This window comes from Tupaia chinensis, unplaced genomic scaffold (genome assembly GCF_000334495.1).
Source record: "Tupaia chinensis unplaced genomic scaffold, TupChi_1.0 Scaffold000264_1, whole genome shotgun sequence".
Classification (NCBI taxonomy): domain Eukaryota; kingdom Metazoa; phylum Chordata; class Mammalia; order Scandentia; family Tupaiidae; genus Tupaia; species Tupaia belangeri.
The window spans coordinates 1,014,424-1,071,635 of record NW_006159744.1 but is presented as its reverse complement, the minus strand read 5'-3'; the positions used below and the strand labels follow the sequence as shown (position 1 = coordinate 1,071,635).

Sequence of the window (57,212 nt, the reverse complement as noted above, 5' to 3'; positions counted from 1 at the left end):
AAAAGAAAAGAAAGAAAAAAAAAGTCAGTTCTCAAACTAAAATTAAACAAAGGATGCACTTACTCAAAAGCTAACTATGTAGGACTGGTATAAACAGAGGGGCACGATCGTGGAGTGGCTAGTCAATAGTCCATTCACCATGACTAAGCGTGAGAAATGGAATCCTATTTGAGACTACATATCATCTCTGGATATGTAGGACTTTGGGCTCCAGGTATATTTATTTTTTTCTATTTTTCTTTTTGTCTGGTACAATCTTCTCACTTGAGTAAAATGTGGGCTTTGATCTCACCTGTGGTAGCATCATCTAAGAACTACAATGTGTTGACAACTATCTTGTGCTTACTTTGAGTGCTTTTCAAATGGATGACAGTAAATTTGAAGTGCCAGTTACTTTTGGAGAGGTCACCCCTCCATATATAAAAGGAAAACTCTCAACCTGCAGTGTTACTAAAAAGCTATAATATTAAGCTTTAATATTATACCTTTGGGGCTAGCCAATGGCATTGTGATCAAGAAGGCTGGATTCCATGTGGTCAACTGTATGACTCAGTAATTCAAGTCCTGACCTGGTAACTTGGAACATGCTAGGCACATATGCATACACGCCCAGAATCCCCAGAAGAGAATAAAGGAGAGGAGATTGCGGCATGGCCATTCTCCTTGGGTGGGTACTTTCTCTCTCTCTCTCTCTTTTCAATGAGTACATGTGCCCTATGGGAAATTTAAAAAAAAAAATTATACCTCTGTTAGCATATAGACTTGTTTGTTCAATGCTACATTAATTCATTATTCAGGATATTTTTAGGCAACTAAAATTAAAAACACAACTAAACAAATACAAGGGAGCTTCAGAAAGTTTGTGGTTTTAGGGAACTCAAGTTAAAAACACAAGAAAACAAATATGAGGGAGCTTCAGAAAGTTTGTGGAATAAAGGAATTAAAGTATGGATTTATGTTAGTGCAAAAATTTTGAAAACTGTACGTAGTTTCCTCATAATACATATTTTCTATGAATGTTTTTAAGGTCCCTCATAATTACCAAGATCTCTTACAGCCCAGATGATGAGTGTTAATACTTGCAATGATAAAAGACACACTCTTGATTTCAAGAAACTTAAGAAACAGGGAATAGGTATGGGGATGGATTAGAAAAAGGAGGGCAATAGGGTTGGTGGTGAAAAATAGGGTAAGTACGAAATAACCATAGGGCAAGGTTGAATGAAATATAATTATGCACTATAGACGCTGGAGGACTAGTATCATGAACTCCTTTATGGAAAGGTTATGAGAGGGAGAAAATACTCATAAAGTACACAACAGGTGAGCCTGGAGGTATGGTAAGGCGTGTGATATCAATAATTTATGCAATCTGTTGTTGCTAGTACGAATGAGAAAATGAGATAGGGCAAAGAACCATCTTATGGCTCCCCATTCAAAATGATGTATCATGCTAGCTCCGAGGCCTGGGATATAGATTCTCACATGGCCCACTTGTGGCATTTGAATCCTGGCCCCGTCAGCTTGAAAAACATGTTGGGGAGTGTGCATGTTTGCCCCAAATCCTGATACTGTAGAAGAATGGAGAAGGGATTGGGACATGACTATATCACATTGGGGGTTACTTTTTTCCTCTCCTTATTTTTCTCTTTTTGGTGAATACATACACTGTTTGGCAAATTAAAAACACAAAAAAGAACAAAATGGTGGATTTTTTTTCCCTTCTATTTTGCCAGAGGGTACGTGTGCTTGGCAAAGACAGACAGAGAGACAAAGAGAGAGAGAGAGCAGAAAGCAGTCCCCCAACTAGGTGTAGTCATGCCACAATCCCTTCTCCTCCATTTCTCCAATATTGATGGGATTTCGGGCATGCAAGCACACTTGATAAGAATGTTTTCTCAAGTCATGGGGTCTGGGATTCAAACTGTGTGGTCAGCCTTGTAGGATCCAGCTCCAGGTCAAAAAGGACCATGCAAATCCAGAGATCCAGAGAGGATGGAAAAGGGGAAAAATGAGAGAAGAGGGAGAGAGAGAGAGAGAGAGAGAGAGAGATATAGAAGAGGTAGAGAGAAAGAGGAAGAGAGGAAACGTATATGGTGCTTTCTCAAAAGTGAGAAAACTTCATGCCAGGTAGACCAGAGGGGGTGGGCATAAATGAGACTGGAGAAAAATGGGAAAGAAATAAGAAATAAGGCCAGATCAATCAGTACTTTCTTCTTCAGGGTTGTTAAGAAATTAATAAAAACAGGGAATCCTTTAAAGCATTTTCAGCTGGCATGTAACAGGATCAGATTTATGTTTTAAAAAGTTCAGCGACATTTCTGTGTTTAGAAGATGACAGAGGGATAAGATAGGAGGTTCGAAGACTAGCTAGGGGCAGCTACAGAATTCATCCACGTCATCATGATGGGGTACTTTGGTGGGTGGAAGCTGTAGGGATGGAGAGGAGTGGGTGTATCCTAGAGAAAAATTTGAGGAGGATTCATTGTGGTGTATGATGTGTGTCACACACTCTCTTAAGTGTCTGTCTCGGCCACTGGAAAGACAGTGTCTATAATGGCAGTGTCAAGCATATGAAACCACAAGGTTGCTTGTTCCTGGATACTGCCACAACTACATCAATTAGCATGTGAAGTGGCAGAGCTACGGTTGTTTTTGTTCATCTCTCTTTTTTTGGAGAGGTTTTTGCTATAGGGTGCATGCGCTTGCCAGAAAGACAGAGAGACCGAGAGATAGAAAGCGAGAAATCACCCCCCAAGGGGGATGGCCACGCCACAATCCCTTCTCCTCCATTCTCCTCTCGGGATCTTGGGCATGCATGCACACGTGCCAGGCGTGAGTTTAAGCCACTTGGTCCAGGACTCGAACCGTGGTTGGCTACATGGGAGTTCAGCAACATAGCCATTATGCTAACTGCTGGTCCCTTGTTCATCTTTCTTGAGACAATCCTTAATCATACTCGCTCACTACAGAAAATGAGCTGCCCCTGCTTCACTGAAATCCAAAAATGTACTAAATGACTACTACAATTTTCACGAGAGTTCGAGAGGAAGTCAGTTCCTCATTGCTACCGATTGAAAATGGCTAATTACAATATTTTTAACATGTTAGACATTATTTTTGAAATGAGGAAAACTTCCCTAGGAAGCCACAAAATTTAATCTCAAGTAGCTTTCTTAGAAATTACTGACAAATAACTTTACGATGAAGAAATCATGGAGGTTAAATGATTTGAAAATGACCTGCTCAAGGTCATTTTCCTGATGGTTTATATATATTTTTCTTTCTTAAATAGTACAGGTGATGCCTTGAAATCTGTTGAGTAAACAAGTGAAAGCTAGCACATGTCATCACGGGGCCCATTACGCTGTCTTATGCTGATATTGAAATGCTCTGAAAAATTTTGTGGCAAAATGAAACGGTTTCTCTGACCAATCATCTGAGATAGAAGATGGTATAGTTTGTGTTCTTGATGATCATGTCTGTTTCTAAAATTCTTTTGTTAAATGATTTATGCACATTTATCCAGAGCATAATTATCTTGATTAATATTGAGAAATATGTTATTTATAATATCTATGTTTAACAAAGTGCTACATGATTAGCCCTTTAAAAATAATTAACCCTCTTGTATATAAAATTTCATAATTTCATTTCAGATTATGAAGTTCTAGCTAATATTTTCAAATTTTAAATCATGCATATAAAACAGATTCAGGGGAAATATGTGTGAGAGAAGAAGTACTGTAGTTCCAACACTACAAATCAAGGACAAATTAAACCATGTGTTCTTTTTTTTTAACAGTAATCACATCTTTCTGGTCTTTTGCCTTTTGCATTTAGATGTCAGATACATATTATCATCTAATAACAGAAAATATTTAGAATGAAGTTACTAAAAATTTAAAAAATAAAAAGGCCCAGTCATAGTGATACAAGCAGTTGAGGCACTGCTGTGTAATGTGGTGCTGGAGGCCATATGGGAAGCCTCTGGGTTTGTGTCCTGAGTCTATATGAACATGAGAGTGCTGCAGGGCTGGTTACAGGGCTAGGGGGTGGGAGAGGATTGTAGCATGTGGACCCTGTTGAAGGTGCTTCTCTCTCGCTCTCAGGAAATACATTTGAAAATTTAAAAATGTTGTTCTGCAAATACTGATTGATTTGGTCCTGTTTTTATCTTAGAGTGAAAATCACATCCATGATTAGTAAATCAAGATAGAGATTTCATCTCTGCTTTCCATCATAACAGACAAACATAAAATAAGTTTCCATAGTGCATATATATATATATATATATATATATATATACATATATAGTTTTTTTTTTCTGAAAGAAGAAAGGAAGGAAGAAAGAAAGAAAGAAGGAAGGAAGGAAGGAAGGAAGGAAAGGAAGGAAGGAAAGGAAGGAGAGAAAGAAAGGATGGAAAGAAAATCCTCCCAAGCATTTCTAGTCAGCCAGGATCATGAGATGCATCATAGGTGTACAGGCTGACTGGGGAACAGAACCCACAATATTCCACATAGATATGGACACTGCTTGATAGCACATTACCACAGCACTACTGAGCTGGCCCATACAGTGCATTTATCTTTATGACTTCCAATGAGATGAGACTTGTCAGTGTATTTTTCCTAGAATATGGACCAGATCTGCTTTTTCTAAATAGGCAAAACTATATTTCCTGCCTCTCCTTAAATAATTTGAACATTTGTTATGCTACTTAGGAAAGACCTACGGTTGAATGCAAAAATTAAAAGATGATCACTTTCTTTCCTTATTTTCCTCATTTTTTCCTCAAATGTATCAAGTACAAACAAGACTTGGGAAAATTTTAGGGTAATCAAATTTTCTTTTCTTTATACCTTTGAGTTTTAGCAATTTCTAAGTCTATAACAAGAAAACAAACACTGAATAGCATCTTAAGATTCTCTTAGTGAAAATGTCAAAGTTAAGTCATAAAGAACAGTTTGAAATGGATTTTGTTTACAAGATGACTTCAAAAAGTATGTGGAAAATGGATTTAAAGCATGAGTTTACTCCAGGGCAAAAATTTTTTTGAAATGCAAACAGTTTTTTCATAATATGCATTTTCTATGAACTTCTAGAAGATCCCTCATATATTACTTTCTAAAGATGTCTGCTTTATAATTATAAAATTGATGCTAGCTGGGACCAGAAGTTAGCGTAATGGCTGTGTTGCTGGACTCCCACATAGTTGACCGCGGTTTGCGTCCCAGACCCGGTGGCTTAAAACTCACACCGGGCGCATGTGCATGTGTGCCAAAGATCCTGAGAGGAGAATGAAGGAGAAGGGATTGAGGCGTGGCCATCCCCCCTGGGGGGTGATTTCTTGCTTTCTGTCTCTCTGTCTGGCAAGTGCATGCACCCAACAGCAAAAAAAAAACAAACAAACAAACAAACAAAAAACTCTCAAAAAAAAAAAACTGATGCTAGCAGAAAATTTTTTCCCCTTATGAAATATTTCCAAAAGCAGTAACAGTAATATTAAGTAGGTCAACTCTTTCACATACATTACTCCATGTATTCATCTACTTTCAAGGTAGGTAATACTATGATCACTTAACAGACAGGAAGACAGAAATTTAAAAATTAAGTGACTTGCATGAGGTCACATTTTAAATGGTAGATGTTAGATTCCAGAGCTTACACTTCTAATCCCTCTCAAGAGTGCTATCAAAGAGGCTGACTTGAGTCTCTAGCTGGGACTATGGTCATATGCAGAGAACTTTCCTTCTTACAATAAGTGCTACAAGCCATATATTGACAACTACCTTTTCCATACCCAAGGTTGGAAATGGTATTTGGTAATTCTGCAGAGCCTAAAAAGCCCAGCAGGATAAAGGTTCATGTGCTATGTAGCCTTTATGATTTCGTAGGCCTGGCTTGTTCTTTTATAGTTGGCATATTTGGTATTACTTTGATTTTTCAAGAAGCTGCCAACTGCACTCTTCATGATGAGACAAAATATGGATATAGCCACTTTTTTTCAAGCCCAATCTTGATTTTCACTCATACTCCTGGTTGAATAAGGTAGGAATAAACAACATGATGGATGAATGAAGAGGAGAGGGTGGGTGTGGGAGTTGTCCTAGTGAAGTAACCTTAAATAGATCATTTCCCAGGGCCAGTTGGTGGTGTGGTGGTTAAGGTGCTGGATTCCAACATGGCTGGCCATGGATGGAGTCTGAGATTCGGCAGCCTGAAAATCACACCGGGCACGTGTGTGTATGCCCAAAATCCTGACAGGATAATGAAGAAGGGATTGTGGCATGCCCATCTTCTTTGGGGAATGACTTCTCACTTGCCCCCTCCCCTCCCGCCCCCCACCCCCTCCCCAGAAGTGCATGTGCTCTATGGCAAAAACAAATTTTTTTCCTTGTTTTTTTCTATCTATGAAGTACCTCAGACAATTCACTTTTTAAATATGCACAGAGGAGTCTTCTGCATCCAGCAAGATGAGAGTCAGCATCTTTTTCCCTATATCTCCCATAAACAGAGCTAAACCCTCTGGACATTATGAATAAAATGTAAGATTCTGAAAGGTGGCAAGAAGGCTCAATAGCTAGGTTCCTCACGACTAAAGAAACAACAGTGTTGAATTCCCTGGATTGTTCCTCCTATGCCTCATATTGGGTACTGGAGAAGTTGGCAGTCCAGAATTGGCGGGCGACTCAGAAAAAAACAAAACAAAACAAAACAAACAATACAGAAGAGAAAGAATGAATTAACCAAGAAAAGACTCTAGTTATAGGACTGGGAAAGGAGATGCTTAACAAAACTGAAAACTTTTAGACAACTGTTCTACTCCAACCAAATACCACAGAAAGAACTGTGACCCCACACGCACCAACAGCAAAGGCTGCCTGCAGTGCTAAAACTTTTACCGTCAGCAGGCTGTAATGAGATGTCTCAGACTCCACACAGGGGTGTTGTCAGTGAAGGCTAGGTGGGGATTGGCACTTTAATCCTTACCAGTTGGTAGTAAAGACCTCCCTCCCCCATCTGGTGCCAGAAACATGGGGAATCTGGACTTCCACTCCCATCTAACCTCCACATCAGTGGAAGGTTCATGGAGAGAAGTAACCAGGTGACCCTGGACATTTGCCTCCATCTAGCAGTAAGGATGAAGCATCCTCCCTTCCTGTTAAGAGGCCTGCTAAAATACATTTAAATAAAGTCCAGAGCCTTTTTAACACAATATCCAAAATGTCTAGATAACAATCAAGAAGAAGGAAGCTCATAACTTAAATGAGAAAAGACAGTCAGCAATCTTAACAATGAAATAATAGAAGCTGGAATTGACAGGGATTTTGAAGCAGCCATCAGAATTGTGCTTCAATGAATAATCACAAATATGCTTTAAACAAATTTAAGTCTCTTTAAAGAAAGAGACAAACAGAACCAAATGGAAAATTCTTAACTAAAAATACAACAGCAGAGTCAGTGAATCTGAGGATATAACATTAGGAATTACTCAAATTGAACAAGGAAAAAACAACTAAAAATAAATAAGTAGACAACTAGATAGAGCCTTAGGGCTGCCTGTGATTATTAGTATCTAATACTGGGTACTCAAGTCCTAGAAGAGTAGGGGGAAAAGTTGGGCTGAAAAGCATTTGAAAAAGGTAATAGCTGAAAGTTTCCTAAATGTGGGGAAAGACATAACTCTACAGATGCAAAATCTCAGCAAGTTCCAAATAGGATAAACCCAAATATATCCATGCCAAAATATAAGTCAAACTTCTGAAAACTAAGAACAAAGAATGTCATGAAGGCAGTCAGAGAAAAATGGTTCAGGAAAGGTACCGATTTGGGCATTAGGGGAATATGCTAGTTATTACAAAATTACAGAAAACAGAAATTAGTACTGGCAAGGACCTTAAGTTCTTCACTTGTTGATATCAATCATTACCCTTTTGCCCTTTTCACTGAACTCAACCCAAGCTCACACACACAGCACTTTCTGGATATCTACAAATTATGCTGGGCACAGAGGTCCATATATGGAGTTCTCATTTCTGCTCTAACTGTTCCATAGCAGGTGTTCTCTTTTAAACCAAATCAAGACATTCTAGAATTGGAGAGAAGCTAAGACTCCACACAGGGGTGTTGTCAGTGAAGGCTAGGTGGGGATTGGCACTTTAATCCTTACCAGTTGGTAGTAAAGACCTCCCTCCCCCATCTGGTGCCAGAAACATGGGGAATCTGGACTTCCACTCCCATCTAACCTCCACATCAGTGGAAGGTTCATGGAGAGAAGTAACCAGGTGACCCTGGACATTTGCCTCCATCTAGCAGTAAGGATGAAGCATCCTCCCTTCCTGTTAAGAGGCCTGCTAAAATACATTTAAATAAAGTCCAGAGCCTTTTTAACACAATATCCAAAATGTCTAGATAACAATCAAGAAGAAGGAAGCTCATAACTTAAATGAGAAAAGACAGTCAGCAATCTTAACAATGAAATAATAGAAGCTGGAATTGACAGGGATTTTGAAGCAGCCATCAGAATTGTGCTTCAATGAATAATCACAAATATGCTTTAAACAAATTTAAGTCTCTTTAAAGAAAGAGACAAACAGAACCAAATGGAAAATTCTTAACTAAAAATACAACAGCAGAGTCAGTGAATCTGAGGATATAACATTAGGAATTACTCAAATTGAACAAGGAAAAAACAACTAAAAATAAATAAGTAGACAACTAGATAGAGCCTTAGGGCTGCCTGTGATTATTAGTATCTAATACTGGGTACTCAAGTCCTAGAAGAGTAGGGGGAAAAGTTGGGCTGAAAAGCATTTGAAAAAGGTAATAGCTGAAAGTTTCCTAAATGTGGGGAAAGACATAACTCTACAGATGCAAAATCTCAGCAAGTTCCAAATAGGATAAACCCAAATATATCCATGCCAAAATATAAGTCAAACTTCTGAAAACTAAGAACAAAGAATGTCATGAAGGCAGTCAGAGAAAAATGGTTCAGGAAAGGTACCGATTTGGGCATTAGGGGAATATGCTAGTTATTACAAAATTACAGAAAACAGAAATTAGTACTGGCAAGGACCTTAAGTTCTTCACTTGTTGATATCAATCATTACCCTTTTGCCCTTTTCACTGAACTCAACCCAAGCTCACACACACAGCACTTTCTGGATATCTACAAATTATGCTGGGCACAGAGGTCCATATATGGAGTTCTCATTTCTGCTCTAACTGTTCCATAGCAGGTGTTCTCTTTTAAACCAAATCAAGACATTCTAGAATTGGAGAGAAGCTAAAAAAAAAAAAAAAGATATGCATAGACATTTGTAATTTGGGATTCCTGGATGGGTTTCAACTTTGCCAACACCTGAAATTAATGTAAAGTTCCAGCAGACGAGGGCATTTTTTGGTGGAAACACAAATAAATTTCATCAGATTCCTTTTTGTTTTTTGAGGTTTTTGCCTTAGGGTGCTTATGCTCACTAGAGTAGGACAGGGGAGACGGAGACAGTGAGGAGAGAAAAATTCCTTCCCCCCTCAAAAGGGGATAGCCACACAACAATCCCTCCTCCTCTGTCCTCCTCCCTGGAACTTGGGTTCACACACACCCACCAGGTCTGGGGCTTGAAACGTGGTTGGCCATGTGAGTCCAGTGATATAACCACTATGCCATCTGCTGGCCCCAGATTTCATCAGATTCTTAAAGAAGCTGACCATCTATACAAGGTTAAGAGCCACCGCAAGGGTTCTTGTTCTTTTTAAGCAAAACCATGTAACTCAAAACAGATGAGAAATGAAGCTATTTTTGGAGGAGGTGTCCGCATCACATCCATCACAATTCCTGCATGCTTCAAGAATTGTTTTCAAGGGGAAAAATAGGAAAATGGTAATTTTCTAATTCCTCCTAGGCACTTCTAGAAATACATTTTCACTAAAGAATGTTTGCCTGTCGTCTTATTTTGAACATTTTAAAAATAGTACCTGGAGGTGACTGAATGACTACTGCACAATGATTTAAAACACACTTTAGATTTGATTTCTCCTATCCCAATGAAAAAATTCAGACATGCAAGGAAGCAGCAGAAGCCTCTCTGTACTAATCTTGCAACCTGTATCATTCTTTTCCTTCCCTTTCCCATCCCCCAAGAGGATGTACAATCAAGCTCTATTAATTACTGATACACGATGTGCAACTGCCAACTTATCCAAATAAAGAAGGTCAGTGCTTTCTCTGGGTTAAAAACAACAAAAAATCCGCAATGACAAAATCAAATCTATTCAGTGTCCACCTCTTTATAACATGGTCATCTTGTTTGTGCTTTGTATGAATCCCTCATGAGAGTCAGGTCAGCTCACACCTAGAGAAATACGCAGTCAGCAGGATTTTTGGTTGTTGCTGTCTGTTTTCTGATGGAAATAGAGGCTCCCAATGTCACCTGGTGAGCTAGAGACTGGTAATGTATTACGGGAAAAAAACTTTACTACTTACTTCCAGTGAGATGCTAAAGTAGTTTGATTTACTCAAGACTATTTTACGGTGGCTGTATCTAAGTCTCATCAAATGCCAGGAATAATTCTTCTGCTCAAATAAGTTACAGCAGTCTTCTTAAACCAATGCTGTGCATAACAAGTTATCCTGGGCTCTTGAAACAAATGTAGACACTGATCCATTAGTCTGAAAAGGATCTGAGTGAGATTCTGCATTTCTAACAAGCTTCCAGGTGATGTTTCTGGTTTGAGGACACTTTCAGTAGCTAGGTCAGAGAGAGTATGTCTCAACTGGCCGGTGTGCTAATCAGTATAGGCTACTACATTTTCCTTCCATATCTGTGGATAGTCTACCAGCAGCCTCTTCTATTACCCATTTTTCATTAATTATCTCTCTTCAAGCCAGTGTGATCAGTTAACAAAAGGCATCTCACTTTTTCCACTTAGCTTACAGGTTGTCCATGCAGATTAAAAACAGCATCCCCCCTGCCCCCCAAAATAAAAAATAGAAATGGACACCACAGATGAACTTACAACATAATGGGTTTGTATTTAATATAGTACTTCTCACCATGAGAATGTGACCTAATTAATTAATATAAAATTTTTGTTTACATTAAATCTTTTTCCATTTCAATGTTAATATAAAGTTTTTTTTAAAATTAAATCTCTTCTCCATTTTCATATTGGATACATTGAATACATTTTCAAAACTTTTGTCCTACAGAGATAAAAGTTTAAATTTTTAGCTAGTTGACACCTAAGAACAATATTGACTCGAGAGATAAAACAAAAATCCAATAAAAATATGAAGACTTCTTATTGAGTCAGGAGGCAGTGATTGTAACTGAACAGTCGGCGACTTCCCTGGATTCTGGACAAGAACTTCCTCATTTCATGTGCTTGACAATAGTAACACTATGAAATATTACTTATGTAAACGCTAGCCATCTTACTTTGACCTTTCTAACCAGCAAACACAAATTATAGGCTGCATTTTTAAGTGCATTATTTGTTGTAAAAAAATCATTTTTCCCCCTACTAAGACATCAATTTGTTCCCATTTTATGAGAAACAGCTAAGAATGTGAAAGTACCCTATACCATTTGGGGAAACTCAGACATCAATGCTCAGGTTTAGCCTCAACTACACAAAGGTTTTTCAGGGTGAAGCTTGATTGTGAAGGCCCTTCAAAGTCATATCTGTCCATTTCTCTTTCGTGCATATACACCTAAGCAAGCACAAATGCCTGTGATGCTGAGGACCACACCTAGCAAGAGCGCGATGGCATCTCCAGCTTCCACAGCTTCCACAACAGGCAGCACCAAAAGCAGTGAAAGAAGCACTAAGACCAATTGTGTTGAAACTGAGGTCATGGTGTTGGGATCTTGAGGGCTGAAGGTTCCTAGAAATTAAAGGTGGAAACAAAAAAGGAACCATTAAAAATTCTCATCTTTTCAAACTATGAATACATGACAAGTAACAGTCCACTCAATCTTTTAAATTAGACTTTATGAATCATTTCAAATCCACCTCCTCATTTTACTGCTTAAAAAATTGAAGCGAAATAAAGGCACTTAGAAACAGTCATCTGAGGCTAATCTCATTTCTTAACAGCCTACACCCCAGCAATTTTCCCTCAATAATGCCAACACCATGTGCAACATCAAACAGAAACCGAAGATCAGTACATAGTTAACAACAAAAAGAAAAAAGTCTTAAGACACTGACTTGGAAACTTAAAACAAGCCTGGTGAGTAAAAATTATATTTTCTTAGGATGTCTCCCGTCCCAGAAAATGCAGACAAATCTGGCAAGTTATGGGGAATTAATAAGACTTACCGAGAAATGGTGTATATATATTTATATAAAATCCTATCTTATTTGAAATATTCCCTTCTTGGAGCTCTGGATGCAGAGGCTAAGAGGTTCCACGTGACACCGCCTATTATTGGGAAGGAGGGAGAGGATTTAAAAATTATTAGTATTACTTTAATGAGGCAGCTAGAATCGGTACAGAGCGAGGAGGCTGGTAGGGAGAGGAATAAGTAATGAGTAGAGAAAACAGTTTCTCCAAGAAGAGGGAACTACACTTAAAAGTTGATCAGTTCACCCGGAGGAAAACCTAAAAAAGAAACCAAACCAACAGACAAGTTCCTTACAGGACTTAATATTAAAACTTGTAAAAGAATCTTTACTTTGGCCTGGCAAGATGCAAATCTGCCCCCTATTTTACAGATGCGATGGGGCAATCGGGTATACTTTGGAGACGAGTTCGTACATTACCTTCCAGGAAGCAGCCATTACAGGAATGGCGAGGTGGGCGGAGTCTTCAAACTACATTTCCCACAATCCCCTCGGCACCGACTCCCATGATGCACCGGCGGGTTCCCTTGTAATTGGCTGAAAAAGTGCTGATCTCGCTCTCGTGCAGACAAAGAGGAACGAACTCGCGGGGATTTCCCATGGCCAGTCGTTTTACTGTTAAATACATGGTTTAGTGTATTTGGACAAAAGCTCGCTTGAAAATAAGGTAAAAAAAAAAAAAGAAAAAAAAAAAAGCGCGTGTGTTCTACTCTGTTCAGGGTGTCAAGACTTTTAAGTATTGATATCTTTTTTCTTCGACTGAGGTGACGTAACCGCTGGGAGAGAGAAGCCGAATAGGACCCATCAGTTTCTGGTGCTTTTGATTGAGCTAGCAATTTTCAACATTTCAGAAGCAGGGAAGTTCCTGTCGCATCTTCCAAATGTGCCTTATGACTTTTTTTTTTTTTTAAACCAGTGGAGGAATACCACATTTAGTAAGACATTTTGGAAAATGATTAGACTATTTATAATCCAAAGCAAAGTTTAGAAAAACGGTTTAAGCCATATAAGCAGATCTCTGATGACTCAGTTTCTACAGTTTCCGAGTTTGTCATTCAAGAGTGCACTTTAGTAATTCCTTCCAAGTCATGTCTCTGTGAGCTTCCCATCCCGAAATGTCCCTAAGTAGTTATAAAAAGATGTAAAAATGATCACTTTTAAACCCTGAGACAAGAATCGATTATTTGCGTGCAATATGTGTTAACCCTTTTTGAAAGCCTTTCAACTCTTTCTGAAAACCTTTCTTGGATCCTAATGTCTGTAAAGTTCTCACCCAACCTTTCTAGTCTTTTTGTCTTCTGGGCTCTATTTACTGACTTGACGATTTATTTGACACCCTTTCATTGTAAATTATTAATGATGCAGATTGGAATGAAGTCACTGCCTGTCTGCCCAGTTCAGTCCATCAGATTAGCATATATTCCTGTATTTTGTTTTTATCCTTTTTCTTACACATTCCTAGGTTCTCTAGTCTGACAGGAAAGATTTATATTCCTGGCACTTAACACAGGATGCTCAGTAATGTTGGCTAATGATAATAATTATCTGATTAGATAAATGTGTCCACAAGATTTAATGAACATCCAGGAGATGCCAAATAAACTAAACCAATGTGTCTGGCAAGTCGAAAGTCTGAGGATTAACTGCACAATAATGTTGGTAGCATTCCTTCTCCAAAATTGATTATTTTAACAGGTTCTTTCTAATTGCCTCATTTATTATGAACTACTTTTAATTTTGTATCTTTCTATTTAAGTTTATTTGAAATAGGAACCATTTTTTGTGGCTTGAAAAATAGTCTTGTGTCCTAGTGTGAACATTTTGAGGACCTGATTTTTCCCTATTTATTTATTATTTTAGTTTACTGAAGTTAGCAGAGAGTACTTTATAAAGTTTGTGTTAATATTGACTTGGTTCTAGGTGTATCAACCTTGAATGTAATGGATTGGCTTCCCATCTGTGGCTAGGAAGATGCTTTTTTTGTTGTTATACTAAGAGGTCACTTAATGTCTTGGCTAATCAGAAAATGCATGGCAGAAGTTTGTGCAGGGATGTCTTGAGTCCAGATAGTTTCAAAAGTAAAATTGTTTACCTTTTCCTAACCAGCACTCTCACCTTCCCTCTGCCATAGTCAGGTAGTTTAACAAAGGTAGTGCTTTATATATATTTTGTGTGTCTCATTACAATCCTAATTTTCAACTCAGGTGGTTTTCTAGTTCTTAGGTTCTCTCTTCTTAGTACCCAAACTAGTCATTAATAAAATATATCAGATCGGGGCCAGCAGATGGTGTAGCAGTTACATTGCTGGACTCCTACATGACCCACTGCAGATCCAATCCCAAACTCGGTGGCTTAAAACTTATGCCAGTCGAGTATGCGTGCATACCCAAGATCCCAGGAGGAGAACAGAAGAGAAGTGATTGCAGTGTGGCCATTATCCCCTTTAGGGGGGTGATTTCTTGCTCTCTATTTCTTTCTCTCCCTCTCTGGCTAGCGCACACATCCTAAGGCAGAAAAACTCTTAACAAATGTATCAGATCATTTACTGCTTTGCTCAGAGTTCTCTAATTCCATCACATTAGGGAGGACTCCAAACTTCTCATCTAGACCAGCAAATCCCTGCGTGCACTGGGTTCTGCCTTCGCCTTTCATATAATCTCATCACTCATGCTTCTTACACAGTCACATTCACTTTTTTGCTGTCGCTTTAATATACTGATTCTGTTTTTCCCTATTGACTTTGTCCTTGCCGTTCTCTCTGCCAGCAATACTTTCCCCAAAGACTTTTCTGTATCTGTTTTCCTTAGCATCATTCAAGGCTCTGTTCAAATGTTGCTTCCTTCCCTGAATACCTCACAAAATATCTGTCCCATTTTCATTAATCACTTTCCCATCTTATTTTTTCCTCATAATATAATTTCTATCACTAATTGAAATTATATTATGCTTTTGTTTACATGTTTACTAGCTAAATAAATATATTAAAGCAAAAATTCCATCAGGATTAGGGAGTGTTTCAGTCTTGTGAAACACTGAATTCCCAGTTGCTAGCATAGTTGCTTCCATGAAAGATACTTAGTAGCTTGTGAATCAGTGAATGAATGGATTAGTATCAGACCAGAACTTCATTAATATTTAGTCTCTGTGGATAGTAGGAACTGCTTTGTAAGTAAGAAGTCTGCTTTTGGGTAAACTGAAGATGCTTAGATAGAGATTGTTTTGAATCTTCATTCAAAATTTCAGTCTCACAAATGTTTCCATAATATTAATAGTTAGACTTCACATCTGTGTATATGTGAGATGCAGTAGCATCTAAAACAGGAATGTAATTTGTTTAGGAATCTGTGTGATGCTCCCTACTTACTATTTCTGCCCATGTGGAACACCAGGATCTTAATGATAAATGTTGCTTGAGTCTACCAGGATACATTTTTTTTTCTTCTTTACACTACTTATAAGGTTTCCTTTAAGTGTTTCTTAGTGTTGGAGAAGCAGTACTGGCAGTTTTTTGTGTGGTAATCTTTGTTGTGCAGATACACCATTGTAGAACATTTAATATCTGTTGCCTATGCTGGCTAAATGCCAATAGCATTCCCCAGTCAAGAGGATAACAACCAACTACCCTCACCTGTTTCTTTTCTCTTTTTTTTTTTGGAGAGGTTTATGCAATAGGACGCATGTGCTTGCCAGAAAGACAGAGAGACAGAGACACAGAAAATGAGAAATCACCCCCCAGGTGAGTTTAAGCCACCGGGTCCAGGGCTTGAACCGCAGTAGACTACATGGGAGTCCAGTGACATAGCCATTATGCCAACTGCTGGTCCCACTCTCACCTGTTTCTAAATACTCTTTGGTGGAGGATACTTCTAGTTGAGAACCAACTCTAAGCTTAACGCAGGATTTCATGAAGTAAAAGGTAGTTAATAATAGGATATACCCATTTCTACATATGTGTGCATGTACATACATACATATATATAAAAAGACAGTGTAGTGTTTGTAGTTTAAGTCCTCTTCTGTTATGTAGGTTTTTTTTTTTTCTTAAGAGAGATTTTTGTTACAGGACATGTGTGCTTGCCAGATGGACAGAGAGATGGAGAGAAAGTAAGAAATTACCTCCCCAGGGGGAATGGTCATGCTACAGTCCCTTCTCCTTCATTCTCCTTTTGGGATTTTGGGCATGCATGCACATGTGCCTGGCATGTGTTTCAATCCTCTAAGGTCTGGGTACTTGAACCATGGTTAGCCATGTGGGAGTACAACGCCTTAACCACTACACCATCTGCTGATCCTGCGTTATGCAGGTTTTATGTTGTCTACAGAATCCTTACTATGTCCCATCAGGATCCCTGCCAGACAGATTTGACCAATCACTTTCTTTCTTTTTTTTTGAGAGGTTTTTTGCTATAGGGCGCATGTGCTTGCCAGCCAGACAGAGAGACACAGAGAGATAGAAAGTGAGAAATCACCCCCCAGAGGGAATGGCCACACCACAATCCCTTCTCCTCCATTCTCCTCTCGGGATCTTGGGCACGCACGTACACATGCCCGGCGTGAGTTTTAAGCCACCGGGTCTGGGACGCAAACCACAGACGACTACGTGGGAGTCCAGAGATATAGCCATTACGCTAACTGCTGGTCCCTGACCAATCACTTTCTTATAACAATGCCAATTCAGATTTCTGCTTCTATATCTGTCATTCACTTAAAATTTTAAGCTGCAGGGAGGAAACATAATGTAGTATAAAAAATATTAGCTTATTCCCTTTCTGTCTTTAGGTAGTTACTTAATCTTCCCAAGTTTGTTTCCTTCAAAAAATGTGTCCTATGGAGATAAATGAAATATTTCTTAAATGTCTACACCTTATCAGAACTCAATACTTGTCAATTCCCCTTTTAATTGTATTTCTATTCCCCTAGGTAATGTTTAAAAGTTAGAGTCTCTAGGGTCAACTGCTTGATTGAAACCTTCGCTTTATTGTTTAGTAGCTGAGTCACTGTAGACAAGCTACTAAACCTCTTGAAGACTCAGTTTATCTGTATTCTAAGATGGGGTATAATAGCACCTACTTTGTGTGTTTATTATGAGGATTAAGTGAGTTAATTCCTGGACTTAGTAGCAGGCTTTGCAGTAAGCCCTCATTAAATATTAACTATTGTTACTATTACTCAGGTGCGTGAAATGTGGGGTCTGCAGGTTGTAGCTATGCTCCGTTGGGAATGTGTTCTGCGCCACTCATGGCATATTGAAAATGCCTGTAGAAACCTTGGGTTGCAGAAGCATTGTAAGCTTCCAAGACTTAGGTTGAGAGTTGACTGAAAGACACTTCTCTAGTACACTAAAGCTGTGGTCACTGTGGTAGGAAATCATCCTTCAGGGGTTACGTTTATGTGTAAAGACATTCTCCACTCATCTACAGTCACATCATTCATTCATATTAGGTTGAAGAGATTTTGAAAATATGGTTGAGAGAGTCTATATACAGATAAATAGCATCAAGAAATCATTCATCGGGAACCAGCAGTTAGCGTAATGGCTATGTCGCTGGACTCCCATGTAGTCGACCACAATTTGTGTCCCGGACCCGGTGGCTTAAAACTCACGCCGGCCGCATGTGCGTCTGTGCCCAAGATCCCGAGAGGAGAATGGAGGAGAAGGGATTGCGGCGTGACCATCTCCCCTGGAGGATGATTTCTCGCTTTCTGTCTCTCTGTCTCTCCCTGTCTGTCTGGCAAATGCAAGTGCCCTATAGTGAAAAACCTCTCCCCCCCAAAAAAATAAAATAAAACATTCCTCTGTCTCTCCCTGTCTGTCTGGCAAGTGCAAGTGCCCTATAGTGAAAAACCTCTCCAAAAAAAAAAAAAAAAATCATTCATCTTGAGTGATTGCTAAGGCCTCTCAAATAAAATTCAACGAGGAAACACTCTTAATTCCTTTTAAATTCCATTTTTTAATTATAGCAGATAATGTGTAACTCTATACTGCTTTTTCCATAAGTTGCAGCAAATGAAAAGGCAATGTTAGAAGCTTTGCTAGAAGAGAATTATAATAATTGAGACTTATAGGCTTAGAGGGATGAATTACTTCTGTTATAAGGTGATGGGATAATTAATTGCAGAGCCTGCAGGACAGAAGGAATTTCTTTTGTGTTACCACTGAGCAATGGCCTCCACACAGTGTTGAGCAAGGTTTTACCTTGGCACCTTGGCTTCACTCAGGCCCACTGACTGAAAAAGAAAGGTGAACATTATTTTTAAAAACCTTATGTAAAACATATTTGCTTGTATATCATGGATGAAGACACTTTATTTTATCAAACAATCATGTTTTGTTTCTTTTTTAAAATTTTTCTTTGACTTGTGAGTCCAAGGTCATAAAAATGGTTTTCTGTAGTTTGTGGTGTGTACTGTATTTGGAAGTGTCAGCTCAGGGTTTCAGTATTAGGTGATATAGATGCAGCAAATAATTTCTGGAATACACTGACTATGGTCATTTGCTTTACTCCTTATTCTCCAACCTGCTGTTTGATTGTTACATGCCAGCACACAGTTTTAATGAACTGTTATTTTCTAGCTGTAACCTAGATTTAGATATTCATCTAGATCACTGCACCAAATTAACTGCAGTGATATGTGTGGTCCCTCTTCTAAAAGAGAAAAATCACTTACTTAGCAGTGATAGGCAGATAAGCAGCTTCTTCTTTGCCCAGCAAATACAGCTGCAAGTTCTACTTGGGAACCTGTTTGGTAGCAATGTGAACCATCATTCTTCTATTCTTCTGAAGCAGTGCCATATCCATTGTTTTCCTAAGCTGTGTGAATGCAAAAAGATCTTTATGTAGTTGTCCTTTTTTTTTTTTTTTTTTTTTTGTCAGAGGTTTTTGCTATAGGGTGTGTGTGCTCTCCAGAAAGACAGAGAGACAGAAAGTGAGAAATCACCACTCAGGGAGGGTGGTCATGCTGCAATCCATTCTCCTCGTGGGATCTTGGGCACACACGCACATGTGCCCAGTGTGAGTTTAAGCCACCAGGTCCGGGACTCGAACTGCAGTCGACTATGTGGGAGTCCGCGACGTAGCCATTACGCCAACCGCTGGTCCCTATAGTTGTCCTTTTGCCATTAAGTATCTAGACATATGGAATCCAGAGTTTAGTCTTTGAATTTAAGGATTTGTAAGCCTATACAGTCCTTTATTAAAATAGAGAACACTAGTGATACTAGTGATACTCAAAGACAAAGAACATTACTTTAGTTATTTATTAGAACAATGGGGGGGGGCGCATAATTTCCCAAGTCAGTTGTTGCCAAGAAATGCTTTCAGATAAGAAAGGAGAAGTGGATTCTGGTCATTGTGTAACTGTTAGAAATGACTCATTGCTAGGCCCTGAAGGAAGGCACCTCTGGGATCCATCAGAAGAGACAGGATAGGCTGACATCAGGTTTTTGTGTTGACTGGTTGGGTGTCAGGGAATTTGTAAAACCCAGACTTCCTCATTAGTAACTGAGTCAAGCCAAGTGAGTGGAAGCATTTTACTGGAGCTTCACAATTAAAAAAGGCCAACCTAGAGCTAGCCAGTATTTATCATCAATAATAGGACATTCATCACAGAGAACATTATGTTAGGGCTAACTAATCATTAGGCTAACAGGATGGGATAAGCTGCGCTTTCTAGAGCTATTCGCTGTAGCAGAAAAAAAACACCTGTTGAGGCTAAATTCCTTGTGTGTCAGCATTTTCCATAGGTGAATGGGAGAACTCCAAAAGGCCATTTTTGATATGGTTCTAGGTGCCATCTAGAACCTTTTGGAATGTAGTCCTGACTCCCACCAATGAACCTCAGTTTAATGTGGGAATCGACTACACACATGCACCTATAAAGTCCAAGAAGGTAGAGAAATTTCACCTACAGGCATGATAAGTTTGTATTTTACTTACATTGCTGGGCTTCTGGGAGTAGATTAAGGATGCCTAGATGACACAAGCTAATAGTTTTAGAAAATTATTATCTCTTTTTATAAATCCCTTTATCTACAGTAATAAACCGATGAAGTATATAGACTTTGAAGATTGTTTCAATTGGCCCCAGATTCACATCTTTGACTTAGTAACTTTATGAACTTGTGAGTATTATATATTGGATCATTGGAAAAGTCATGAATTATTTTTTTAATATGTAAAAATGTGTCGTCAGATAGCAACAGATAGTATAATGGTTATGTCACTGGACTCCCATGTAGTTGACTGTGGTTTGAGTCCTTGGCTTAAAACTTATACTGTGTGTGTGTGTGTGTGCATGCCCAAAATCCTGAGAGGAGAATGGACAAGGGATTGTGGCATAGCTATCCTCCCTGGGGGGTGATTTCCTGCTTTCTGTCTCTCCGGTGAGGGTATGTGCCCTGTAGCAAAAATCTCTCTCTCAAAAAAAATAAAAGCGTCATGACTTTCCCAACAATTCAGTAACTTCTTGAAGCTTGAGTTTCACATCTGTAATAAAGAAATTGCCGGTCTTTATAAGATTGCCGGTGCAGAGTAAATGAAGTGACATTAAAATGCTTTAGTATGTTCAATATAAATGTTATTAGCAACAGGCTAGAATGTTCACAGACATGTAAGTTGCTGATAAAATAACATTAAGTGCTACATAAGGAAATTTAAAGTCAGAACTAGCTTACCTTATGGGGCAGAGGCAGGGGAGGATGAACAGATTTATTAGAGAAAAAAAAATTTTTTGGAAAGTATGTTTTTTCTGAGAAGGAATTATAGTGTGGCCATCCCCACTGGGCAGTGCTTTCTCACTTTCCCTCTTTCTCCTCCAACTAGTGTACATGTCCTATAGCAAATTAAAAAAAAAAATAAAAAAGAGAAAAGAAAGAAAGAAAATAAGACCTTCTTAGAAAACATGGGGTAAGATTGATTGATTGGCATTTATATGTAACAAACACTTAAGATAGTGACTTGTGTGTACCTGAAACTATTTTACACATTAACAAATGTAAGTCCTCTTATTTCTTAGAATAATCTCTAAGAGAGAGAGGCATGGTTAAATGATTTATCCAAGGTCTTGTGAGTTATGATATAGAGTCAAGATATGAATCCATGAAATCTGACAAAAGCTATACTTTTAATCGTTGTCCACATGCTATTATACAAAAATGTCCACAAGATCAATTAGCATTTTAATTTTCTGGAAATGAGGTGCTCTAGTGTCATTTAGGAAGCCTGATAATAGTGACTCATTGTGGGTGTTCGTGTACTTCCCTTCAAGCCCTAGATTAGTGAATGAATAAATGACAGTGTTCTCTTAATTTATCAATTGATTTTGAATTATACAATAACTATATACAAAAAAACCACTTTTAAAAAATTAAAGCATATCTGACCCAGACTTAGAAGCATACTGATCGATAAACAAAGATGTTACATGTCAATGGACATAGATTGTGAAGTGTCAGCAAATCTTGACTAACTAGAAATCAGAAGTTCATATAATATACAAAACTCAAAGAAAAGGAAAAAGGACCCTTTGGAAATCTTTTTTAGAGGTCAAGAGCTTAAACTAGTCACTGCAGAAATGTAGGGAGTTTATTAACTGTACAGTATGCACAGTTCATAAGGAAATATTAATTCCTCTGTATAGACCAGGTGCTCATTATGATTAAGAGCTGGTAACCATGGAGACAGACAGCATGAAATTTATAAAATTAAAATCATACCAGATAGAAAATGCAAATAGCATGGGAGAGTGAATCATGCCCCAACTGGTCTTAGCTTGATTTCCCATGAATCTGAAGACTTAGGGAATTTCTCTTTGGCTATTTTCTGAGTAAAATAATTTATTTTGAAACCATAAATTTCTACTTTGGGTATTTCATAATGTTCATTTATAATGCATTTTATGTAGTCTATTTAGACAAGTTGGAATGTATAACAAGGGGCTAGTATTTTCATAGGTAAATAATATTGGGAAAATGGTGACCTTTAAATTGTTCTTGAAAATCTGAATGAATACCTAAACCTTTTGTGTAGACATTTATTGTGAATTATCAGTTGACATATTGTAAGAGGTCACTTTTTGTTTCTTAATTTATTTCTTTCGCTAAGTCATATAGATGGTCCAAGCGGAGAACTTTTTGGTATAAACACCAGCTTCTCTGTCATGGAATGATTTATTTATCTCTGAAATGGTCAGCCTGAGAGCAACAATAAAGTTTCTTTACTCTTGCCTGTAATATTTTGATTGTTTATAAATCTATTCCCTCAACAGATTATGACAAGAGACTACTTGTCTATAGACATTTTAAAAGTGATGTTGTTTGACTTAACAATCTTCATACATAATAAAAAATTATGACAAGAGTATCTTACTTTTTGGAAGAATAATTTTACTCAAGGAGGTTGTCAGATTTTCCACTTAAAGTAAAATTATTTTAAAGGTGGAATAGGTGATATTAATATATATATGTATTAATATATAGATGTACAAATAGCAAAAAATAGCAATATATACATATATTATATATGTATATATAATATATATATGAATAAGTCCTGTATGAAGCTATTCAGTTTTATTTGATTGTGACTTGGACCCATTTTAATGTATTTTAGGCTCTTATTTCTCAGGAGAATCGAAGTAAGTAGTTGGCCTCAATCTGACAGTCAGAGTGAAACACTGTTTTTATGAACATGCCTGTCAACACTAGTGAATGTATTAAAGTGAATGTGGTGTGCTATATAAGAGCAAGGACATGATCTTTTTTATCTGCATTGCATTGGTAAGAACCTTACTAGAATACTCTACCTGGCTTTGGTTATCAGGCTTTTAAAAGATGCTATAGAAACAGTATAGGACACAGGGAAGAATGACACAAGTTATCCAAACTTTGAGTATTATCATTTGCATCTCAATTACATAAGATTATTTAAGATATAAAATTTAAAAACAAGTTTTCTTTTTTTTGGAGAGGTTTTTTTGCTATAGGGTGTGTGAAAGACAGAGACAGAGAGACAGAAAGCGAGAAATCACCCCCCCCAGGGGGATGGCCACGCCACAATCCCTTCTCTTCCATTTTCCTCTCAGAATCTTGGGCATGCACATACACGCGCCCAGCGTGAGTTTAAGCCACTGGGTTCGGGACTTGAACTGCGGTCGACTACATGGGAGTCCAGTGACATAGCCATTACGCTAACTGCTGGTCCCCAAAACAAGTTTTCTAGGTAGATCTTAGGTTCATCTGATCTTAGAACTTTTGTCATTAGGGAAAAATAAATATTTGGGCCAATTGTTTGGGAAGAGGAGACACGGGGCAAGTGAATAACATTTTTTTTTGAGAGATATTTGCAATTAAGGCATGTGAACTCACCAGAGAGACAGAGACAGAGAGCCAGAAAGTAAGAAATCACTGCCCAGGTGGGATGGCCACACCACAGTCCCTTCTCCTCCATTCTTTTCTCGGGATCTTGGGCACTTATGTACAAGTGCTTGGCCTGAGTTTCAAGCCTATGGGTCCATCAAGCATACAGGTCCAGGATTTGAACCACGGTTGGCCACATGGGAGTCTAGCGCCTTAACTACTATGCCACCTTCTGGCCCCAGAATAACATTTTTTAGCTTTTATTTATTTATTTTTTAATGGGCTGAAGGCATGTGTGCTCACCAGCAAGAGAGAGAGAAAAAACACAAATTGCAATGAATATGGTAATGGCTCAGTCCTTTTTCTTCCATTTCTTTATCCCATCAAGATTTTAGGCATGTAGGCACATGTGCCCAGCATATTTTTCAATTTGCCGGGGATTTGAACTACACTTGACCATATGGGATCTGGCTCCCTATGCACAGGGCTTAACCACTGTGCTGTGGTACCCAACTACATATTTAACTTGATTAACAACAGCATTTAATAAAATCCAATTAGATTTATCCAGCTTGCTTGCATGGACCTCTTTTCAGTTATAGATAAAGTGGGAAATACAAAATTTTTTTGCTATTTCTACATCTATCAAATGGCATTTTTTATTTAAAGGTGGAATAGGCGATATTAATATATATATGTATTAATATATAGATGTACAAATAGCAAAAAATAGCAATATATACATATATTATATATGTATATATAATATATATATGAATAAGTCCTGTATGAAGCTATTCAGTTTTATTTGATTGTGACTTGGACCCATTTTAATGTATTTTAGGCTCTTATTTCTCAGGAGAATCGAAGTAAGTAGTTGGCCTCAATCTGACAGTCAGAGTGAAACACTGTTTTTATGAACATGCCTGTCAACACTAGTGAATGTATTAAAGTGAATGTGGTGTGCTATATAAGAGCAAGGACATGATCTTTTTTATCTGCATTGCATTGGTAAGAACCTTACTAGAATACTCTACCTGGCTTTGGTTATCAGGCTTTTAAAAGATGCTATAGAAACAGTATAGGACACAGGGAAGAATGACACAAGTTATCCAAACTTTGAGTATTATCATTTGCATCTCAATTACATAAGATTATTTAAGATATAAAATTTAAAAACAAGTTTTCTTTTTTTTGGAGAGGTTTTTTTGCTATAGGGTGTGTGAAAGACAGAGACAGAGAGACAGAAAGCGAGAAATCCCCCCCCCCCAGGGGGATGGCCACGCCACAATCCCTTCTCTTCCATTTTCCTCTCAGAATCTTGGGCATGCACGTACACGCGCCCAGCGTGAGTTTAAGCCACTGGGTTCGGGACTTGAACTGCGGTCGACTACATGGGAGTCCAGTGACATAGCCATTACGCTAACTGCTGGTCCCCAAAACAAGTTTTCTAGGTAGATCTTAGGTTCATCTGATCTTAGAACTTTTGTCATTAGGGAAAAATAAATATTTGGGCCAATTGTTTGGGAAGAGGAGACACGGGGCAAGTGAATAACATTTTTTTTTGAGAGATATTTGCAATTAAGGCATGTGAACTCACCAGAGAGACAGAGACAGAGAGCCAGAAAGTAAGAAATCACTGCCCAGGTGGGATGGCCACACCACAGTCCCTTCTCCTCCATTCTTTTCTCGGGATCTTGGGCACTTATGTACAAGTGCTTGGCCTGAGTTTCAAGCCTATGGGTCCATCAAGCATACAGGTCCAGGATTTGAACCACGGTTGGCCACATGGGAGTCTAGCGCCTTAACTACTATGCCACCTTCTGGCCCCAGAATAACATTTTTTAGCTTTTATTTATTTATTTTTTAATGGGCTGAAGGCATGTGTGCTCACCAGCAAGAGAGAGAGAAAAAACACAAATTGCAATGAATATGGTAATGGCTCAGTCCTTTTTCTTCCATTTCTTTATCCCATCAAGATTTTAGGCATGTAGGCACATGTGCCCAGCATATTTTTCAATTTGCCGGGGATTTGAACTACACTTGACCATATGGGATCTGGCTCCCTATGCACAGGGCTTAACCACTGTGCTGTGGTACCCAACTACATATTTAACTTGATTAACAACAGCATTTAATAAAATCCAATTAGATTTATCCAGCTTGCTTGCATGGACCTCTTTTCAGTTATAGATAAAGTGGGAAATACAAAATTTTTTTGCTATTTCTACATCTATCAAATGGCATTTTTTACTCATTAGTTCTTACAGCCTCACATTTCTCTCTTCACAACTTTATTTTTTAAGTGTGTAAAATCATTCTAATGATTTCTATCATTAGAAATGTAGAAACATGGGGACCAGCAGTTAACATAATGGCTATGTCTCTGGACTCTCATGTAGTTGATCGTGGTTCGAGTCCTGGACCTGGTGGCTTAAACTCATGCTGGACATGTGTGCATGCGTGCCCAAGATCCCAAGAGGAGAATGGAGGAGAAGGGATTGCAGCATGGCCATACCCCCTGGGGGGTTATTTCTCACTTTCTATCTATCTCTGTGTCTCTCTGTGTTTCTGGCGAGTGCATGTGCCCTATAGCAAAAACCTCTCCAAAAAAAAAAAGAGAAAAAAAAGAAATATGGAAACATGATTTCTCAGGGAAAACAGTCTTTCCCAGCGCTGAATGGGACTTTGAATAGCAAAATGTACAATATTCTCAGTTTTATAAAAGAGTATTGCAGTCATGAATTTTATATGGTTATTTCTTATAACAACCTTCAGTCAAAGATTAGGACAAAGCATTAAATGTAACGAAATGAAGGTGATCAAAAGGTGTTGTGTGGTAAGTTCTTAAGATATACCTTTCTATGACACATTAATCAAGGATTGGCTTTTATAAGACCTTGGACCTATCCTCCCCAAACATTTCTTCTCTCAGTAGGTATTTGGAAGGCAGCTAGATAGCCTGGAGTGCTGGTATTCTAAATTGCTGGCAGAGGGCTCATCCATATGCTTTGCAACTGAAAGCAGCAAGTAGCAAGATAGTTATCCTTTAATGAAAATTGAGCAGCTCTAACAAGTGTTCTTGCCACATAGCTATAGCTGTGTAAAGTGGAGCTTGGACTCAGAGTCCTACTTTTTTTTGGTTATATCACTTATTTCTCAGATTATTCCTGGTATTATAATGTCAATGTAGTGGCATTCCATAAATACTTAATGAGCAAAGTAAAAATTAAGACTTTAGGGTTTTAGTCATCATAAAGCTTAGTTTGAATCAACATCATCAACATAGCCAACAAAACAGTGGATGTGATCTAGGGCTGTTGGAATAGGTGTGTATTATCTAGAGCAGGGAGGGAACATTTTATTTTACTCTTACCAGTTTGGGCCATAGCCATCAGTATATTCTTTTATGGGCTACTCAATTTCAGAGAAATATAAAAAACTAGATATTTACCAGGATTATGACAAGACTAGAATCATTAATTGAGAAATATAGTTGAAAGACCATGGACCAAAAGGAGAAGACTCAGTGAGGCTGTCTGCTATTTTTGTTGTCTCATATGCTAGGAGAGGCCCAAAGGAAAAGAACTGGGCTTGTTCTAGATGGCAAGAGGGTAGAAGTAACAGAGGGGCATGTTTTAGCTCAATATAAGGAAAAGCTTTCTGATGTTCTAAGAGGGAATTGGCTGCCTTAGTGAGCAGTGAACTCTTGATCAGTCAGTAGGTTGGCTTAATGAACACTTGGCTGAGATGTACAAAGGATTCAGACTTCAAAGGGCTGGTTGGGTTAGATATCCTTGAAGGTTCTTTCTGAATCTGACATCCTCTGATTCTCTTATCTCCTCCTCCCACCCACCCCCAAGTCCTGTGCTAGTTGTCTGGTGCTCATTATAAGGGCTTGTTTCAAGAGTCTATGAGACAGTGCTATTTATCTTTCCAAAGGCTTTATTCTCTGAGTTTAAGAATTTCTGTCTTTCTTTCCTTCAAACTGGGAGGAAAAAAATTGGACTTTTTATGTATTTATGAAAACTTTTACTATTTTGATAGTATTTTACAAAAATATTATAATATTGTTCATATTTTACCAGCTTGTGTAGTTGCTACTATTTCATAAATTATTATGTAGGCTAAAGTATATACATGAAAAGTGGATTATGTATATTTTATTTAGACTAGCAAAGGTTTATAATCTGAGGATCAAGATATAAACTTGATCAAACTTTCGAGTGTAATGTGTCCTTAAAATGGATGTCTTATGGAATACCTATAAAATGTTACCCGCTGTGTCTGACTGATCTTAACAGACTGTGGATATCATAGCAATATACCATATCTTTCTGAATGGTAAAATCTTAGACAAAAGTAGATTTTCATATTTCTTCTTATCATAGGTTTACAATTGCTTTTCTGGGCTGCTTTGTTTTAATTTTTGAGTGAGAAGGTCCTTTAAATATTGAACATTAAGGTATATTTGACTTTCGAGTAGTTGGTAGCAAAATATGTGTCCAGATTTAGAAGCATTTGATCTGCTTATTACATTATCTAGGTGCTTAGCTGGGGAAGTAAAACCTGAAAAACAAAGTCAAAGATTAAATTTTCAGTTCCCTCTCAGCATCTAATAGTATATTCCAGTATTTTTATTCCTAGATAAACATATTAACATATTACATGATCTAGTTTTAGCTAAGTTAAGCCATTGAATAAATGGTATCAAAGATTCTTACAAAAAGGATGTGGGTTTAATATAACACCAATCACTCAAAGAATTGTAAAGTGAATATTACGTTTTAATAAACACAGCCAATAATGAGCTTCAACCGTTTAGGTCTAGTTATCATTGTACACAAGATTTTTTTTTTAAGCTTGTGACAGCCATAACTAAATTTAGAACAAGATTTTTGAATCATGGCATCAATACATGTTAAGGCAGGATTTAAACATGTTATATAATTTTCTTGCATTGACTTTAATTTAAACATTGTTGTTAAAAAATACTTTAGTGCGGGATCAGCAATTGGCATAATGGCTATGTCTCTGGTCTCTCATGTAGTTGATCATGGTTTGAGTCCTGGACCCAGTGACTTAAACTCATGCCAGGCGTGTGTGCGTGCCCAAGATCCCAAGAGGAGAATGGAGGAGAAGGGATTGCGGCATGGGCATCCCCCCTAGGGGGTGATTTCTTGCTTTCTGTCTCTCTGTCTCTCTCTGTCTTTCTGGCAAGTGTACGCACCGTATAGCAAAAATCTCTCTCTCTCTCAAAAAAACCCCAAAACCTTAGTGTGAGAAAATAAATGGAATCATTAACAAACTAAAGTTATATTTCATTTTTATTCATTTATTAAACTTTTTTTTAATGTTTTAAAAATAAAACATGAAACTGGAGACCAGCAGATGGTGCAGCGGTTACATCGTTGGACTCTCACGTGGCCGACCACGTTTGAATCCCAGATATGGTGTCTTCAAATGACAACAGGCTCATGTGTGTGAGTGCCCAAGATCCTGGGAGGAGAATGGAGGAGAAGGGATTGCTGCATGGCCATCCTCCCTAGGGGGAATGATTTTTCACTTTCCCTCTCACTTTGTCTCTCTATTTTTCTCCCCAGCAAGCACACACTAGGCAAAAACCTCTAAAAATAAATACATACATATATAAACATAAATAAGTAAACAAACCTACTGGGGGGCCAGTAGATGGCATAGTGGTTACGTCTCTGTAGTCCCACATGGGCAATTGTGGTTTGAGTCCCAGATGCTGTGGCTTGAAAATCATGCTGCGTGCGTGTATGTATGTGTGCACAAGATCCCTGGAGGTGAATGGTGAAGGGATTATGAGATGGCCATTCTGCTTGAGTGATTTCTCACTTTCCCTCTCACTATATCTGTCTTTCTCTCTGGTGAGTGCACACACTCTATGGCAAAAAAAAATCTCTAAAATAAACAAACAAGCAAACAAACCTACCTAACTGGCTTGGTAATACATGAATATAATTTATTAGTTATATGTGTGCGTGTATGTGTGTGTGTATATATAGTGACTGTTCAAATATTTTTTACTCATTAAGATACATATTCTTGGCTGGTCCTGAAGTATAGTGGTTAAAGAGATTTCTATTTCCTCAAAATATGATTTTCTCTAATCTATAACTAATCATTTGGGTAACCAATGAGTGATCAGTGTTGAATTATATGAAATGTTTTCCATTTTGTAAATGGCATGTCCAGTTATCAGTAGATAAAAGACTACATGACTATGAAGCATCTGAAGAGAGCAGACATTGTCTCCCTCCCTTTGCAACAGAACAGTGGGAGGAGGAGCCTGCGTTGACTCTTCTCAGTCAGTTCCTTTTTATCCTCAAGTGTCGAATTAAACCTTTTTTATTTTTAGTTGAGATTAAAATAGGATATTCTAGCTATATTGTTGGTGCCCCTTTAAGACACTCCACCTACAGGATCTTGTCAGGCCTTCATTTACACAATAGCATGTTATGAGAATCAGGTCTTAGATTTCCCCATACAAATGTTCTTCCAAAATCCTTCCTGGGTTTTCAGCCTTACCCACCTTTCCCCACTAGAGTGGAGCATCCATGATATGTCTTATGGTAATAGGGAATGCCATGTGGCTTGAAGGCTTATGTTATGGCAGAAGAGTGTAGTTCTTGTCCAGATAGACATTAAGGTACTGAGCTACATTGTCTAATGGAACACAGGTTTTCTCATAAAGCTGTGTGTTTTATAGATTTTCTATAAAACATGAAATATTAACTCTTGATTTATACTATATATTCAGTGGTAGTTTCTTCTTTTTTTCCCTGATTGATCTTAAGGTAGATGTTAGGCATTAAATTTTTTTTTTTTTGAGAGGTTTGTGCTATAGGGCATGTGCATTTGCCAGACAGACAGACAGAGATGGAGAGACAGAAAGTGAGAAATCACCCTCTGGGGGGAATGGCCACACCACAATCCCTTCTCCTCCATTCTCCTCTCAGAATCTTGGGCACACACACACATGTGCCCAGCATGAGTTTTAAACCACCGAGTCTGGGACTCGAATCGTGGTCGACTACATGGGAGTCCAGTGACATAGCCATTATGCCAACTGCTGGTCCCAGGCATTGAATGTTGATACTAAAATTTCCTATCCTATAATCTCTCTCTTTTTTTTTTAAAGACTTATTTAATTTAACTTAGTATTTTTTAATTTGATATAGGTCATGTTTACTTAACAGAGAGACAGAGAGAGAGAGAGAGGGAGAGAGAGAGAGAATATGAGAAAGTAGGCTGCCAGGTGCAGAACTGGAACCATGGTTGGCCGTGTGGGAGACCAGCATCTTAACCACCATACCACCTGCCGGCCCTCCTATAATCTGTTGATTCAATATTTTATAATTTTTAAGGCACGTTTACACTTTAAAAAAAGCCAAAATTCTTTCACTATCTCTTTCTACACATGCACATACATACACACATACACCCACACACAATTATTCCTTCTGTTAAGGTGACAATTATTTTGTCCAGATATGGCCTTAGTGAAGGCTAGGCCAGGGCTGGGTACATAATTTTCCAGTCCCAATACAAAATGAAAATGTGTTGCCTCTTGTTTGAAAAATATTAGAATTTCTATATAGTGATGACAAGGCATTGAACTTTCTTGGTTCTTTTCTAAAGTGTAAGGCCTGTGTGACTGCAGAATTCACATGTGCATCGTGCCCTAGGCGAGGGTCCAGTGAATCAAACCTTTATTTAATGATGGTAACTTTCCAGTGCACTTTGATTTCTTTCTTTTTTAGAGATTTTTGCCAAAGGGCACATGTGCTTGCCAGAGAGACAGAAAGCAAGAATTCACTCCCCAGAGGAGATGGCCACACGGCAGTCTCTTCTCCTCCATTCTTCTGTCAGAATCTTGACATGCACACACACATGCACCTGGCATGATCTTTAAGCTGCTGGGTCTGAGTCTCGAACTGCCGTCGACTATATGTAAGTCTAGCAACATAACCATTACAACCATCTGCTGACCCCTCCACTTTTCAAAGTCTAGCTCCACATTTCTAGGACATCAGATGCCTCACCAGGCTCAAGGCCTGACTCAAACCCAGGACAGACAGTACCACATAGGATGAGGTGCGATTGGTGGTTCTGAAACCTTCAGAACCCTTCTAGAAAAAGTGCCCATGGCTAGGGCCATTACCTGCTGAAGCCCCATGGGCCACATTAGGGACTGAGGAATCTGCCACATCCCTTGACCCTGCTTCACTGGGCTTTCTTGGAGCTCTGAAAGGGGGTAGAAAGTCAGTGTAGCAACCAGTAGCAATCAGGGTGGGGACATGTCCAGGCCTGGAGCTATTCTATTGGTGAACTTAACAAAGCCAAGAAAATAGTTCTGGTGGCTTCTCCATGTGCTGGGAGTCCTAGGAAGACTTAATGTGGCAAGCTCAGACCCAGTTAGAGTTCAAGATTGGGCTGCTTTTAGAGTTAACTTCCTATCAGCCTTAGAGTCCCAGGCTCCTACAAAACATTAAAGAATGGGTCTCTGCTCCATTGGCATCTGGCCCTTTACCCAAGTGTAGGGCTCTGCTATTCAGTTATCAGAGCCACTGTCAAGTTAATTATTTACTTATGCTTGACAGAACTTTCTATTTAAAAAAAAAAATCCAGAAGATTCATTTAAGCCTTTTTCTGGGTAGCAGTTTCTACCTACATATAAAAGTTATGTTTTCTGGGGCCATCCTGGTGGTGCAGTTGGTGTGGTAAACTGAGCTGCAGTGCTGGAAGTCATATGGCCAGGTGCGGTTCAGATCACTGGGTCAGGCTGAAAATGTGCTGGGTCCGGGGTACAAGCCCAGGATCCTGAATAGCTGGGGGGCTGGGGAAGAGGGTGGTGATATAAGCAGATTCTATCACGGTTGTTTTTCCCTTTTTCTCTCACTCATGAGCTTGCATATGCTATTATGAATATTAATAGATAAGCATTAAAAATTATATTTTTTAAAAAGGAAAGCATGTCACTCTTTTTTTGCTGTTGTGCGTGATCTAGTTAGGGAGTTTTCTTTGTGTTCATACACTCTAGAAAAGAAGCTTAGGTTTTCATCAACTGAGAACCTGAGTCAGGTGAACCAATTAAGTTAATTTATACTTTTTAAAGTGTTGCTAATAAAACAACAAAAATGACAAAAACAAAACAAATATACAACAACAACAAAACCCTCAAACTGGTAAGCCTCTTGTACCCTGTGGATGGGATAAAAGAAACAGTGATTCCATGGCAACTTTTCATTAATTTTCAAAAGGAGATTTTAGAGACTGATTGAGGACAGGAAAAACTGATTTTATTGTAATTATTCTTTTATTTTGATCAGAAAAAGCTTAACTGGTTCTTTTTAAATCCAACAAAATAGGCTTCTTATATCTTTGAGAACTTAGTGATCTATTGTGGACAAATCATTTTGTTCTTATGCTCTTTCAATTATAATTTCAGTGGGATATGAGAGAATATTATTCCTCTTATGATAGGAAGGTGATAATATTAGATAACTTTTAATACCAATGAGACAGTTCTTAAAGTTTTGTTTCACTTAAATGGAATTGGAACCAATTAATGATGGATTATTTTCTAGATCTTGTTTCAACCTCCATACATAGGTTCATATCTCTAATGTGATGCTGGAACTAATACTAAAATCAGTTACTAATGAAGTCAGCAAAACTATTTGCCCTACATAGTTATTGACTTGGGTTTTAGATTAAGTTGCTTGGAAATAGAGCTCTGAGATAAAGGGAGTTGCATACAAAAGTTTTTTTTTGGTATATGCTCTCCAGAAAAGCAATTATGAGGCAATGAGAAAAAGCGTATTGGGCAGAGGGGGAAGCTGGCTCACAGTGCAACTGAAGGCCCAGTGGAGTCTATTGGGAATTGGATATCCTCTCAGAGTTCTTAAAGATTGAATCAAGGGGACCTTTACTCATCTGCATGAGTTGGTCATTGACTGTGCCTCTTTCCTGGGAAGGGGCGTGACCTTAAGTGTCCTTGCTTATGGCGAAGAGCAATTTTCTGTGAGAAACACAACTATGAGCTTTTTTATTTCTTAGAGAGGTTTTTGCTATAGGGCCTATGCGCTCGCCAGACAGACAGAGAGAGACAAAGGGACAGAATGCGAGAAATCATGCCCCAGGGGGGATGGCCACGCCGCAATCCCTTCTCCTCCATTCTCCTCTTGGGATCTTGGGCATGCACGCCCACGCGCCTGGCGTGAGTTTTAAGTCACGGGGTCCGGGACGTGAATCGCGGTCGACTATGTGGGAGTCCAGCGACATAGCCATTATGCTAACTGCTGGACCCAACACAACTATGAGCTTTAACAAATGGCATTTCCAAAAGCTGGGGGAAGGAGGCTTTAACTCTGAAAAGGGGATCTAGGTGGAGCATCACAGTAACAGCCATGCTTGAAAAAGTTATCCAGCATTCTGCAGTCAGCCACATAGGGCATCAAATAGCAGCTTGGCAGGGAGAGTGAATGTTTATGGCTTCTGTTCCTGACAGCATTAATTGGAATTGTGTTTATCATACCTACTATAGGCTGTCAGGGCAAGAATAAGATATTTACACTGTACCCCTTTACCCACTTGTCAGATTCAAAACCAAAGCATAGATATTGTGTTTGAGAGTTGAACCAAAAAAAAAAGAAAAAGAAAAAGAGTTGAACTTTAGTTTTCTTATTCAAGAAATTAAAAAAAAATGTATCTGTATTGAGTTTGTCTTGATGCTAATGGGTCTGTAATAGAACTATTAAGTTAATATAATGAACATAATCAACACTTCAGTTTTGAGTCACCTTAAGTGGGTTCTAAAAGTGACTTTTAATTAGATACCTGATTTTGTATTAATCACGAAAAAGTGGTAATGTTTCTTTTGATTGGATTTGCTTGTAATGATCACATTTGCTTAGATCCAGATAACAGTAAGGATGTTAGAGCAATGCAATGCCCTACTCTGTTCACTAGGCAGTTACTAACCACTGTGAGAAGGAAGCAGTTGAACTTTCAGACAGTTATGTGTCACTGGAATGACTGTACAGTAATAAAGGTTCTTTTTGTATTAATAAAACTAGATAGATCTTTGTAGCAAATTCAAGTTGTAGCTTTATGAAAAATGTATTAATAAACCTGATTTTCTTTTTGTAGGACTTGGCTTTGATGATATCAGGACCCTGGTCAACTCTGGATAGTATAGAGCTAAAATGTCCTGGGTGTATGCATGTCCAGTCATTTAAATGTGGGATGTAGAGCCAAGTGGCTTAATTTGTTGTTAATATCTTAGATGTTTACACACAGTTAAACATGAAAGCAAGTGATCTGAATTTCCTCATTTTTTTTAAGAGATATTTTTGCTGTAGGATGCATATTGTCACTGGAGAGACAGAGACAGAGAAACAGAGAATGAGAAATCATTCCCTAGGGGGGATGGCCATGCTGTAGTCCCTTCTCCTCCATTTCCTCTCAGGATTTTGGGCACTTATGCACACATGCCTGGTGTGAGTTTCAAGTCGCCAGGTCTGGGACTTGAATTGCGGTCAGCCATGTTGGAGTCCAACACTTTTAACTACCATGCCACCTGCTGTTCAAAATTTTCTCATTTTTTTTAAACAAATACTTACTGATGTGTTGGGAATGCTAAAAGTGGTCACCCCATTGATAGTTTCTATAGGCGAATCAAAGCCTGCAGGGTAGAAGGCCTCCTGGAAGAGTTATGATATTAATCCTTTAAATTGAGTTATAACCAACTGTATTAAATATGACAGGGAAGTTTTGTTTTGCTTTTTTTTAATAAGAGAGAAAAACAGGTGCAAAGACATTAGAGTGCCTCTCTGTAGTTCATGATAGATAAACCACAGGCTATTTTTCTTAAGAGTCATTAAGGAGAAGGGAGATTAAGAAGTAAGCAGGGAGTCTCATTACAAAAATATTATACTGTGAGCATAAGACTTATCCTAAGAACATGGGAAACCACTGAAGAGCCTTCAGGATCTTGACTAGATTTGCATTTGGATGGCAGTGTAGACAGCAATTGGAGGGACAACATGGGGAGGCATCAGGACCAGTGAGGAAATAAAGAGGTTGGGGAAGATAATGCAGATTAAATTTGGGACAGTGAGCACTATGAATAGTGAACAGATATGAGAACAGTTGACCTGTAGGATATGCGATACATATTTCAAATACTTTTTGCAATGGAAATAATATTGCCTCTGTTGGTGGGGGTGATTCTATGATAAGTGGATCTCTAATTTCTTTCTGTATGTTTAATGAAATCTATAAAACAATTGAGAATACATTTTAAAAAGCAATAAAAAATACCACTACAATATTATGTAAAAGAAACTACTGCCAGAAATTAGTTTTTTTTTTCTTGAGGAGAAAGCAATATTTTTGTCCTTGAGACACTTATGAGATCCATGAGTTTACCTTCAAATTTCTTTTACATTAATTTGTATTTTTCCAAGGTTGAAGCTTGTCATTTGGCAGTAAACACCCTTTTATTTTTACATTTGTGGTACTTGAAGTATATAGATAATATGTTGAGATGTTTGTGTAAAGGTCCATGATACGCACATGTTCATGCTGGAGAATCACTTATTTTCCATTTTATCAAATTCTTTTGCCTCATTTTATCCTAATCACTCCCTAGCACACAAGATGCAAGTAGCAATCCACAAGCATTATAAACCTTCATAAAGTGCTCAAGAAGTTTCAGAGTGAGTCACTTTCCTACTTGAAATGAGAGGTGCTTTATTTTCTCTCTGGACACTGGATAAGCACAATGGGATGAATAAACATGCTATTTTGTGTAAAAAGGCAGGACTCACCTTGGCTCTTAGTCTAATGTCATAATTCCAGTTTAGTTTATTATGGGTATTGAATATGTAAAAGCTCTATAATCATTGATCTTCTGTTTGGCATTTGACCAGAAATCTTGATACTTTAGATGTGGGTATTGGACTGCAGTTGGCTGATAAAGAGAGACAAACAATTTTTGGTTCCCAATTCCAAGTTAAGTAACCTTTATCTAATGAGAACAAAATAACAGATTTAATAGAAGATAAAAAAATAGCTTTTATCCTAGGAGACTCAATCTTTACTAAATATTGCTACAATTACCCCAAATTACAGTGAACTTCATATTTTCTCTGATCTGTTTACTAAGTTCTAACTATTCCTACTACAAGTTTCATTATGATGAATGGAGAGGTGTCACAATAATTATTCTACACAATTTCATGATTAATGTGTACATCTAGTTTAAATGATTTCATTAAATTTTTCCCATTAAATAAATAATTTTACTTTTCTTAGGGAAAAATAGTTTTAAACCTCCCCATAAAAAATATTGAGGTTATTCAAAACCAAAGAGCTAGGTTTATAGCCTGTGCTTCTGTTTTGAAGACAGTATATTTGATGACCCAGCCACCTACTAACTTGATACATTTCAGTAACTGAATTTCCTTTTTCTTATTTGATTGTGAGAGTCAGCAGTAGAAATTTAAATTTAGAAGTGAATAAATAGCTACTTTCAGGAAAATGCCTGAGATTTAGAAATTGTTTGCATAGATGTATATTAAACAGATTTAACAAAGGTGTTTTCAAGTCTGAGAGTTTGTATTCATATATAATATTGTTCTTTTGGCATGAGGTATTGCATTTAGAAGAAAATAATGTCTGTGTAAACACATTTATCAAAAAAAAGGTACTTTTGCTCACAAAGATCAATATTTGTGACTGAAGCAGTGAGGCTTCTAAACATAACTTATTATGAGGTAATTTAAATCCTTTAGAAAAGCAGTAGGGACTGCCTGTTGCACAGTCCCCTAACTGTGAATCTTGAAATGACAGCCTACAATGATAAGAACTGCAAGGGCTTAGGGTAGAACAAATAGACATACAATACACACTTCTCCATGCATGCTGAGTGCCAGCTCTGGGCCCCTAGGTGAGGCTGGACTGAGTGTGACAGTATAGCTACACATGGTGTAGCATATACTTCAGCATTTGTAGTTTTAGTGCAGGCTACTCTCTTGTTTGCTACCTTCGTCCTTCCATGCCAATTTTTCTCTTGCGCTTAGGTCTTGTAATGGAGGAACTAGCAGCTAACAAATTCCTGCTCTACTTTTGATGCCTTCAGGGTTCCACACATTTATTCTGCCCCCCTTACCTCCTCTGCATAATTCATTGAAACTATTTGTTCTGCTGTATTTCTGCCACTCTACTGCAGAAACATTCAGCTTGAGTCATTTGTGAACCACTGGAAAGTACCTGCCTGTAGTATCTCCCTAAACCCCTCTCTGATCTTCCCTGATTTCACCTAACCCCACCTGCCTTGGACCCCCAGTACATGCTGGACCTGTTTCTCTCATAACCACATAACTCTTTACTATAATTGTTTTTGTTCTTTAATTCTACCCATCCCCCAGGTTCTTCTAGGATAGAATCGTGTCTTATTCCTTTTCAATGCTCCTGTATCTAGCTACTTCCAAAATAATGGATGCATATATTTATGCTTTCTCTTTCCCAAAGAATTTAAAACAGGAAGATCTGATGGTTAGAGAGGTAGGTGCACCAGACCTTCATAATCTGGTCTCTAATTGTCCAATTTCTGTTTTGTCTTACTACCCGTTCTATGCTCTTCGTGTGGTCTCATACTGTGTAGTTTCTTGTCTTATGCCTTGTTGGAAAAAATGCCCCTTTTCAGTCTATTTTGTTTCCTGAAAAACTCCTACTCATATGCTGCATACAGCAGAGATGAAAAGAGAACACACTCTATCTTGGTTTACTATTTCCTTATAAACTCTTTACACTTGGACAAGTTGCTTATCTCTCTGTGTCTCAATTTTTTTCCTCTGTAAATCAGGGCTAATAGTAGTTTCTGCCTAGATCTACACATTGGATTAGTTAGGGTTCTCCAGAGAGACAAAAATCGATAGTCAGATAGATAGAAAAATGAGAAAAGATTGTTTTAGAGGAACTGGCTCACATAGTTAGAGAGATTGAGAAGTCTCACCATAGGTGGGCTGTGAGCTGAAGAACTGGAGAAAACAATAGTATGGCTTATTTCAAATCTGAAAGTCTCAGAACCAGGGGAGCTAATGATAAAACTTCAGTTCTAGGTTGAAGGTCTGAGAAACTAGGGGGCCACTGATGCAAGCCCAAAGGCCAAAAGCCTGGAGTTCTGATGTCCAGAGGCAGGAGAAAGGGGTTCTAGCTTCAGGAGAGGGAGAGAATTATTATGCTTATCCTTGCCTTTTTGTTACATCTCCTCACTCAGTCTACTGAATCATACACTAATTTCCTCCAGAAACACAGACACACCCATAAATGATGCTCTACCAGCTATTGAGGCATCCCTGAAATGAATCAAGTTGATAGCTAAAAATAACCATCAGACTTGTAAGCTCTGGTTATTCTTGCTTTTGATTCCTGAAACTTACAAAAAAATTTAATTTCCCCCAGAAATCTCTCCAAGATTTCCCATAATGGATTGAGTTTCCCTTTTATGTACTTCATAATTTCTGTTGCAGATCCTGATTCTTGGACTAACAAAATTTAGTTTGAATTCCCTATTTGTGGAAGTATGCTGTCTCTAGACTGTGAGCTGTATGAAGGTTAGAAACAAAACAGGGTTCTATTTATTTTACTTTTATATTTTTGGCACAATACATACTCATAGTAAATGGTCAATAAATATTTGATGAATGAATGAGTTGCATAGTGCAAAGAATCTACAGACAGATTTGTGTTTAAATAGAATATTTACTAGATCTTCATTTGCAAGTAACACAATTTCTCCAAGAATGTTTCTTTATCTGTAAATAGTAATAATTCTTTTTATTTTTAAGAAGTGATTGTGTGTAGAGTCTATTATAGTGCTTAAAATTACGTTATTTTGGGACCAGCAGTTGGCGTAATGGCTATGTTGCTGGACTCCCATGTAGCTGACCACGGTTCGAGTTCTAGACCTGGCAGCTTAAACTCATGCCAGGCGTGTGTGTGTGTGTACGTGCCCACCCAAAACCTGGAGAGGAGGGAGGAGAAGGGATTGTGGCATGGCCTCCCCCACCCCCCGGGGGGGGATGATTTCTCGCTTTCTGTCTCTCTCTTCCTGGTAAGCACACGTGACCTATAGCAAAAATCTCTCCAAAAATAGAAAAGAAATTATGTTATTTTTATTATCTTGAAAAAAAAAGAATTTTATCTCAAAGTTAGAGTTAGTAGAAGATCAAGTTCCCCCCGAAGAAACATTTTTTTAAAAATATTTATTTATTTATTTACTTATTTGTTGTGATTTTCAAGTCACCAGGTTTGGGTCTCAAACTATAGTCACCCATGTGGGGGAATCCAGCACCCTAAACTTCATACCACCTCCTGGCCCCCCTGAAGAACCATTTTAATTCTAAAGAAAATATATTTTAGTGCTTATGTTTTTCTATAGTTAATTTCTTTCTGAACTGCACTGTCTGTAACACTCAGCAAATACTTAGCAGTATTTTTTTCCTTGTAGTTTTGTATTAACCTCTTTGTTTGTGTAAATTGATTGTAAGCAGTTTGAGGACAATAATCATACCTTATAGAACTATTTATTTATTTGTACCTTTTCTATTCATTGCCCCCTCTTCCTAATAGAGATCTCTGTATGACTGAACAGATCAATAAATACATGTTGGTTGATGATGATGGGCAAGGTCCATGGGCAGGCTGGAATGTCTTGGCTTGGGGAGGGTGCATCTCCTTTGAAATAGAATCTAAGCCAGCAATTAATGCAAAGATTGAACTGGACACAAAAGGGAGCATAAAAGAAATATAAGATATGGTCTATTCTTGGCAAGAGCGGACAATTTATTGATTGATTAAGTCCTCTCAGCATTTAAAAGAAGAGAAATTAGAAATTCCAGTAGGTGAGACTGAAGTCAGGAGCCTCACCTACAGATGAGACTGAAGTCAGGAGTCCCAGCAGAGCTGGGAGCCCAGACCCCCCGAGAGCTGAAACTCAGACTTTGGAGGAGAAGTGAATATCCAGATGCTGCTGTGTCCCTGAGCTCAGAGGGAGCGGGTTATCACATGGGGCTGGGACCCAGACCTGGAAAGCAGGGGTGCCAGCAATTGGCGTTGACTGAGCGTTGAGAAATTCTACAGACTGGACTCCACTGCTACTATTGGAAGAACATGCTGCTGCAGACATGAAAAAGCATCACTGGGCGATGTTCATTGGAAAAGGAAGCTAGTAGACAGGAAGGAAAACAAGAATAAAAGTACAAAGAAAGGAATGATTTCCATCTCCTACTTGCAGTCGCCTCTGGTACTTGGCTGAGAAAGTTGAACACTGACAAAGAGAAACAGGGCTTGTAGCTGCCCAGTGCCACTATTGAAAAGTAAAAAATAGATAAGTGGATTTGAAGCTAAGAGAGGAGTTTAATCACCAATCCAATAACCTATGGTAAATTCTTTACATTTCTGAAATACTGTTTATAAAATAATAATGCCTACCACAAAAATATATTTGAGTTTTTGGCAAAACATATATAAAGTACCTCACATAGGGCTTGACAAATAAAATGTATTATTTCACAACAATTAATGGTTTCCACTCCTGATTCATCGTTCCTAGTGCATCTGCCACCCCCGGTGCCTTCCTTAAACAACTACTTTGTAGAACTCCATGTGTGGTCTTATCTATTGCCAGAATATATCTCAGCAGGAAAAAGCTATTTATAAGGTCTCAGTCAACAGGGAGCTTTTCTAGGTTGGGGACCAGAGATGGAGCTTGTTTTTTCACTTCTTTTTCTCCCTGTCATGCTGAAAATATGCCAAAAATTTATCATCTCAATCTCTACTTGCTTCATCAGTGTCAACCCAACAGGTCCGCTTTCCTGGATTATGAAGACACAATCTAGTTCCTTTTTTCCCCCATGAACAATTCTAAGCAAGATGTCAAACTTGAGCCAAAGCCCCACACCTAAAGATTCATGTTCATTATATTTCACATGCCCCAAAGTGGACATTAGAGCCCAGCCCCATCACCATTTTTCTGATGTTCCAATCTGATAGCCATTTTCCTCTACATCATTCCAGACAGTAGAGACCATAGTTTTAGGAAGGAGAATTACTTAAAAGTAGAGAAATTATCAGATGCTATATGATACATATTAGAGACAATGGCTCTTGTTCCATGAATAGCCCATAAAACCCAACTCCTGCTGAAAAGCAAAACAAAACTCTTGCAACCTCTCCTAAAGCTATTGTTTTCTGATAGTTTACTCCCTTCATGATCCATAGCACATGCACTTCTTTAGTAATGACAAGACTTTGGGAATTTTTTTTCCCCCATAGGGCCAGTGCACTTATAGGAGAGAGAGAGACGGAGAAAGAAATGAGAAATTTCCCCTTAGGGGGGATGGCTATGCTGCAATCCCCCTCCTTCATTCTCCTCTTGGGATTTTAGGCAAACATGCACATGCACCTGCTGTGATTTTAAAGCTATTAGGTCTGGGATTCAAACCATGGTCAGCCATGTAGGAATTCAGTACCTTAACCACCATGCCACCACTTAGCTACCATGATGGCCCCCTTGGGAGATTTTTTTTTTTAAATCAATCTCATTTAGTTCTGTGTGAAATGGAAATACTTACACTATGTCACAGGTATGTTATAGGGATTAGATAAAAAATGCATATTCAGGGGGAGAGAGAGACAGAGACAGAGAGACAGAGAAATGAGTTATTTCATTGATAAAGTTTCAATTTTACAAATTGAAAAGTTCTGGAGCTATGTTATACAGCAAAGTGAATATACTCAACACTACTGAACTGTACAGGTGGAAATGATTAAAAGGGTAAATTTTATGTTCTGTTTCCTGTTTACCACAAGTAAAACAAATGTTTATTGAGTAAATGAATAATAAGTTTCTAGTGTCTGCACACACACACACACACACACACACACACAAGTACATGTTCATCACTCATCACAAATGCCTGGTGCATTGTAAGTATTCAAATACCTATAAGGTTCTGCCCTTTCTCCTTTGAGTCTTTTAGCAATCTCTTAACTTTTAGCTGTATGCTACCCTGTCTCTGCTTCTAAATTAGGTCCCTCAGCTCTATCCAGAATCCTTATCAAAGCTCTTCTCACTCCAGTCTTTAGAGTTTTTAAATACCTTATAGTTAGGGCCACGTAGTTTGGGATGTTTATATTTCAGGTATTTTTCATTGGTGCTCATTATAAACAGCACAAGTCAAGCAAACAGATGTTTTCCTTGACCTTACCTCAGAGGTGAAATAAAAATAAGTTTTTGGTGGTGCAGCCATGGTAGCATGTGCTGATAGATGCTGCTGCTCAGTGGGTTGAGATCACATGGGAGGCCTGGAGTTGATCCCCAGCCTACTTTAGGAAAAAAAAAAAAAAAAAGACCCAGATGTGGTGCTATGATCCCCAGCTACTTGGGAGGCTAAGGCAGAAAGACTGCAATACATTAAGACCCTCTCTTAAAAGTAAAATTTTTTTGTTTGTTTATATCAACTTTTCTTGGTCACTTTTATGTGTAAACAAACCTTCCTGGGTAGTATATGACTATTGAAAGGAGATAGATTGATAGATGATAGATAGAGACAGATAGATAGAGAGATACCCTATTTGTAATTAAACATGACAAAGTGCTCCTCAGATTGAAGTCAAGCATGATTTTGTGCAAGATTTAAAATTAATCTCATGTTTAGGTTCAACTCATTATTTACTGTTATTTGTTCTTGTTTTCGGTCTTTTGTATGCAGAGAAGAGCCATTCATGGCTCACATCACAGAAGTGACATCTTTTTGGTTTTGCTTTTCCTACTTAAAATATAAGAAAGCAGTAAAAATTCCTGCATGACTCAGAATGTTAGAAAGCTTTATATTATAGTAACACAGCATAAAAGCATATCCTGTGATGGTTTTTCTTTTAATAATCAGGGTTCCGGTTGTCAGGTTACACTATAAGCTTTTCAAGGAGAGATGGCTTTGAAGTAACCACTGGAATGCCCCTCTCCTCTCTACTCTGTGATTACTGTTCCTTTAAAATGAGTAAGTAGATGATTGATTTCATGACCAGAACCCAACAATGAGATAACCCAATAATGCATAAGAGGGATAACTGAAACAGAGAGATGTGTAGAGAAGCATGAGGTTACACCCACAAGGGCAGATGGAAAAAGATATCAGGAGGACATGACCCAGTGAAGTTTCAACAAATGGAATATGGTCCACTGGGAAGAGTGTAACAGATAGTAGGACCCCAGAAATGTGACTTAGAATGTGGACAGTACTCACTAAGAAAACTGGAAGCTAGAAAGTAATTTAGGTAAGGTAGGAATAAAAAGGGACCCAGGTCCTAGAACAACAGGGGCTTTAAGAGCATAAATTCATACAGGCTGACTCAGTGCTAGGCCTTTGAGCTATAGTCTAAGGCTCTGTAGATCTTTCATCAGTAAAAGAGGCAAGTAATAACAATAATATAGGAGTTAAATGAGATACATAGTAAGTCAGGTCTGATTTCCCTGTGTGTATAATTTAGAAATTAAAACACTACCATTGGACAAGAGTTAGAAACTATTGTTGGGAAAGTCATGATGCATTTTTGTGTAGAAAAACATGTCATGACTTTCTCAACAACCTAATATATAGGACAAAGGACCAAGACAGCAATATTCTTTCTTCAGATAATATTCCTTCTCCTTTCTTCTAGTAGTTTATGTGATTAGTTAGAATTACAGTGACCTGGGAAGTCATTGTAATAAAATATTTGAGATGATCAGATTTGGTCTGGAGTCTTACTTGATCCTGAGGTGGGCAATGATTGGCCAAATGAATATCTTAAGTTTCTAAAATGCAGAGATTCTTGACTACGTGGGAACCCTCCACCCCCTCCCCCACATGCCCCAGGACATCTGGCAAACTAGGGGGGCATTTTTATTTGTCAAGACTCAAGGAAGAGGAAATGGAACTAGTATTACTCCATGTAGTGGGACTCAGCAATGCTGCTAAATATTCTACAATGTTTAGGAGCTCCCTATCCCCAAAAAGAATTATACAGTTGAATGCCAGTAATTCTGAGGTTGAGAAACCCTGCTGTAAACCAAGTGAATTCAGTCATTCTTTTTCTTATCCTGAGATTCTTTGTCACTGTGGACGTGTATATTGGCAATTGTAATACCCCATAAGCATTTTACACTTGTTTCAAATGTAACAGAATCATGTTCGGCATCTAGCCCACTAGGTCTCGATAGATTAGCATCCTCTAGCCATGATCACTGTGTGTGTGTGTAGTTCATAGTTGTGGAACAGAATGAAACTGCAGACCTACATAGACCTTCTCAAACAATTAACGTATGACCTTCATTTTAGGAGTTTTCTCCATTTGAGCTACTCAGTGCATAGGTACCCTACTTGGACATGTAAAATGATTTTCCTTTTCCTGAAGTTTGAAGCTGCAATGCAACCAAATATATTGTTTCAGAGGCTGATCATTTCCTACAGTGTCATCAAAAGTAACAAAACTTGGAGTGAAATCCTATCATTTTTGCAAACGGATGTGCATCTTCTCAAACAACTTGTAAACTTGACCTGGATTTCATAGTATCCTATGTATGCTGGAGCCCCCAGAACATTATACTGACTGACCAGAATCGAGTGTCCTTTGTCACTTTCTTTTGTTCGGTCTGTTCAGTCCACTAGGTTTACTTAGGCCTAGTTGATATTTTTCAGAGATATTATGATGAGGCATGTCTATGTTCCTTTAATTCTAGGTCATTAACAGTCTTGATGGGCTGGCTCATTAGTCCTAGTCATTTTCAGGTGCTTTTTATGTATTTAACTGAGAATCACAGATTTGAAAAGATTTGAGACTAGTTGTCAAACTCCTACACACAGCCAAATCTGTCCCACTGCCCACCTGTTTTTGTAAATAATGTTTTATTAGAACATGAAATGCTATTTGTTTACATATTATCAATGGCTACTTTTCCATTAGAGCGGCAGTTGGGTAATTGGGACAGAAGTGGTATGTTTCTCAAGGTCTAAAGTATTTGTTATTTGTCCCTTACAGAAACATTTTCTTGACCCCCAGTGTCCTCATTTTGCAGATGAAGAAGCAGAATTCTGGAGAGGTTAGTGACTAGATAAGAGTCACATCACTAAAACTGAGGTTAAAGCATGATATACGTGTTTAGAGGAAGATGGGTGGTAAAAATTAGACCGTTGACAAACTATTCAAACTGAAAGTGGGACAGGAGGTGGAATAAATATTGTATAATTGATTTATCCAAAGACAAAAAATACTGGCTTCCCCCACTGATCAGTTGTCTTTATGTCATGCAGATACAGCTGAATCAAGACTTCAATTAGTTTTATGCAGCTAGGTGCTCGTTTCCAGAAAAACCTAGCAGTATTTATTGGTCAGCCTTCTGTGTCTCAGTATTACATTCCTCAAAAGTTGAATTATTGATGGTAAGTCAGAGAAGACATTTTAGTAATTGCTGAAATCTTGAATGTATTAAGACTAACTGTCCCTGTGTTCTGCTATGGCACCAGCCGACAGTGATGAAATCTATAGAAGTAGGGCACATTTCCATAACATGAATATTCAGGGTTGGTGATGCAAGAATTATTATTAAACCACTGGGAAGAAACATGTTCTTATTATTATTTGATTGAATATTAAGTACTGCCTTTTAAAAATAATCCAGTATGGATACTTTGATAATGAGGAAAGAGATGCTTGAGAAGAGAAGAAAGGAAAAACAAACAAACAAACAAACAAAAACCGATGCATTTCCCTCAGTACACAGAAGGAAATTAAATTAAGTATAAAATATATAACATATTTAGAGAAACTGTTTTAGAAACATTTGCTATATTTCATCTAAATCTGTCTTGCATATATTGAAGTGTATTGTAATAGAAGCCCAGATACGGTTTGATTTAAATGGTTTATATAAGAATAGAATATGTAAAGAAGCATGCTTACACATAAATAAAGACCCTTAAAATAAATAAAATGCCTATTACAAATAGAAATTTACTATTATTATTTTACCCAGATGATATTTGTTAGCCTTGGGACATAATTGCCACAGTTCTAAGTAAAGGCATTTGTACTTCATTTATTTATTTAATTTTATTTATTTGTTATGTTTCTTCAATTTGATATAAGAGAGAGAGAGAGAAAGAGAGAGAGAGAGAGAGAGAAGCGAGAAAGCAAGCTGCCAAGTCCAGGACTCGAACCACGGTAGGCCATGTGGGATTCCAGCACCTTAACCACCACACCACCTGCTGGCCCCTATTTGTACTTCTTTAAATGTTAAACTTTTCAAGGGCCCTAGCACTTCTAAGAACCCTGGGTATGCTGCTGAAGAACCATCATTTAGGAAGTACATTTGGGACTTCATAGTAAAGCTTTTATGTTTGTGAAACAAAAGAAAGGAAATTGATTTCATTCATCGATCCATTAAGCATAAATTGAACCTTTGCTGTGTGTCTGATAGTGTGCGAGGCTCTGGTCTTACGTAGAGTCCCTGTCTTCTAAAAACTCATGATCTATAGGAGGGTACAGGCAAGTAAGCATAATTTTAACAGAGAATGGCACATGTTCTATGATAGACATGAACTCAGGATGCCATTCTGGATAAGGTTTCTTGTCTTTTACTAGCTTCTCTTATTCATTCTAGCTCCCCCCCACCCCCATTCAGTTTAGTTGGAGTTGTTCCTTAGGCGAAGACTGAGTTTAGTACCTTCCTGTTTTATTTCTCTTCCTACCTTTTCATCCTGCCCTGAAGGTTTTACCTCTACTTTTCATTTACTAATTGGGTTTGTGCTGCTTTTTGACAGTCCTCCCTAAATTTGGCCACCCCCTTTTAGTGCTTTCCTCTTTGTCTTCCTCTTCCCCTCTCCAGAATGAAGCTATCCAGGGCCCTGTTCCTGAGGTTGACTCTGTTAACTAGTAAATGAAATAAATATTTAATTAGTTTATCTACCAGAAGTTTCTGTCTGCTGTCAACAACTACAATATATCCAGGCATCTATGTAGCAATTTAATTTTAAATGGATTTTTTTTTTTGAGAGTTTTTGCTATAGGGCGCATGCACTTGCCAGGAAAACAGAGAGAGACAGAGAGACAGAAAGCAAGAAATCGGGAACCAGTAGTTAGCGTAATGGCTATGTCGCTGGACTCCCACGTAGTTGACCGTGGTTCGCGTCCTGGACCCGGTGGCCTAGAACTCATGCCGGGCGCGTGTGCGTGCGCGCGTGCCCAAGATCCCAAGAGGAGAATGAAGGAGAAGGGATTGCGGCGTGACCATCCCCTCTGGGGGGTGATTTCTCGCTTTCTGTCTCTATGTCTCTCTCTGTCTGGCGAGCGCACGCACCCTATAGCGAAAACCTCTCAAAAAAAAAAAAAGAAAAAGAAAGCAAGAAATCACCCCCCCAGGAGGGATGGCCACGCCGCAATTCCTTCTCCTCCATTCTTCTCTCGGGATCTTGGACACGGCATGCACACGAACCCGGCATGAGTTTAAGCCATCAGGTCTGGGAATTGAACCATGGTCGACTGCCTGGGAGTCTAGCGACATAGCCATTATGCTAACTGCCGGTCTCATAATTGGAAATTTTTAAGAGCTATAAATTGTTTATCCTAAAAGTTAGGGGTTAGGAGCATGAGGCAAAATTTTTAGGCATTGTCATAAAAATAAGAGAGACATCTTTGATCCCTCAGACCACATTATATAGGTATAAGATAAATGAATAAGATTGGTAAGGCCAAGTCAGTGAGAGATTGGAACAGCCTGAGGAGTCAGACACAATTCAAACAGCCATTCATCTCATGCTTTATTCTTCCTCTCTTTCCTAAAAGGACACCAGCCCTGTGTGGTGCATGGCAGCATGATATACTGGGAAGAATCTGGATTTTGGAATCACACAGTGCTCAAATCAGAGACTCAGTTTTTGCAAAAATAAAAATGCATGTACAAGCACCTACTACACTTCTTGGCTTCAGATTCAAGATGTGTGTTACTTTTTATTTATTTATTTTGCTTTCTTTCCTTCACTTAGAGGGATGATAAACAGTGGTTATTGCACACATCTGAGAAAAGAGACTTTGCAGAGAGAATAAAATAAAATTCCAGTGTTTCTGGAACTGACCTCCATGGGGCAAATTCAGAAAGCAGCAGATCTACATTATTTATTCAAAGAGAGAACTGCCTTATAATCACACTCTTGGATGCATGGGGTGAATGAGTGACAGCCAACCACCTCAGTCACGCTGAGAGGGCAACCTGAAGTGGGTGCCTCTGAGGGAAGAGGCAGAGACCTCCAAGGTCGCACCGAAGCAAGGCAGCAGGCAGCATTGCAGGGGAGGCACTGCTGGGAGAACCAGCAGCAGAGAGAAGAGCTATTCTAGGATGCCTCTCTTTGAGTGGGGTGACAGTGTGTATATGCTTTGAGATGTCAGATCTTCTCCACAGAGCCATTCTGGAAACTGGCCTTGCCTTCATCCTTTAGGATTTTAAAAAGCTGTTCCCTGAAGCTGTTTTGTTTATTTGTTTTGCTTTGCTTTAATGGCTTACAACTTTACGGCATGGGTTTAAGTGCAAGAGAGTTTAGAAAACCTTTAGAGAAATGGAAAGTCACTGATGTAGGCAAAACTGGAAAGGAAACATGAGTCTCACACTAATTTTTCAAACAGGACTCAGGGCAGAAGTGACTAAGTTCTTTGGTAGAAGGTGGAGGGCGCTGCTAGAAGGTGTTGTGTAGTTGTGCCTGAGACAGTGCAATAGGGTGTGAATCAGGAATGTAAGGTTGACTGGAGGAGGGAAAAGGCGTCTCACACCACTTCCTCACTGAGCAGAGTGCCAGGGATAGAAACCAAAAGAAACAAAACTAAATCATAACAAAACATCATCTTTCTCTCTGTTTCCCCACAGAAGAGCTGAGATGGGGAAGAGCCATGGGATGAATGGCTACTGCACAGACACTGTGTTGAGGAGGCTGTGGAAATATGGCACTGGCAGTGACTGACTTTGGACACTAGTGGACTCATTGTGAGTGGCTGGACACAACCCAAGCCACCAGTGAAACCAGGAAGACATACTGGACAACCTCTTGGGAACAGAAGGTCTATAAAAGGGCTAGGAAATGGGCTGGAGAATGGGACTCTCAGTTATGTGGTTTTGTGACCAAAATGGGAAGGCAAACAGGAAGCAAGTGGGGTGACAGGGGCAGCAACCATTGGGATAGGAAGCAATTCTAGGATGATTTCCCAAGGGTAGAGACGTGCCAGCAGTAGCTTGATGACACATTTTGTATTTTATCAGAGAACCTTAATGTTTCCCCTGGTAACCTACCCCCAGAGCCACTGTCTAGGGGCTTCCTGAGTCTGTCTTTAGGGGCAACAATGCCTTTCAGGTTAATTGGAGTTTTACCAGGGTCAGATGGTAGCTGAATCTGAAATATCTCCATGATAACTGCTATTGCTCACCATTTCTGTGTCTGGGCTCCACGTCGACAGAACTTACATTTAGAATTTTTTTTTCTATCTAACTGAGGAATGGAAATCGTAATTGCATATTTCATTTTTTAAATTATTATTAGTGAGAATAAACCAACTGTCTGTCTACCACAGGATTTAAAAAATGATTTGTCAGAATGTTTGTTTCTTGTTCAATATAGCCAACCTTGTTAAAGACAGGGTATCAATAGTGTTGTTAGGCTTGTAGGATAATTAAAATCATATTTCTGTCTTACATAAAAGTATACACACAAAAAAGTTCTCATAGTTTCTGTACAAATGCAGAAGTAGAATAAATAGGAACTGTGATAACTTGTTGCTTTTTAAATAACAGAATTGAATTTTTTGGTTTTGAATCAGAGTTGCAATTTGCTAAGTCTAGTCTAGAAAAACTAACTCATTAGTCCAGACCTGGATGGAGTTGGTGAGACAGATAAGGGCATCTCCTAGGTTATACTCCAAGACTGTGACTCAGTGTAGAGCTGTGCAATCAGGGGAAGCCTGAGGAAGCCCAGCAAGAAAGTAAACCAGGAGAAGGATAGAGTAGGCTTCTGCCAAAAGCTAAACACATCTGTAATTCTCATTTCCTTCTACTGAGGAAATGCAGTATTTCAAAACTAAGAGGCATGTCTGGCTCCTCTTTGACTGTATTTTCCTTAATATCTTCTTGTGTCCTGCTGCTGGATTCTGTTTGACTTCTATTATATCTCTTGGTCAGGCAGGTTGAATACTCTGCCCAAGAAAAGACTGGTATTAGCAGGAGGAGTGACTGCGGGAATAAGGTCTCATCTGAACAGTGATCACCTACTATGGCCTTTAGCACATTCTTATCAATTGGCAATGGATAAAAATTGCTCCTCTGATTGGTCCTTGAAACTGTACAGGAGCAGGTCAGCTTCAGTGATTATTGGCACCAGTGACTTCCTTGATTTTTACTTGTATTAGTTTGCAAGGATTGCCATAACAAAATACCATGACTGGATGACTTAAACAGCAGAAATGTATTTTCTTACAGTTTTAGAGGGTGGAAGTCTAAGATCAAGGAGTTCACAGATTTGGTTTCTACTGAAGTCTCTCTCTCCTTGGTCTGCACACGGCTGCCTTCTTGCTGTGTCCTCACATGGCCTTTTCTGTATGTGATAGCACCTTTTGTGTCTCTTTCTCTTCTTAGAAGGATACCAGTCCAATTGGATTAGGGATGCAAACTTATGACCTCATTTAAAGGCCCTTTATCTCTAAATATAGTCACATTGGGGATTTGGGCTTCAATGTAAGAATTTTGGTGGACATAATTCACTCCATAACCCTTTTTATGCATCTTGTGTTGGTAGAGAAAATCAATAGAAATGTACTATGAGCAAAGCAAATAAACTTGATTTTTTTTTTTTAGCCACTGAGATTTTAGGATTACTTGCTAGTGCAGCATAATTCAGTCCATTAAAATGATCAATTGCGGTTTGTATTTTCTCTCAGTTGAGCAACAACATATGGTCCTGTTTAATGAGACATGGTATCTTTTAGTAGGTTCTACATGCCTATTCATCTACATATAATCAGGTAAACCAGATCTCCCCAGAAAGGATGCTTGAGAATGGTGACATCTTGATGAGAGGTATCAAAAGAAATTGCAACATTAAAAAATAAACCTATATTTATTGTGAAGTCGCTGTGTCAGACTACAGAAGTACAGTGGCAAATAATAAAATGTTTTCCTATCCACTCATAGCCCAAGAGAGATATTAATTAAGCCAATAAAAATAGTTCAGTATTTATTTTACTGCAGTTTAAGTAAATGTTAGTAAAAGATTATAGTTTTCTTTTCTTTTTCAATTCTGACTTAACATAGGGCAGTTTTCTCATAAATGAAGTCCATGGTGCCTAGAAATTAGGTGATATGTACTACAAGGGCCAAAAGGCCAGTGTCTTCGGCAAGATGACTCAGATTGTGTTGGCTCTTCACTTACTTGGGAGCTTTCAGTATACAGATAATAACCGAAGTTACAGGAATGGATGGGATTATCCATGTTGTGTGAGAATAATGTTGAGTGAGAAGGAAAGAAGCTAAAAAGAAGAAAAGAGAGAAGAAAAACCCTCTGGGAAGAGCCCTAAAACATCAACATGTTAAGAACAGATATGAGATGAGGTTCACTGGAAATGATTGAGAAAGAACACCTGAAGAAGTAGGAAGAAAGTCAGTAAAGTAGTAATACAGAAGCCAAGGAGAGTGGGGGAAGAACTGCCAAAAGTCAAGTAACATGAGAACAAAAATGTGTACATGGAAGTTGGTAACAAAGAGGTCATTGGTGACAGAAATGAAAATGGTGAAGATAAAACCATACCCAGTGTTGAGGCTTGAATGGGAGTTGAGGAAATGGCCTGGGAACGTCTCCACCTCTTTAAAAAAAATGTGACTGTAAAGGAGAGGAGCAAGGCAAAGAGATGGTTAGGAATAAGTAAACATGTAAAGGGTGAAGAAAACATTTTTAATATTTTCACATGGAAAAGCAAACATGAATTCTGATGAGGCAGGACAGGAAAACACAACAGTGGAAGACATAACAGAGAGGGAGAAATTCATCAGGCTGGAGGAGAGGAGAAAGGCTAAGTCTTAACCGGGAGGAATAACTTCTATTATTTCAATATGGAAGGATATGAAGATGGTCAAGGAGGAAGACTTACAGATTTTCATAAGAAAGAGAAGGAATTGATATCTGACAGTGTGGTAGTCACTAGTGCTTTTATTAGTTACTTCTGGCTTCTCCTTCAGACCATTTTGGAATAGTACTTCCCTACCTTCATGGACTGACCGTGAAACTAGCATGGTCATTAAAATGTGGGCAATGGGAACCAGCAGGTGACATAGTGTTTGAAGCGCTGGACTCCCACATGGCCAGCTATGGTTAGATTCCCACACCTGGCAGCTTGAAACTCATGCCAAGTACATGTGTGTGTGTCCAAAATCCCAAGAGGAGAATGGAGGAGAAGGGACTGTGGCATGGCCAACTCTCTGGGGGCGGGGAGATGATTTCTCTCTCTCTCTCTCTCTGGTGATAATATGCACCCTATAGCAATAATCTATAGAAAAGGAAATGTAGACTGAATTTCTAGACTGAAACTTCTAGAACCAGTGGGTGATTTTCCACACTCTCTTCTTTTTTCTTTGTCAAAATGATTAACAGCAATCTAAATAGTGGTGCTTGATTAGCCAGGATCTTGAGTGACAACAGTACAGAGCAGACCCAGGTAATCTATGTGAACATGTAGCCTGAACTAAAATTAAACTTTGATTTTTTTTTGAGCCAATGAGATTTTAGCATTGCTTGTTAATGTATTGATAGTATAACCTAGTCTGTAATTGTGGTTTATGTTTTCTCAGAGGCTGAACTCTAAAGTGAAATTATTTATATCAAAGTCTATCTAGCTTATGAATTATACACTCACCAGTTTTACACAACTGGATGAAAACAGATGAAATAACTGACATATTCATTTATTTGAGGGTTCATATTCATTTATTTCAGGGTTTTTTCTTCATATAGAAGTGGTAATGACTAACAGTTATAATGGTACAAAAAAGTTTTTTGGAAATATATCAGATAGGCAGGTTGTGTCGAAGTTTGAAAAAAGTAAAAGATACACACACCATTGGCAAAATTCTACTTCTGAATTTTTCCCCAAATTACTACAGAAATAAAGAGATAAAAATCATAATATGCAGAGATACACAAAGTGAAGAGAGGACTCATAGGTTACTGAAGGCTTTAAGAACTGCTCTTCTACCAAAACATCCTGAATTTTCTATGGTTAGGAATTTGAGGACACAGTAACAAGGTAGAAGATGATGTCTGAGTCATGATAAAAAAAAAATGCTATGTGAAAGCTAGTGGTTTCATTCAGTCTTTTGACGTGGCTCAGTAGTGAGAGACAGCAGTAGCACAATGCTCTGCAATACTGGAAGCCATTTGGAAGACTGGGGTTTGTTTCCCAGGTTGATTTGTAGGTATTGGGTATGTATGATTTGTAGGTAATGGGTGTGGCTGACTTGGAAGTGCTGGGAGAGGATTAAGGCATAAGTACTGTTGAGAGTGCTTCTCTCTCATGAAATAAACTTTAAAAAGGAAAGAAAAAATATTAAAAAAAACCTTGAAAACAATAGCATAGGGACTGTAGAAGATAAAATACACGCACATATTTAAAAGACTAGACAGTTCTAAATACAAGCTTAATAATGTGATTTGCTAATAAGGGGTTTTTGGTATTTGTTATACTTTAGTTAAACAATATATTTATTTTATTTATTTATTTTTTTGGAGAGGTTTTTGCTATAGGGTGTGTGTGCTTGCCAGACAGACAGAAAGAGACAGAGAGACAGAAAGTGAGAAATCACCCCCCAGGGGGGATGGCCATGCCACAATCCCTTCTCCATTCTCCTCTCGGGATCTTGGGCACACACGCACATGTGCCTGGCGTGAGTTTAAGCTGCCTGGTCTGGAATTCGAACCGTGGTCGACTACATGGGAGTCCAGCGACATAACTGTTACGCTAACTGCTGGTCCTGTTAAACAATATTTTAAAGAAACTTCTGGGTGAAAGGCTTCTATAGAGGGAAAAGAAAAAAAATCTCTTAGACCTTAAACTCAGTAACTATCCAGAACCATGCTTGCATATATTTAGATGCTCACATTTTTTTAATGGACAACAAACAAACAAACAAACAAACACAATAATAAAGCTTTTTTTAAAATCCTTTCAATTTCTTAGAAAAATTTTTAGGGAAAAATATTGCTATATTCTCAAGACTTACAACCATTTTTGGATGATTTTAGGGTAAACTCACAGGTCTCTTGTTAAAGCTGGAATTCAAAACATTATTCACAGAAAATAGGAGTCAGTGAATGATAACATGTTTATCTAAAAAGAAATATATTTTATCCTGCTTAATTTGGTAATATCCCATATAACTATCCCAATTATAGAAAATGATGGTGAACCTCAGTAGCGATTAGAAATGCTAGAGTGTTGTACTTGTGTCTCAGGGAGGTCGCACAACATATTTGCCCCCATATCTGTAAATCCACAGGTACCGTGGGCTTCAGAGTTGCTTTGGCCCCTGTTCTCTTCCCTCTACTTTCCTCCACATATAAATAAAATGGTAGCTGCAGTTCCTGCTTTACAACCACTCAGGAAGATGTCCTAAGGAAGAGGGAATGCTTGTGCACCCTGGTCATCAGGAACCCCAAATCAGTAATAGAAGTTAAGAAAATGGAATGTTCTGCTTGATTGCAACCATTTAGAGCCACCCAGGGACTGAGGCATACATATTGTTTGTGCAAGGGCTACCTGACACGAAGGAGGACGGAGTGAATGATGGTTGGTTTCAAATAAGCAGCAACATCATCTGTAACTCTGGCTAAGTGATTAACACAGCTTCGGTTACTTTCTGTCCTTTGTTAGATTTGCTATAAGGATTTTTTTTCCCCCAGCTGATTCCTTTTTTTTTTCTTTATTGACATATAATTGTATATCCTTGTGAGGTACAATGTGATTTTTCAGTATAAGAATACAAAGTGTAATAATTCAATCATGGTAGGCCATTACTTTGTGTTGAGAACATTTAAAACCCTCTTTTTTAGTTCCTCTGAGATATACAGCAAGTTAGTTAATGACATTCTCCATACTGTATTTTATAACACTAGAAATTGCTCTTCTTATCTATTTGTAATTTTCTGTTCATCAGTTTGACTCTAACCCTCTGCCCCAATCCTTCCCAGCCTCTAGTAGTAGTTTTCAACACTCTACTTCTATGAAGTCATCCCTTTCAATTTCCCTGTGTGAGTGAGAATGTGTGTTATTTCTATTTCAGAACCTGGCTTGTTTCCTTACTATAATGTCCTCTATGATCATTCATTTACTTCAAATGGCACAATTTTGTTCTTTTTAATAGTTGAAAAGTATTCTGTTGTGTGTGTGTATAGATGTGTCTGTACAGATATATATATCATATTTTCTTTATTCATTTGTCTGCTGGTGACTTGGCTTGATTCTATTTCTTGACTATTGTGAATAGCACTGCCGTAACGTTGGGTGCAAATATCTTTTTCACATACTAATCTCCTCTCCTTTGGATATATATCTAGTTGATTTCTGGATTAAATTACAATTCTATTTTTAGTTTTCGAGGAATTAGCACACTGTTTTCTGTAATGGTTGTACTATGTTACATTCCTACCAACAGCGTAGAAGAGTTCCCCTTTCTCTGAATCCTTGTTATTTTTGTCTTTTTTTTTTGGAGAGGTTTTTGCTATAGGGCGCATGTGCTCGCCGGACAGATAAAGACAGAGAGACAGAAAGTGAGAAATCACCCCCCGGGGGGGGGATAGCCACGCCGCAGTCCCTTCTCCACCACCGTTCTCCTCTTGGAATCTTGGGCACACACCCAAACGCGCCTGGCCTGAGTTTTAAGCCACCGGGTCCGGGACACAAACCACGGTCGACTACGTGGGAGTCCAGAGATATAGCCATTACGCTAACTGCTGGTCCCTGTTATTTTTGTCTTTCTGATAATAGCCATTCTTTTTTTTTTTTTTCTCCTAGGTTTTTGCCATATGGTGCATGTGCTCTCCAGAGAGAGACAGAGAGAAGCAGTAAGAAGGAAAATGAGCAATCACCCCCTAGGGAGGATAGCCACACCACAAACCTTTTTCCTGTATTTTCCTTTTGGGAGTTAGGGCACTCATGCACAGGTGCCTGGAGTAATTTTCAAGCTGTCAGGTCCAGGACTTAACCACAGACGGCCATGTGGGAGTCCAGTGCCTTAACCACCATGCCAACTGCTGGTTCTAATAACTGCCATTCTAGATGGGGTGAGATGATTGGTCGTTGTGGTTTTGATTTACATTTCCTATTGATCTTTTTTTTTTTTTT

General features: G+C 38.4%; 1 protein-coding gene and 1 long non-coding RNA gene across 2 annotated transcripts; one reads left to right on the top strand and one right to left on the bottom strand.

Annotated features, from left to right (window-relative positions):
* Window positions 1-11,016: 11,016 nt before the first annotated feature.
* On the bottom strand, window positions 11,017-12,834 carry SMIM30 (small integral membrane protein 30). Its single transcript, XM_027772270.1, has 3 exons — window positions 12,773-12,834; window positions 12,329-12,431; window positions 11,017-11,891 (listed from the first exon to the last, which is right to left on the bottom strand). The coding sequence occupies exon 3, from the start codon at window positions 11,860-11,862 to the stop codon at window positions 11,683-11,685; it is 180 nt and encodes a 59-aa protein (XP_027628071.1). The 5' UTR covers window positions 11,863-11,891; window positions 12,329-12,431; window positions 12,773-12,834; the 3' UTR covers window positions 11,017-11,682.
* An 88-nt stretch (window positions 12,835-12,922) lies between these two features.
* On the top strand, window positions 12,923-50,319 carry LOC114007964 (uncharacterized). The gene is made up of 3 exons (XR_003549536.1): window positions 12,923-13,019; window positions 45,831-45,891; window positions 49,705-50,319. It is a non-coding gene; the product is annotated as an uncharacterized LOC114007964 (long non-coding RNA).
* The last annotated feature ends 6,893 nt before the right edge of the window (window positions 50,320-57,212 follow it).

Coding starts and splice junctions, on each gene's coding strand:
- SMIM30 (XM_027772270.1), bottom strand. CDS start 11,862: ATGACCTCAGTTTCAACACAATTGGTCTTAGTGCTTCTTTCACTGCTT.